The sequence below is a fragment of the Cinclus cinclus genome, chromosome 14 (assembly GCF_963662255.1).
Source record: "Cinclus cinclus chromosome 14, bCinCin1.1, whole genome shotgun sequence".
Taxonomy (NCBI): Eukaryota; Metazoa; Chordata; class Aves; order Passeriformes; family Cinclidae; genus Cinclus; species Cinclus cinclus.
Genome location: NC_085059.1, coordinates 12,268,161 through 12,340,249, shown reverse-complemented (window position 1 = coordinate 12,340,249; position 72,089 = coordinate 12,268,161). Strand labels below are relative to the sequence as shown.

The following is a 72,089-nucleotide window of genomic DNA, read 5'->3' as shown; positions in this document are numbered from 1 at the left end:
TTCCATATTCTCCTGAAATACCTCATCAGATGATTTCTTTCATGAAGCCCTAAGCAGAGTTTGAACCAGAATCTGAGCAGCACCTGAACTCCCTGCTGTGCACCAGAAAGAGTTTTTAAACACCTTTTGGGAACAATTCTGTTTGTACAGCACATTATTATTTTGAAAAATAATAAAAACAATATCATTGTTAATAATAATACCCATATAGAAGTTACTTGCAAGACTTGAAACCTAGTTCTGCTGACATTTAGAAATCCTCTATGGGATTTAATAGGCAACTGCATCCTTTTTCTATATTAAAGTGGTTTAATGTATCAAAGGACAAGATCTGTTATGTTATAATTAGATTGTGAATGACTTGAAAATACAGACTGTACAGCTTCTTGTACAAATGCTCTAATTCATGGTTAAAGATCATCAATATGCTGGAATAACATACAAATATACATAGAGATAATAAAATCCTGATGGATTTTATAATTATTTCTGTCTTGCAAGATTATAATAGCTTCATAACTCCAGTTCAGTTTTTGGAATCTCAGGCCATAAACCAGAACGGTCTTGCAGGATAAATATGCAAGTTATTTAGAAGACTGTTTGATGCACATATGATTTTCTGTAACACTGACACATGGCAGCACATAGATCTAACCCAACAACGAAACATGCACACATTGGGGTAAGGATGAAAGAGAGAATGAGCATGGCAGATGTTAGCTGGATCACATAATGCTTGGCTGGAAGGCACTCAGATACTCTCTGGTGATGAAGATGGAATAACATCCTGTATATATGAGAAAGCAATTTACCCAAGGAACTTGCAAGCAAATAAAAATATACAGTACCATACTCATGAAATGACCCCTCTCTCTTCAGTCCTAAATTCTGCCATGAGGCAGTGCTATGAAACATCTAAATCTACATGGATCAGATTAATTTCCAGCTCTGAACACAAATCAAATCCAAAGAGATAATGAGCCAAACAGAGACATTAATTATTTTTATGCTGTCATTTATTTTGCAACATTTAATTAATGTCATAAAAATATATACTATGCATTTTCAATAAAGAATTTAAAGTACCACAATCAAAGATCACATGACCCTAGTTTCATTATGAAAAGTACCTGGATTCAATAAAAGGAGGACATAGCTTTATCCAAGACATAAATTTGGTTCAGGTGGCAATATTGAGAAAGGTTAAATGGTAAAGAAAAGTAATGTCTTAAAGCAATATGAATCATAGAAAAAGAGGTGGTGGTAAGGCGGTAATAAAACGTCAGAGCTGTAATTTTCTTCTCACAGAAGCAATGCCTGCTAGGGAATGCACAGCACTGCTTGTGCCTTCACACCACAGCAAGAACCAGCAGGTGAGCAGGGACCAAACATGCAGCATTAGGAGTCACACCTGGGAAAGGATGACAGGGGGAGAATTTGGAGACAGGTTAGACTGTTTAACAGGGCTGCTTTGCGACCTCCAAAGTGCCACTGGCCATGGGCACATTGTCTCCTGGTATCAAAAGGTGCAGAACTATAATTTGTGTGGAGCTGTGCCAGTTTACCCCAAATGGACAACTCAGTGCCATATATTTCCAATTAGTATATTTGCTTTTTTATACTTTTAAAGCCAGTTTAATCAAAGACAATTTAAAACTTCTTTACTCTTCACTGTACATTCTCTTTGCTGTCAGCCTGAAAATGCAACCACACTAAAGTAAGTTGTTTTCATTGCCATTTTCCTAGAGCTTTGGACTTTGATGAGTTCAGAACTTTGAGTCCAGCTGAGATAATCCACCTCTCAGTCAGCATATCTGGCCAGTCACTGAGATTTGTTAGCCTCCAATTACAGACATGTAGACTCTCCATGTTGTTCTGGTTTGCTTCTCACTTGTTTCCAATATTTAATGTAAACCTTGGCATGTTTTGTGTTCAACCTTTTTAACTGTCTCTTTGGAGGGACAAACTTTGGTTTGACTTATTTGGTTTACTTTTCCTGAGCCCAAACTGGGAAAATACAATGACGTGTGGCAAGGTTGTCAAGCCACAGTGATTAAAAAGGCTATCTCTTGAAACCATTGCTTCCTGAAAGGTGGAACTGCAACATGTCTTCTCAGATTGACTCTCTCATTAGGAAAATGCAGTCTGGTTTCCCTCCTGCCATCAGATAAAGACTGATTCTGAAAGCTCGTGAAAGTATGAAAAGAAAACTTCAATTAATTCTGCTTCTTTAACAAACCAGTTTGTCCCTGTGTTTTCCTGACACCTATCTGAAAATCTTTGCTGCACATTCATTATCCGGCTATCACCTGCCTGATACCAGCTCTGTCTCCTATCCAAACCTCTTTGATGAAAACTTCAGATGCATAGGCTGGAATTGGGTTGGCTCATGAGGAAAGGCTTCCCAGAAATAAAAATCCCAGCTCTGTTACTTACCAGCTGGATGTGGACAGAATCAGCTCATATTCCTAATAATTTCATATATGGGAATCAACCAAAGCATGAAATGGATGAAACTTGAAACCTTCTGCAGTGAAGCCTCTCTGGACTGAAAAAGAGAAAGAGCTGAGTGAGTTTCAAGTATTTTAAGCTCTTCATCAAACCAGGGATCTCCTGGCATGCTGGCTGTGCATGGGACATGGCCTTCTGTCATGCCACTCTTCCCCTCATCCACCCTTAAACTTGCAGTAAAATATTGTACATATTCATAATTTCTCTAACCCTCTTACTATTTATTGCTAGACCCTGAGAAGACTGTTTCAGCATCCCTTCATTTCCATTTCCCTGGCAGCTCTTTAGCTACATTCAAGATTTATTTCTTGAAAGTACAGACTAAATCCTAGACACAATCACACCACATCACTGCCCTGTGTAGAGGTTGTCTTCACATTCTACTACAGTCTCTGCAAGTTTCTCTATTATTTTAACACTGAATTTTTGTTTAATCACATTAATTCTTCTTTTATAGCTGAAAGCTTCTCTGATAACCAAAACAGAGATATTTGGGTTGTACATTTAAATGTTTTAATACAGTTCCATGCCTCCTGTATGCCTTCTGGAGAAATAGATTTAGCCCAGCTAATACTCTTTGGATAACGGAGTCCAGGAGCCAGGGAGAATGAACTCCTTCAGCATGTTTTACACAATCCAGAGCACTAACAAATAGCATTATAAGGCAAAATAATAAATACCTCATGTGATACACTGCAAGTACTGCCTAATGAGAGATACACATTTTTAGGATGCATATTTGACAGAAGCCTTTATGCGATAAAATCACCAAACTCTTTTCTGATGAACCCTCTTGTAGCCTCAACAGCTCAAACCTGCTTATTCCAGCTGCAGTGTTCGAACTCTGCTTCCCATGTTATAATCCCCTCCTCCAAACAGTCAACAGCAATTCTTACACACTGCAAACTGATCATAACCTCCTCATTTTAATTCAGTAATTACCTCCGTCAGAGAGCAAAACTGGGGTTTTCCTTTGCCTTCTGAACAACTGCCTTTGCAGCCATGGAGCTGTTTCCCAGATTTAAAGAAAGGAGTGTGACAAAGGAGAGCTGTGTGTGCATCACAGCAATCTCCAGCACAGCCATCTGCAGGGGAGCTGCACTGAGGCATGGCACAGCCACAGAAACCATGCCACTCTTTGCAGCAGGAGGGGGACATTTCAGCCTGAGGAGAATAACCTAAAAAAAAGCAATAGACCTTGGTGTCAAGCTACCACAGGTATTCTGAACGCTTGAAACTACATGATACGAGAGCAGGAACTCCATGGTCCTTTAACAAAGAATAGTGAGTTTCCTACAAACCAAAGTGATGGTCTCCTATAATCCTCTTCCATTACCATTTCCCCACCATAGATTCCTCCCTCCTTATTCCCTCTGACTGCTAGAAGTCAGCAAAGACGTGATAATAATAAAACCCCCACTGTCTGCTTTGTCTTCGGATTAAGGTGACGGCAAGGATCTCTGCAGAAAACAAAGCCTTGCTGCTGATGAAGTCATTTTAAAACCATCTGTCATAATTTACTGACTAATGAAGTGAGGGCTTGCTCTCCCCAGCCTCACTGCAATTTCCCATCTTTTGGCACGTATGTAAAATAACACTTGCCTCCTCTAGCAGTCTCTGTGACAGTCTCGAGGTGACTGTCCAAACATTCCTCAACCCTGGCAAATGTAAAATCACCAAACTTTGTTTGACCCTCACTGAAAGATATTACAATAGAGTTAGTTTTGCAATACTCTAACAGCAATTTTTCTCCCAGCAGCTGTGTGTTGGCAGTAAAGGACAAGATCACACAGAATACACAGCAAATCCAAGTAAAACTGGAGCTCATTGCAGAATTGATTGACTGAGGTTCACATGCAACTCAGAAGGTGAAATCATGTGTTACCTCACCATCACCTCTTTTATCTTGTACAGTAATTCACCATTCTTGACTTTGAATCCTTTCCTTCTTCTGTCTTTTTTTTTTAAATACTTGTTCATTTCTTTTGATGTCTGAAATAAAAATTATTGTGCTGGAGATACTGCAGTTAATATGTGGGAATCCAAGCAGCATATTACTTGTGGAATCCCATCTGATTTCAGGTGAATCCCATTGACCTCATACCCCATACATTGGCAGCTAGATTTTGTTTAGAAACTGAAGAGAGAAAAATAACATAGAATCATAGAACGGCTGAGGTTGGAAAAGACCATTAGGATCATCAATCCAACAGAAACATGAGAAGAGTTTCTTTAATTAAAAAAGAAATAGCCTGATCTTGCCAGAATTTTCCACTTCTAGTTTAGGGAAGTTTACAGATTGCCAGTAGCTCAGTCTCCATCCTTCGCACATTTTTCTTCCCTTAGGTCTGTAACTCCCTTCCATCCTGGCAGGTAAAATTAAGTTGGGACTGTAAGCACTGAAGTACACAAGTATGCTGACATCAGGCATGAAACATTGCACCAGGAGGCTGGGAAGCCAGTTTATAGTGTATCATTTCAAGAGTGGAATGCCATATATTTTCTACGCTTTTTGTTGCTTTCTTTAAAAAGCCCTTGTGGAGTGAGCTGCTCATTCAGCATTGCCTCCTGGTGAGCCATGAGAGGGTGATGATATGAAACTGAAACACGAGACCCAGCACTGGAACAGATCCTTCAATCAGCAGTGTCAGTCTTCTGCTATGGCAGAAAGCACATCATCCAGGCCTTTGGATTGCTGAGGTTTTCTAAGGTGGCAAGAAAAACCCTGTTAATTTTTGCAGTTGGCAAGACAGCAGGAATAATCCAGGGCTGGATGTCTGAGCCCACCCAGGCAGGGATGACCTGCCCCCTGGAACGCTTCCCAGCGTTATTTATGACAGCCTCCATGGCCACGGCTTCTCTCCTTCTCCAGCATCGGCTGCCAACTTTCCTTTTTTTGCCACTTAGTAAGGAGAAAATTCTTCTTTTTGCCAGGTGAAATGCATGCACTGAACTCAGGGTTTTTGGTAGTAAATTCTGGCTCTGGTTTTGTTTAATGCTACTTTGGCCTAGTGCAGTTTGTCCATCTGCTCTCTAGTGCTGCATCCGTTATGGATGCTGAGATGCTTGTTTTATTGCTCCTGTTACTCCCTTCTCTCTCCTGAGGCTTTCTGCTGACTGATTTGAGAATACAAGCACGTTTTCAGATGCAAGGATCTGAAAAACATTTCAATGCTTCCAAATGTCTGGACATTTCCTAGGTTTTTCCAGCCTGCATCATCTGCTTTGAGCATGATTTTTGTGGTGCTTTACACCTCTCCTTTGAGTCCTTTGTCACAGGTTTAGTGTCACTAGTTCAAGACATACCTGGTTTAGATGAAAGCAGCAGGTTTTTCTGTAGCCTCTACAACTGAAATTTGTCTGTATAATTTGCTTCAGTGTTTTGCCTGTAATTTGCATTGTCTCTGCATCAATTGAGTTGTGTCATCACATGCTTTCAATGGCTGCCAATTCCCTTTCTTCTCCTGCATAGCTCAGAGGAAGTCAAGGTAACCTGGCAGCCCCTGATCTGCCCATCTGGTTTGCTTTTCCTTTCCTCTTTGCATGTTCCTGCCTGATTCATGTTCAGTAGGACTCTAGATTTTATAGACTCCATTTATGTGAGGTTCTGCAAACCATTCCTGGACAAAGTGATGCAAAATTTCACATTTACACCACCACAGCACAGTGTAACAATTTATTTTCCCCTAAAAATTGTGACTTAAGGTCTTCCCTGGATGCCAGTACTGCTTACAACTCTATTAAGCAAAGCAAATCCCCTCATAGTTTTTCTTCACAGTCTTACACACCTCTTACACTGATTCCTGGATAACAGCAAAAGCTGCCTCCAGAACAGAGTAGCTTATCACAGCAGCATTTACTATGGAGTTCCTGTCTTTAACCTCAGACCAGAACTCACAGTGCAAGATAAAGTGATGCCAGACCACACAGTTCATCTCTAAGATTGAGGGATAAGCCTTGGAGCCTGGCTCCATTCCCAGGCAGATGCCAGCCATAGCCATATCCTGCTCACAAGGGTTGGCCAGCTTTAGTCTCTCTTGCTTTGGCTGTTGTTCAGCGTGAGGTTCATAATGAAGCTCAGTGACAGATGCAATAAAACCTTGCTTTCATCTACCTCCCACTGCTATCAGTGCAGTGTCATGATTTTTGTCAAATACTTCTTGACCATTCCATCTCTTTCAGTGCTTAATCAGCTTCTAGTGAAGCTCTGCCATCAAATCCTACACTGATCTTATCCTAATACTACTTTTTGCCATTAAGGCAAAAAATTAAACAGTTTAAATTGGGAATTCAGTTCATCTGAGTGCTCCTTCTCCCCTCATGTCTGTTCAGGTATACATAAAAATGACAGATTACTTTTCTTAAAAGTTTTATTTACATATAAAGACAATTATTTAGCACTCCTGTACATTACTCCAAATTTGAGTCAAGCAGGTTAATAAACTGCCCATTCCACCTTTGCAGCAGCAATGTGGTCACCATATAAACAGTCTGATAGGTGACAAAATTTTACCGACCCAACATTCTCCCAGAAGTGTCCAAAAGAGGCATTTCCAGTTGCACGGTTTCAGATAAACCTTAATCAAAGTCTAAAACTGCTGTTTAAATGCAATTTAAACTCCACCTGGTGGCTGAGCTCCTTAGTGGCATCATGTCTGCACATACAGATGGTAAAGAGGCTTAAGGATGCTCCCCTTCCAGTGCTAAAGGGCTTAAGAAAGATCTATGATACTTCCCATTAAGAAAAATACCAGGCAAGACTTTCCAAATTAATTAATGATCTCTATAGCTCTGTTTAATAGAAACATGTCTAAAAGATCTGATTTGCAAAATCCCTAATCATATTTGAACATGTTGGCAAAAACAACCCTGAAATACTCTGAAACACAAATGGGTCTAAGGAGAAGCAACAAATGCCCTCTCTGTTAAAAAAAAAAGGGAATGTATTTCATGAAGAAGCTTGAATTAGGGGTTTGAGTGACCAGATATTGTTTCACTTCCCATATCCAGTTTCCAGAGATACATTTCAAGTAACTAGAACACTAACTGTACATACATACACAGAGAGAACAAAATGCACACGCGTGACAATGAGGGATTTGTGCAGAGTTCACATTTCATTCCAATTGGGACTCTTGTGTGCCTGTGTTTTTACAAAACCACACATTGAAAGAAAATTAGGATTTTGTTTTCCTTTTTCATTTTAGTACCTAAAAATCAACTTCAGTGGAAAAAACAATCTATAGAGCAGTTCAAGAATATGAGGTGCATTTGGGAAAAATGTTGGGCATTAGCAAATTTTTCCATGTGTGATAATGGTAATTTAGCATAAAGCCATGGATCTTTTATTTTTCTTAAAACTAGCCAGACTTTAGAAAAATGTTATGGTACTAATGAGACAGAAATGTCTGATAATTCAGTGCACGACATATAAGGAGATAAAAAATTAATTTAAGAAGCATATTTCCAAGATATGAGGGTTATTGACAACAATCAGTATAATCAGGAAGTCATCAAACATTGACTATTCTTTTTTCAAAACAGTGCATAAAAAGATACTAATTTTGTTTTGTATTCATATTTTGTATGAATTTATTATCCAATAAAGAGTTTATGTGACTGTACTTATATTGCATTAACTGTTTGGAAAGTGTTCACCACAATTATCACCCAGAGGATGCTTTATTTTCTGTAGCTCAATTTATGGGGCAGGTCAACTGACACTTGAGACTAATTCTGCTTGCCTGGTAAATCTACAAGCTTCAGAATGACCCTCTAAGCACTCCTAAACAAATACCCTGGACCATTTCTCACTTATATTCACCCCAGTGCTTTCCATAAGCCATTTTTTTATGGACAAAATGTCATCAGATGAATTAGCAAGAAGCAAGTAGAAAAGAATAACATATCCTGACATGAACTGCAGAACTTTATGTAAACAAACACAAACACACACAGAGGAATATATATATGTTACAGGCACCTGCTGATTCTTATTGTGCCTAGTGACAGAATCTAAACATGACAGAAGGATGGACCTGTTCAGTGGGTAATACTCTGTTAGCTTGATGCTGCTTACCCTTTCAAAAGTAGCACATGTGAGGACAACAGCAATGCAAAGGCTGTTTGGGGGAGGAAAAAAAAAAAGAAAAAAAGAAAAAAGAAAAAAAAAAAGCAAAACCCAGTAATAATCATAGGGTTTCTCATTAACATGTATAAACCCTTTTAAAGCACAGGCTCTGAGTAGATATCAAGAAACCAAGACTTTAGTTAGAAATGATTGGTTACGGTTGATACCCTCATCATCTGCACCCCATCAGCCCACCCAGCCTGTCTGGAACTAGCAGGAGCAGTGGAGGCTTGGCCAGACAGGTAAGGCAGCACTGCAGGAGATTTCAGCTGCCCAGAGCCTGGGGCTGCAGAACAGGTCATTCCCATAGAGGGAGATGTTGCTTTGTTTCTTCCTTACTTTAAAGTTTTTTTGTCCATGTCATGGGAAAAGCTTCACATGCTCCAGTCATGGCACAGACAATTCCCAATATTTAGATTTTTAAGGAGAGCAAAGCATTCACCAGAACTTGTCAGTCATGTCTATTACTGAATTAAATTTTTCCACTGCCCTACCATACAGCCTTTTTGAGTCAGCATTACTGAATTTACTATTCCTGACTATTTTCTTAACCTGCCCAAAGGTGCCCATGAGGATGCTAAGAGGGCTGGAGTATCTCTGCTACAGAGAAAGGCTGAGAGAGCTGGGGGTGTTTAACCTGGAGAAGAGAAAGCTCCAGGGAGACTACATTGTTGACTCTCAGTACTTAAAGGTAGCTTATAAAAATGGATAGAAAATTATTGAAAGGGCAGATGTTCTATCCTTAGTGATAGGACAAGGGAAAATGATTTTAAACGAAAAAATTTGAGACTTAGATTGGATGTTAGGATGAAAATTTTCCTTGTTAGGGTGATGAGGCCAAGGCACAGGTTGCCCAGAGATGCTAGTATTGCCCCATCTCTGGAAGTGTTCATTCAGGTTGGATGGGATTTTGAGCAACCTGGTCCTAGTGGCAGGTGTCCCTACCCATGGCAAAGGGTTGGAATGAGCTTTCAGGTTCCTTCCAACCCAAAGCATTCTGTGATTCTATGATTCCTAAAGAGGGACGGAGATGGAAACTGTTCTTACAAAGCAATCAAGCAGCTACTGCATTCCCAGCACTCTTTGAATTCTTCAGCAAGAGCCAGGCTGACCACATCACTTGGCACTTTTGACATGAACATACTTCTGTGTCCATCAAATGGCTGGCACCATCACTTCCTCATTCTGTACCTCCACACAGAGAACATACTTCAAAATAAACAGAAGGAATGATGGGCTGTGTCTGATATAATGGATTTATGAAGCTCAGGTTAAACTGAGAACATCACCCTCTGGTAACCTATGGTTTGCTGTGATAGCCAATGATCTTCATATCTGCAAGAGAAGTGTTGTTTAATTTAAGGACTAGGGTTTGTCTCATGAGATGGATGTGAAAGTTCCTGATTTCATTGCTGCCTGGTATTATGGTGGACTCTAATTCTCTCGCCTACTTCATGAACCATATTCTATATAATGTCTGCTGTCCAGCACAGGAGCTTTTTTAATTAATATTCCTCAGAGAGGTGATCTGATTTTGCTTTTGCAGGCAAAGAAATGGGTCTGCTTTAAAAATAACCTCTTATGTGAAAAGATGCATCATAGCAATCCCATGCAGAACAGCAGCTAGGAAAGTACTCCATAGCAACGGCCACATCTTAATAGAAGATCATCTCCTGGACATCTCCCTCTGCATTTCTGCAATTACCAAGTATGTCTCCTACCATCTGCAACTATATAAAATCCCTCTGGCAAGTATAGCTTACATGGAAAATTAATGTAGTGGAACAACAGGACCCAATAACTAAATATAAGAAATGTGAGTTATTACTGCATTACTATCTGCCAAGCTTTATACCACCTACCAGGAACCATTGAGTTGATCATCATGTGAAGTAATTTTGAATTCTATGACTTAATAATAGAAATCGTAACTCCCGGTTTCAGTATTTTCTTTGCACAATAATGCAGAACTTTCCTCTGCCACTTGACATTAAAAATGCAGCAATGCAAGAGGCTGTTTCCAATACCAGAAAGGAATGAACTGATGTGCTCAAAGGACAGCGTGGGAGTCAGGTTATGTTGGGAGCAGCTGTGACCACGGGAGGAACAGGTGCGCCTGTTCCCTGGGTGCTCCAGGGTGGATCAGGCTTGTTTCAAAGCACACTTCTTCCATATTGCTGGGGAAGAGGAATTTATGTTTGCTGATGCCCATGTCATACTGCTTTTGTCTATTGGTTTTATAAATTAAAAACCACTTAGATTCTATTTAGAAGAAACAGGTTTTGAAATGCATTATATTGCAGGTTAATATCATGGTTAATCTACAGATTAATAATTATTTTACACACTTTGGCTTTTTCTTCTGTCCCATTAACTGTAAGAATGATTTCCCAATCTGGGTTTAAAAGGTACAGTTATCATAGTGTCTCTCATTTATGTCTTAAAAATTTAAGATGTTTGCCTTCTTTTTTTTAAAAGTGACATTTTATTTAAAGTATTTTGAAAGCAATTAAACATTTTCTGACAGTGCGTATAAACATTGATTAAAAATTCCATAACTGGCATTTTTCTAGAATAAAGCAACGATACATGGCATACATGTTTGAAAAAGTTGTACAAATATCATCCTAGGGAAAACAATAAGAGATCACCTGCCTATAAATATTTGGAACAAAGTAAATTATTGGTACTAACTTACCTTTGTCTACCAGTCTGGGAAAGAAATCCCAGACATTCACGTTTTGTGCCCTGGAAGTATTAATCTCACCATATCAGCACTAGTCAGCACATCTGCTACAGAACAACATGCCTGGCAATCAGTAGAGTCACCAGTGCCTTGACAATGTCGAGGCAGGAGGAAATGTTCTGAAGAGGGAGGATATCCCAATTGTCATGACTTGGATGTCAAAGCAAAGACTGACGGTTTGAAAATGGAATTAATCCTGTTCACTTGTGGCAGATGAAGAAAGTCTGAGTGTAAAACAGCAGCTCAGTTCAACAGTCAGCTGTCAGGTTTGAAACCAAACTGAAAATCTCTCATGGTCTAGATAGGAGATAAAAAGAGATCAAGATTAATGGCTCTGACCCTGAACCAAACAGGTATCAAACCAGTTTGTGGGCAACCTTAGTTGCAGAACTTCCTGATCTTGACAGGCTAATTTTGAATAACAAGGAAGCTGAGTACTTTCAGAGTGGCTGGAACATGGAAGTGAAAGCAACGGCCTAGCCCACACACATTCAAATCCCATGGTTCATCATTCCATTCCTCCGATGGTAATGACACCGCTGGATTACAGCAATCTGCTGGAAAACCAGGGCCAGCTCTCTGAAGGTCATAGCTAATACTCCCCTAGGACAGGCAGTAGGTCTGTGGCTTTTCATGCACATTAGAAGCATGACGAGCACTGAGTGGATTTGGTATGCGGTCACTGTGCCCCGCTGACGGTGAAGGTAAGAATGTCACTAGCATGATACACAGTACAGGTATACTCAACTGTCACTGTAACCTGAAGCCAAGAAGCACGGATTAGTCACATGGTCTGCAAAGAGAGAGAAGGCTGAGCAGCTGAAGGAGGTTCAGATAACCCCTTCTGAGAAGCGAGTCATGTCTGAGGCATCTGAACTTTCTTTTGACCATGTGAAGGTTGAAGGAAAACAGCAGGGATCTGCAGGTTAGGCACACAACATCCTGAAGGAATATTTCAGCAACCTGCAGCAACCTAGGACATACATTCTCAGTAGCCAGTAAACACACAACAACAAACAAAATGACAAAATACCAGTGACAAAAGAGGTGACACATTTAGAATTAGGACAGCTACCCCAAAGTGAAAACGCTTACCTAGGTTTAAGAGGATTACCCCCAGCCACAACCCTTCTCACACTGCTCTGCCCCCTCCCAGGTGATATTTCCTTCTCCACCACCTCTGCTGCATAAACAAGTTAACTGTTTGTATTCTCAATCACTTTGAACTTTCTTCTGCACAGAGTTCCTTGAGGCTGTTAGAATTGGGTAAAGAATCAGTGTCAAATTAAATAGATGTAAATAGATGTAAGAATATTAACTTTGTATTAGAAACTTTATATTAGGAACCCTGCAATGGTGCTTTTTATCATTCTATAGATATATAAATACATCACAACTGGCAAAGAGAACAAAATCTAATCCAAGGTTTGTTTTAGTGAGGTAGTACCTGTAGTGTAGTTTCACAGGCTTTTGTAGAAACTTCTGGACAGTCATGACACATTGTGTGCTTTCAAAATGGGCACTCTTGGTAGACCCAGCAGATGTTCAGTATGATAAATCTGTGCTTTGGTGTGAGGTGAGCTAGTCAATGCTAACATTACACATTATAAACAGCAGCCTTCATGCTAGCATCCTATTCCATGGACAAATTGTTCAGGCCCTCTACAAACTCAGGCAGCTTGCACTCCAGAAATTCTCACCAATTGAGGCAGCATTGAAAGTTAAAATTGAAAGTTTTGAAGGCTTTCTTCAAAAGCATAAAATCCACAGACTCCCCTTCAAACCAGACAAAATGAACAATTATACTACAGGAGTATAGAAAGTGACCTTTGGGTTGTAAGGGACCTTAAAATCATCTAGTTACAACCCACAACTCCCTACCCCTTGCTGCCTTCCATCAATCCCATTAGGCAATTAATTTTGCATGGGCCTTTGCAGCTCATATCAACAGATATTTGGGGAAAGGATTGTTTTCTGGTTTGAGGGGTTTTTTTGTTTTCCTTGGGTCTTTGTTGTTGTTGTTGTTGCTGCTTTCTTTTTTTTGGGGGGGGGGGAGGGGATTTGATTTTTTTTTTTTTTAATTTAAATAAAGCTTGTGTGGGTGACTGGAAAACAGAATGTGAAGAGCCAAGCACTGGAGGATCAGTTCTGCTGGGTACTCTGCACAGCATACAGAAAAGGTTACTGTGTGGGAAGCACTACCAGAAAGGAAAAAGGGAGTGGGGCAATGCAGAGGAGGAAGAGGAGGAAGAGGTAGAGGTGGGAAGGAGATGATGTGTGTGAATGGGAACACAGGGAAAGCAGAGTGTGTCCTCAGTTCAGTAGGAAGAGCCATGGCAGATGGCCCAGTAAGGACTGTATCCATATTCTCGGGCTAAGGGCAATCAGGGACTATAGGGCACTTGCCCAGCAGGGAGCCTTTGTTGGGCAAAAATCCCCCAGTGCATGACATGCAGGGTACAATTAGCACTTAGGGAGTGCAGTCAGGACTAGGCTGCATTTGACTGTGTAGGGCACTGAGAAGTAATGAGAGATGTCTCAGGAGACACTGAGTTTAGCTATGTTAAAAACAAGACCAGGTCTGGCCATTTAGAAGGATGAGAGCACCACAACTGAAACTTTTTAAAGGGATATTTCTCAGACCAGCCACACATTTTACACAGGTCATCTCCACTCCTGTTACTTCTTTTGCTTTTAAAACCCCTTCTTCCTTTCTGCTTTCTATTTTGTATGACAAAGGCCCCACGATGATATGCTGATACTCTGCAAAATAAGGAGAGCTGGAGCTCAGAGTGGTTGATGAGAAAAGCAGGAGAGAAACTCCTTGTCATCTAGTAGTATTGGTATTACACCACTTGCTGCCTGGTACAGTTCTACCCATGAAAGAACAGCAAGTGACACTGGGGAGCAGGCTATGGGCTGACATTCTGCTTTGAGTGTTGAAGAAATAGGATGCTTCATTCAAATGGCAGTGGCACAAGTCTGGCAGCATGAGCAAGCTAGGAATCTTTCAGGACATTCAGAACTCCAACTGCTTCTAGTCCTACCACTGTAAACACAGCAGCAGTCTGTTGTGACCTGTTTGTTGTGACTTGTCTGTCCTGCAGCCAAGATCCACTGTGGCAGCTCCTCTTTTACACTGGCAGCTGGTGGGCAAGGCAACTAGGGGAGGCAGGAGAGGAGAGGTGACAGAGACTGAACTCTTTAGTCTGGCACAGGGCATGGGGGCACGGCGCAGCGGCAACCCAGCACTAGCAACCCGACATGGTGAGCTCAAGGCCGTGCGTGGAACCCATGTACAAACGCTCCATCCGAGGCTTTGGTAAAATGGCACTGAGCCATTTTTGTATAGCACGAGGAAGAAAGTGCACGCTCCTCCCGCAACAATCCAACTGCTCATTCTCTTCCCTCCATGAACTTCATTCCTCGGCAGGACACAGCGCGAGCCCCTCACTCTGAGCTCCCAGTCCTGACAATTTGGAAGCGAGCACGTTTGTACACAATGGCTGGAGCGGCGGCAGCTGCGGAGGCCGCGGTGCCAAAGCCCAGCCCCACGCAGGGACCGGGCTTTTCAACAGCCGGCACGGGCCAGCTGCCGCCTGGGGCCCGTGCGGGCGGGACGAGAGGCAGGAGAGCCTCTGGGAACCTCCGGGATCGCAGCACCGGCGGCCTAGCCGTGAGGGATCGTCAGAGGGGCCGTGAGTGGACCGCGAAGGATTGCGCGTAGATCGCGGGGGACCGCGACTGAGGGAGTAGGATGGTGAGGGGGCCCGCCGCGGTGAGGGGCCCCGCCGCCGGAGGCGGGCGGTGGATGTGACGCGCGGCCGCGCGGGGCATTGTGGGAGCTCCGCCAGCCCGTCCAGCGGATCCCGGTAGCCCCGCGGGCAGAGCGGAGCAGCGGGAACGGCAGCGGGGACTGGAGCGGGGCCGCCGCCGGCCGACCGGAGACATCTTGCCCGCGCCGTAAGTCGCCGCCGTGGCCCGCTTGCCGTGCGGGAAGGAGAGGGCGCGGGGGACTCTGTCGCGGCGCGGTGACACCCGGCGGCGGTGGGGGGGCCCCGAGGCGCGCCGTGGGACGGAAGGGTGGCGGTCCCCTCCCCTGAGGGAAACCGGGAGTTGGTTCAGCTGATTCTTGCTGTGCCTCGGGTGAAGCCGGGAGATCCACCCGCGCCCCGCGACATGGTGGCAGTGGGGCTGTATTTCCATGGAATCCGCTATGGAATGACGGTGCGGGGCTGGAAGGAGCCCGGCGGGGGTGCAGGAGCGGCCGGGGGTGTGGAGCCGCGGTCCCCCGCGTCCCTGCTGTTCCACGCACGGACTGGCTCCGTCCTCGTCCCCACCGCGGGTCGCCGAGCAGGGGAGGGTGATCGAGGGAGGCTGCGAAAAGCGCAAGGCAGAAAACGGCAGGACGCGTTTTCCGTGTGTTTCACTTCGGCTTAAAGAACCCGTGGTGTAAAAGTTACCTGCCTCTTGTGAACGACTTAATTTTTAAAAAGCCAGATGATGTATTTTAAACCCTAAGCAGAGGCTTCCGAGACTAATAAAAATAAATATTTGTCTGGAAAGAGGGCTCCTTATTCTTTTAGGACTCTCACTTCTTGTAGAGGCTGCAATATGTCTGCCTGCAGGATTTGAGCAGCCGATACGGACTGTCTGGGTGTGGGTGTTCCTCCAAGGGGACTGCGAGTACTGCAGGGCGCAGGTGAATGCAGGTTCCTGAGGCTCCGCACCGGCTCCGGCACGGGAGCGCTGGGACCGAGACTCGAGGCTGACGCGTTTGCGTGTGTAGGAGACAGTAAGGGCAACAGACTGTTTGTGACTTGCATCTCCTTGTAATCCCTTTGTTTCTTCTGTAATCTTTAAAAGTAAGTTGTAGAAGGCCCATGAAATCGTGTCTGAAGCCAGCAGTTGGAATTATGCAAGCAGAGTGGTGTAGAGCTGAAGTTGCTTCATTTGTAGGGATGGAAGGAGATATACTTGGATGAGACTTGTTGAAATATACTTGGATGAGACTTGTTATTTATCTCTTGACCATGCAAGTGAACAACAATTTTTTCCCCTGGAACGTGTGTGGCTGTCACTTAGCAACAGGTCTATAGACAACTTGACAGATCCACTGCCTCTCTCATTTTGAAGAGTAAAAGAAATAAACGAGCAAAGGAGCAAGAGTGCAATTAATAAAAACAGTACCTGGGCTCTCAGGGACAGTGTAGATTTGAAAAACTTATGTTGGAACAAGACAATTACAGTTGCTTTGAAAATTGTGTTTTAATGCAGTTGGGTATGAAAGATTTTGCATCAAGGAGTCCCTAGAAAACTACTCAATGTGTTTGGAACTTTGGGGCTTTTTTTCTTTTTTTTAAGTGTTTCAAAAGAAAGGAATTACATTGTTTACTTTGTAATGGTTGCAGGTTATTTTGCTGTATTTTGTTTCGTTACCTTTCACACTGTAATCTAGGCCTCCTGGGTTTCTAAAGAGTAACTTTGCTTTGCTGTGTGTGCTGTATACCGTTCTGATTGCCAGTAAAGTCAAATGTTGACAGTGTAGATTAAGTCATAACTGATCTAAAAACTAATGGCAAGACTAGAATTTGGCTTAATGACAGTAAAGTCGGTGAAGCACTTAAGCACTGCTTATTTTGTAGGTCAGCATGAGCAAAAAGAAAAGTCAACCACTGCAAGCTAGTTCTTAAAAGAAACCAGTATGTTTAAATTTGTTCTTAGGAGTTGCCTAGTTCCACAAATACAAAGCAATGAACTTTGATAAAAGATACTCTCTTGATAAGGTAGGTGATATAATCACACTCTGGAAGAATCATGAACCGTTGCTCTCAGAGAAGTGCAGAAATATTTTTATGCAACTCTGTCAGCTAGGATCAAGGCCTGCTGTCTGTTCCACAGAAAAGGTAGCCCTACCCCAGCAAGGTTATAAAGTAGGGATAAAGGAGCAGGGATCTGGAGCTGATTCCACAAGAGAAGAAAAGAGCCTCTGGATAGATCCTCAGTGGAAATGTTGGGGAGGGGAAATGTTGGCCCTGTGGGTAGTGCTGAGCATTAGGTTTTGTCATCTCAAAAAGTAAAATTGGAAAAGAAGAATGCAGTGCTTGTAGGAAGACCGCAGGGCTGGCTTGCTTGCTTCGCAGGGAAAGATGCTGTGAGCACATGAAGAAGCTATAGTTCCTTACCCAGACCCATTCTAAAGACAGGATGGTCAGGATTCAGCTCCTGGTCCTTGTTCCAGGAGTGATGCAAGAATCACACCATTCATGACCTCCTTGATGGGTCAAGCTTTTGCAATCCCTTCTCTCAGCAGTATAATATCTGTTTTAAGTTTTGTTTTGCATCTGAATTTTGCCTTGGAAGCATCCACATTAATTCTTTATTATGTTTTTATTTTCTTACAAAAACATCAAGGAACAAAGTTGTTTTCAAAATGTTACTTAAAACAGTTTTTCTGCATTGAATTCACAAACGACCTAGTGACTTAAGGCCCTCTATAAATTTGTATGCTATCTAGCATACAAAAACCTATAGTGTATAAATGGTTATTTCAGGCCAGTTCTCCCAGCAGTGGTCAGTGACGACAATTATATTTACGTTTTCCTGGCTGTTGGTGGCAGGATGCCCAGAAGAAACTCTTGTCACACTCCCAGCACTGTCCTGAGTGAAGGTTTGCACATTAAGGTGTGTTTGTTTTGGTGTTTCAGACCCACTGTGGGAGGGAGGGACTTTTGCCAGTTGAATACAATTGTGCAACAGTGTTTTGTTTAGCACACAGGTTTTGTGAAAACGTTATTCCTCTTTTTCCCATTCTTTTTGTTACTGCTATAGGAATTTTAATTGCCTTAATCTTCCACAGAAAGTACAGCTATTGTGCATTCCTAGATGGGGAGTGTCCTCTTGGTTTTCCAAATGAAAACAAATGTATGGTGCGATCTTCTTAGATGAGAAGTTAATGGAGTTTTGGAACAACTGTTTTACAACTGGTTTCACTCTTCTGTCTGTTTCAGACCTCAGAGAGTTTACTGCTTTGATAAGGAACTTTAGCTAAAGTTTGAAATCACTTCAGATCAAATGATAACTGAGTGACTGTCTCTTTTTAGTACTGTTGTACCTAGAAACCACAGTCCTAGGCAGAGATGCTGTTGTGCCAGGCAAGTATTATTGTATTCTGTACCATTTTATACATATGCCAGAACATAGCTAAGAAGAGAGCAAGTTCATTGTCACAGCAAAGTCCAATGTATTTTTTCAGGAAGAGTTCAGCAAGTGGCTATTATTATGGGACATAAATAGATTTAAGATAGAATCACAGCACTAATATTGTTAATCTTTTGAAACAGTGGAAAGAAAATAATATCGCAGTTCATCTCTTATAATACAAAAATGAACTTTCCAGCTTAGTCTTTGTACTGAAAGAAAAGAAAAATAATTACTATGTCTTAGCATTTTTCCTATTGTAGTAATGATTTCCTGGATTCCACTACTTACTGATATGATGATGTAGATCTAAATTGAATCATCTCTTTGCTGAATGCAGTTAATACACCAGTGTAAGCCCACAATCAGAATGGTCTGTCTGACAGCTGTAAGATTCATAGTAATGTGTTTAGTCATTAAGAAGTAGAACCTGAAAACTGTTAATAACAGACTGGGATTATTACTGCTGTTTGATCAAAGTGTCAAATCAACTGAACTAATGAAGTTCTGGTGTTTGAAATTTGGATATCACTTTGCCAGGATGTTCAGGGTGTACTTTAAGAGTTATGTGATGTTAAACCTTACAGAAAAACAGATGTCTATATGCATTTGAGGAAGATGGTATTTGAAAGTGTGTGGTTCAGCAGAGTATCTGTCTTCACACAGGAAAAATATGGCCAACCAGAGTTACTCCAGCCAATTTCAAAGAGAAAAATGTTAATTATTCTGATTTCATCACATCAACCTTAAGATTGTTTCTTGGGAAATGTATTTCTGGCTTGCAAAGACATGACAGCAGAGGAGCCTTGTAGCTTGAATCTTTGCTGTGACCCAATTAATACACCATCAAATCTCGTTTATGCATTTGGAGATCTTAGAAAGTAGTGTGAATCTTGCCACAGTCTTTAAGGAGTTTCAAAAGGGTGTGAATCAAGTGCTAAATTCTGTATCTAGGGCAATCTGTGTCCAAGCACACCAGAGTCACTGAGGAATATAGTGTTTAATTTGACTTGAAGTCAAAGGTGAATTTAGGTACTTGACTCCTCAGTGATATCCCCTGATTATCACAGTGATAAGATTTTGAACTCTCACATTAAAAAATAAATCATTTTATTGTCAAATCTGTGGAGACTTTGCAGTGTATTTGGTAAAGTTCTCAAAAATTCCATTGCGAAGGCAGGACAGAAGAAAGGAAAATACTGGTCCATTGACTGTGATTTATTTAAAAAATATATTTACTTACTTTCGTTATATTGTTCAAATCTTGTCTGAACTATGATTTGTGTGATAAGGTTTCCTTGGTTGCCTCTCTAATCTGCGGGCTCCCAGTGACTCAGCAAACAGCTCTAGTTCATTAGTGTTGGCAGCATTCCAGAGTTTCTGGTGTTACAAAGATAAACCATTTCAGAACATGTAAGGCACACATCCTTCTTTGGTTTTTGATCTGTTGCCATGCTCGGTACATTTCACCTCAGTACATTTTCTTGTGGCTTTTGCAAGTGAAATCCCTTCTCTTTTTCAGTGGAGAACTAAAAATAGGGAAGAGACATTTGACAGTTGGTTGGGCCACCCTGCAGCTCAAAGGCAGGACAAACAGGTTCTACAAAGTAATGATCCTGAATACACAACTAAGCTCTGAAAAAGGTTTCCACGCCTGGCTCTCACTTTCACCTTCCAAATTACGTTGTTGGTAATAGTAAAAGTGGGACTTGAAACCTAATTGAAGTTTTCCTCTCCCCACCCCCAACATCTAAACAATCTGAACATCCCGTGATTCACATTCAGTGATTCATGGAGGAATGGGTTCCTTGAGATGGGAAGGTCTGAAACTCATCTGTAGCACATTTCACCTTTAATACTAAAAGTGTAAGAAGTTTTTTTTTTTTTTTCATTATGCAGCCCTGTGTACCAGCACCTTTTGGATTCAGACAGTTTCTCCTCAGAAATAAACTTACAGCTAGAAAGAAAGGCCTTTAATGTTCCATATCAAGGGATCAGGTGAATTGTCAAGATAATTCCAGAGTATCCTAAATATTAATTTGAGTAATGTGACCAAATGCATAAAATAAAGAGAGAGATTACCTGTAGAATTTGCAGTGGTGATAAAATAAGCTTAAGGAAGAAAAAAAAAGACACCATTTTATATATGGGTTGGTGTTGTTCTGTGTTACTGCCTCCTTTACTAATGGTTTGGTGCAAATGTTACAGCAGATAGCTGACATTCTCCCAAAGGAAAAAAAAACACTTTATGAAGTAAGGATTTCTATATTCTCTTCCAGCTGTTCTGATATCCCATAAACTCACTAAATGATTAATAGAAGTTTACTGCTTAAGGCTTGCAGGCTTTCTCTAGAAATATGTTTTTCATCATTGACCTCTCAGTTACAAACCATATTGTGGGACAGCACGGATACATTTCTTATGCCCCTTTTCATGGTGTTTGATTCAATGAACCCTTCGACATTTGAGGTTAAACATCTCTAGTACTGTTGATGAAAATGGATTGTGAAATGGGAAAATAATTCCTGGCAGAAGGTCTATGGAGGAGTCAAAGCCCCACCCAGCCTTCCTGCTAACAAAGACAGAGCTAATGAGATGAGAAAATGCAATTAAATGGGTATTTTTAAAATCGTTGGTGAGCTGCATTTGGGTTATTTCTCAAGGCAAGAAAATTGGCTTTTGTCCTCTTCTTCACAGAATAATGGTTGTTACAGAGCTGAGTCCACTGCAGATGAAAGAAGAAGGGAGCCCTTTTGATGGCTTCCCCTTCCCAAAGATTCCTATCTGTTTCTGGACACGAGTGTCCTAAGTGTAGTGTGACTTTCATCTGATCTATGAAGATGGGATTATTTTGTTTATCTTTAAAAAACAGTAAACCCGAAACCCATTGCATTTAATTTACTTAATGTGCTGTATAGGTGTAGATTCTTATGAATGGAATGTGGAAGTGGAAAGGAAAAGAAACCTCTCATACTCATGTTCCTTTAGCTATCCTGACTGGTCTTTGTTTGGCCTGAATCTTATGTATGTATATATTATGAATTATGAATACATACATATTATATATATATATATATATATATATATTATGAATGTAGCCTGAATCTTATTGACTCATTGAGAATTGAAGGACTGCAGGATGTGTCAGCACAGAACAGAAATTGCAAAACCTAGAAGTGGGGTTGATGAACCTGTTTTACCTAATTCTGAGATCGTTCCATTGTGGATTCAGGTATGTGGGAAATACAGTTGGGTTCATAAGGGCAAGAAGAGAATTCAGAATAAACAAGCAAAAAATAAGGGAAGTAGAGAAATAGTGTGATGGGAAAGTAGGATTAAAGGGGGTTTCATCGTGGAGTGTATAAATACATCAGTGAATTTGCATGTGTGTTAGGTAAGATTTGTGCAGCAAGGGAAGAAGTGGGGTGCACAGAGGTGTTTGTGTATCACTGATGCATTCCACTGGTTTCTCTGGAGTTCAGACATGAGAGCGGGGAGAAATGAGGAGATGAACACTGCATCCTTTCCTCTGAGGTAATTTCAAAACCCAGTGAGTTGCCTAAACCTTCAAAGACACCATGAGAGCCTGTGAACCCTCTACCTTTTTGGATTTATCAATTTCTATTTACAGCCTGAGCAGAAATCAAAGAGAGGACAGAATATGTTTTACAGCTGTATCCGCAGTAGGTTCTCTCAGCGAAATAAACTGAGATACAGTTGTCAGATACGTGCTGGGTGTTCAGATCACTGTGCTGTTAGTGAAAGATGGCAGATAGAAGATGGCCAGATTCCTGGAGAGAATGTTGAAGTGTGGAGATGGCTGAGTTCTGGTAGATTCAAATCTCGAGGAGGTAATTTCAGATCTTTCCAAAAATAGAACATTTAGCGTACAGGAGATGTATTTTGCTGTCCATAGGCTTTTGTTCTGTCAATTCTCACAGATCTGGAAAATTGAGTTTTTTAAAGGAGATGAATATACTTTATGAAAGCTTTAGTGGATACAGTTTCTCCTAGTTTGGAATGTAATTATGCATGGACATAACTGCCCTACCACAGCTGCTCAAATGCCTGTTCAATATCAGAAGTTTTTCATGGAGATCAGGGTGTTGTGTCAGTCTCCTCACAGAAAGAATCCTCTGCTTCAGTGCAGCAGTTCTATTTTAAATCCAGTACTTACCACTCCTTGTTCCATTAGTGGTACTGGGTTTAATCTGTTGGAAAGTAGATTTTTAGGAAATAACTTGTTTTATGTATTTTCCGTATAAAATTATGCCAAATTACAATGGGAAGTAAACATTCTGTGGGAAATTAGTTTAGGTTCTTGTGCATATGCTAAAAAGGCAACTTGTTGGTATATTTTAGACACTCTAATGCACTGTCCACCCCAAAATGCTGATTTGCTTTGGAATTCAGTGTGTGATCTTACAGTACGAGTCCTTATGAATAACCTTTTACCTCTTGTTCCTTTTTTCCCCCCTTTCTTCCTGTAAATAGAGTGTGTTTCAGACCTGATACAGACAAGATGTCCAGCAGGGGTGGAAAGAAGAAGTCAACCAAGACTTCCCGCTCTGCAAAGGCTGGGGTCATATTCCCTGTTGGAAGAATGCTCCGGTACATTAAGAAGGGCCACCCAAAGTACAGAATTGGTGTTGGTGCTCCTGTGTACATGGCTGCTGTACTGGAATATCTAACTGGTAGGTTTTGATGAATTATGTGAAATAGTAAAAGTTTAACACAAACTGAATTTGCACAGAAAAAAAAAACAAACAGACTTAAGAAGTTGCAGCTGAAGTGCGTGTTATGCTGATCACACATCTAAGCCAAAATCAAGGTGCCCTCTCCCCTGCCTCAGAGCCTTGATGACTTTTGTTCATTCCAGCATAGAATTTGCTTTCACCACTCATAAACATGCTCTTTCCACATAGACAGTCAGGGTTCCCACTGCCATCAGTGTGTGTGGACTACATTGTTGCAGTTCTCCTTACTTTGATTGTGTGCCTGATGACTTTGTATGGGTTATAATTGTCTGTTAAGCATATACATTGATTTTAAATAGAGAGCTTCTTTGTGTTTACATGGGGCTGAGACTGCTTACAGCCTTGTTTAAACATTTTTGTTCAACTTACAGATTTCTTTTCAGACTGCACATGCTGTTTGCAATTTGAATTAGTCTGTGTATACAATGCACGCTGCTCATGTGCCCTGGATCTATGTAGCTTATTTGTTAACAATCATAGTTCTTGCTCTGCTCCCTTCATCACATCAGAATGAGAATACCTTAAATAACTATCTCATCCTCACCTTCTTGCAGGACAAAAGTATTATTTTTCCTCCATTTAGAAAGAAGCTTCAAAGGAAGAAAATGTTTTGCCCAGTGATATAAACAACCAGACATGCAAGTAAAGATTGCTACATAGCTGGTTTTTTTAATCAAACAAAGTTGATAAACAAAGCAAGTTTACCTCCCCAAACAACATCACAAATGCAGTCTTTTGACAGAAAACCCCAACTGTAATAGCATCAGCATATCGACTTTTTGCAGTAATGGTTTGCTTAAAATAAAAAACCGAAATGGATAAGAAGGTTCAGTCACCTTCATGTGGACAGCTTGTCATCTTTAGCACATATCCATGGTGTAGGGATCCAGCAAAAAAAGCCCAGGTGCCAGATAGATGAGTGTTTGGAGCCAGATTCTATAAGCATGATAAAGGAAAAGCTTGAACTGGATCTTATTTCTCAAAGCAGTGTTTTGTTTTTCAGTGCATCTGCTTGTGTCAGTGTTCTTGCCATAGGTTCAAGTGTTTCAATGGACGGGAGACTTGAAGCTGTATTGGTGTGCCAAGCCTCTAAATGGTACAGGTTTTTCTTTTACTCAAGCACAGAGTTATAAAGCATTGACTTTTCTGTGAGTATTTAAAACTGGAGCAACCTGACCTTACCACAGTTTTAGATACGTTTTATAATGGCTCTTGACATTGAAGGACAGAAGATTTCTTCATGTTTTTCTATCAAGTTTTTTCTTCCCCTAAAGACAGAGATTGGTAATATTACTAAATAATTAATAGAGTGCTTGTTTTCTCTAGGGTATTCATACCATCAGATATTTTTTCCCCTTCACTTGCTGATATTCAGTTTTCTTTATTTGGGCCTTTTCTTTAAAGGAACACTTTTAAACTTCATAGATGACCTTAAAAAATTAACATTTCCTTTAGCTAGGTTCCTGCTTACAGCAGTAACAACTCAAATAAAAGGCCTCTTAGGGTGAAGGGTGCTTTGAATGCTGTCCTTTTAAAGAAACAGAGCAATAAAGGTGAGCTTAAGGCTCTGCTAATGAGCAGCACATGTTACTAGTTAACTGATTTAAATGGTTGGCTGAGGCAGTGATAGCTTGGGCAGTTTAGAATAGGCTGGGGAAATAAAAGTGTTTCTTTAACTGCTGCACATCTTGGGAATCTGTCTGAAGACATTACTGACAACAACAAAAAAGCAAGGAAAAGTAACATACATCACTTTAGGAAAAATAAAAGGCTGGAGTAAAGGATAGCTAAAGGAAAAAGTACTTCATTATCCCTTTAACTATTTTTAGGCAGTTTTGCTGTAGTTTTTCTATTTTCTCTGAAGGCTAGGTAGATAATCCTAGTAAACTGTATCTCAGGGTTTTCTTCCATTCCTGTACATTTGCATCTCAAAAGCACAGATAATCCTTTCTTTCTGGAGTTAGTACTGCTTTTATCGTAGAATGATTTGGGTTGGAAGGGACCTTGAAGTTCATCTTGTTCTAATTCCCCTTCCATGGACAGGGATGCCTCTCACTAGACCAGGTTGCTCCAAACCGCATTCAGTCTGGTGGCCTTGAACCATCTTGGCCATTTCCAGAGATGGGACAGCCACAGCTTCTCTGAGCAACTGTGCCAGTGCCCCAGCACACTCACAGGGAAGAATTTCTTCCTAATATCTAATCCAAATCTATCCTGTTTCAGTTGGAAGTGATTCCGCGTTGTAGTCCCATCATTACAAGTTCTTCCCTCTCCAGCTTTCTTGGAGGCCCCTACTGTTCCAATGTGGGGCACTTCTTTTTTCCTTTCTCCGAGTTCTTCACACTCCATACAGTATAAATTTTTAGCCTTTAGTGCTCAGTATGTTTTCTGAACTTGAGGTCATTCGTCTTTTTTAGTGTAATTCAAAAACAGCCCCTTGAAATTGAATGCTAGGGGATTTTTGGTTTGTGTTATTTTACCTCTTGGCAGTTATTACTTCACAAAACCAGAGAAATCCTGACTTCTCTCCAGGAGAGTTTTTAAAGATCCTCATGTTAGCACATGGTCTGAGACCAAATCAAAGCATTTCAACAATTTCAAAGTAAAAGCAGGAACGTGACATAATAGGAAGGAGACCATGTGAACTGGCATGCTAATAAATTGGCTAAATCAAAAAGCAATCCTGTGCATCCAGGAAGGAGAAGTATAAAATATCAAAAGCAGTCATAGGAAAAAGAAACTTCAGAAACAAAAACAGGCGGGAAAATCACAGAGACATGACCTAATAGAAATGAACCTACTGAGGTTTAAAAACTGGTTCAGCAGTGTGCATAATATGGAGCCAACTCCTGTTCCTTTAGAAAGTGAGGTGCTAAATTTTGCTGGCATTTGCTGAGGTTTAACTTCAATGTAAATCTGAAATTAGCCCATAATGTGCTCAGATCTGGGATTTTTTGTTCAATTTGAGATTAAAACTTCTGAAATGGTTCCAGAAGTTCTGTTCTGGATTCATCTGGACTTATGACTTACCCTCTTTGTACTCTGAAAGTAGCTTATTTTTGTCATGTATGTACAACTCCTCATCAGAAAGTAAGAGTACACATTCTATGATTTCTCATGTCCTTAGATTTCAATATACTTCACATTTAAACAAGTTGCACAGTGAGTATCCTACTTTTCTTACTTATTCACTAAAGGTTCTTGCTACCTAGAAGAAACATTAAAAAATAATTCTCTCATCAGCACAGTGATGATGCACAAGCAGTGTATCCAGTTTGGTTTCTTAAGCCTAGTTGCTTATTGTTTCCTGTTGTTTATCTGTGGAAATAATATGTTGTATCCCCTGCAAATAGTGTGTCTTTCGTGGGTAATGTGCAGAAGGTACCTTTGAATATTACCAAAATTCAGGTGGATATACTTCCTTTCTTTACTCTGGAGGAAGAGTGTGGATGCCAAAGAACTATAAATGCGCAGTTCTTGTTTTTTTTCCTTCTTTGCAGCAGCAGTTCATGCAGTGCTTCCTGCCTTGCAGGGAATAGTCAGAATAGTGGATCAGTTCTGCAGCATAAGCAGAAATTAATTTTAAGCGTTATCAACAGTTTTCAGTTGGCATGTTCCTTGTTCCTTTTGTCTTCTTTCCCTACTGCACTTATTTTCCAGTAGTTCCTTGCCTATTTGTCTTCCCTAATATGGACTTCAGAAAACTGCAATTCTCTCCTTAATTGCTCTGCAAAGTAGTGCATCAGTATCAGTTTATGTCAAAAAAGAACTCTAGGTCAGTCAAGAGAATGGCCCCAGACTTCATCTGGGGCATTGCAGCAACCCACATGAACTTCAGTGGTTTGTATTTGTCAAACTGGTCCTGCCATACGTCTCGTCAGGGGCAGTCTGTTCAGATGTAGAGCTTGTGCAAGTTACAGTATGTAGTCCAGCCTTTCTTACTAATGGAAAAAGGTACTCCTTTGCCCTTGAAAACCAGAATTCTCTTGAGCATATTTAAAGGCAGGAAGAGCCAGGCCTGCAAGGGATTTCTGCTCCCCCCATCATCTGTTCTACACTATGAATAATTTTCAAGTGCCAAAATGTCATAGCAAATGAAGAGGAGACTTTTATAAAACAGCAGAAGCATAAGAATACAGAAGAAATGAGACTCTGATTTATATTTGTTATGCACATATGAAGATAGGAGAACATGTTAAATACCTATTGTTTTGGGGTTTTTTTGCTCAGGGGTATTGTTGATCATATATTTACTTGAAATGTAACATAAGCACTTCGTGAACCTCATGGTTAGAATTGCATCTGAGGCATTCCTGTGTTTACCCAAGTTTTTGTTTTCAGGCTTTCTGTTGTCACCAGGATCAAATAATGGGGGTTCATGTGCTGGAGCTCAGTTCATTGCGTTTTTACCTTGATGAATTTTCAATGTGGGAAAATTCAGCTGCTGATGGGCTGCAAAAGAAAGTCCTTCCTGAGAGCAGTAGGTTTAACTGCTCACTTCAGAGGCTTACTTTGCCATGTGCAAGCTGATCAAATTGAACTGCTGTTCACCCCTTGCTGCTCACTGACCAAAATTTTCACAGGGTCATAGAGGAAAACAATGATTTGCCTGCTTTGTCAAAGCAGATGTTCCACTGAACTACTGCTTGGTAGCAGAGGGGAGCTCAGGGGTCCACAGTAAAAAAAACTTTAGTTTAAAAGCAGATTCAAGTTCCAGGCAGTCTGAGGCTCTCTCGTAAATAACTGTCCTTGGAGAGTATGGAATTTAAGAAGATAAGTAATTGACAATATCTTTTTGGTACCATTGAAATGTGCACTCACTAGCAAGGTACATTTCTTCTGTTTTAACAGGCAGCTTTAGAAAAGCTGCTTCATTTTATGGTGGTACCACAAACTCTGTCCCTCAGATGCCTGAAGTAAATTAGGGGTTTGTAGGACCTGTGCCTTCCATGACCAAGCATGAAAATATCTCTTTGTATGTAATGTGCTTTTAATATGGATTAACACTGCACCTGCAATACAGCAGTGTTGTTTATGGCAATAACTTCACAAGCAGAGACCTTTTGACTATGTCAGCATAGGAAAGCTCCTTTGTAGCATTCCATTTACATAAGACTTGTGTCATTCTCTGAAGTGTCATCACAATTTAAAATTGGTCTACTTGTAAGAAGTGTGTCTTTAGATATAAAACTTTGCACTGTTATCAACTGAATGGCGAACTTTCTGAATTACAAATGCACAAATCAGTGTATTTCAAATATATGTAAATGAAGAGTTTTCTTTGGCTCCAGCCCTGTAAACACTTATGTGCATTATCTATCTTACTGTGTAGTCCCATAAACTTCTATGGATTTCTGAGTCACAAAGGCTCACTCAGTACAAAATTACTGACCTGATTACAGTTCTCATCTATTTCCAAGCTGTAGAGGTCAGGTTTGATGAAAAACTGTAAGAGCCAACAAGAGTGTTTTCTTGTAATAAAAGTTCTAACAGTGCATACTGCTATGTCAGTGTAGTTAAGAGGGGTAAATATGTGTCATATTGCAGTAATGTATAAAATGCTGCATGGGGCTGGTTTCGTTTCTGTGGCATGATTATTGAATATATCCTCCCTTAAAATGTTGGGGGTTTTTTGCTATATTTCAGTTACATTTTAATATCCTTAAATCTAGCATTGAATACTTCATATTTAGTAAGTATTTTCATCTGTTTATTTGGCCAAGTTGCAGCAGAGTATTTAGTCTATATATTGCTGCTCAATTTAATACTGGTATCAGCCTTTGTTTGGAAGAATGGGGTGTAAGAGAAGTGTAGAGCAAAAATGTGGCTGATTTCGCTATACAGTTTTTTCCTACCCATACCTTTATCTTAACTGGAATTCCTCGTTGAGGAGAATAAAACAAAAATCTATAAAGCTTAAGTCTTTTCTTCTTTGGCCCTTTATTCTTGGAATGACAGTTGTAGCACAACTGGGTAGAAGCGGGAAGACATCCTGACTCCACAGTGCGTATTTACCAAGCAGTTTCTTTCCTCAGATATTCTCAAATTTTAGAAGTTCTTGCATCAAGTATTATAAGTATGATTTTTTTCCACCTTTTTTCCATGGGGATTATTTAGAATGCCTGAGTTCAGATAATGTTCCGTCTTTGGTCTTCAGTATTTTTCCAAAGTATATTTTTTCCTTGAATTACCTTTAGAAATTAAATTCCATATGGATTCTTCAATGCCATCAGATTAAATGCTCCATCCTCAATATAAACATCACCGGGGAAAAATAAATTTAGGGGATATATAGTGAAATACAATATTTCTTAACCAAACAGGAGGTATTTTTCTCCCAAATTGCAAAAATGTCTGTAGTATGGTTAGTGCAAGATGTTATGGTTACTAAAATGGTGCTAAGCTTTTCTGAATGGATTCAGTAACTTGGGTGGGGGCACTCAGCTGCACATGGCTGAAATCAGAGGGAATGTTCTGGAAAAATAGCATTTTAGGTTTGCTTGGTCCTTTAATGCTCCATCCCACCTGCCCTTGGGCACTGGCTGAGGACCTGAGGTCAGACTGGATATGAGCTTTGCTTCAGGGAAGTTACAGCAAGAACTCTTGATTTCTTCAGTGTTTAGAAATGCGGCATTAAAGACTAAGCCATGACCAGGTCTCAGGATGTGAGTGGTCTCCTGTATTCTTTAACAGCCAGACCAAAGCATACAGGGAATCATTTAGATTGGAAAAGCCCTCCAAGATCATCAAGTCCCACTGTGAACCTGGCACTGCCAAATCCAGCACTAAACCATGTCCCCAAGTGGCACGTGCTGCTCTTGATCACGTAATGTCTGGCAGCAGTTACTTTAATCATATTCTAAAATATATGTAAGCTGTTATGAGGAACAGTAAAGTGTACTGCCAGGTGGAGGAAGCTCCAGTGAAAAAGAATAAAGGCTGATTTGATTTAGATCAGGATTCTAGTGGAGAAGAGCTAGGCTGTCTCTTTAAATTTGCACTCAGGGTGTGACCATTATAACGTCTGAGTTGAAATTCAGGTTTTCCTGAAAATTGATCTCATATCTTTTACAGAACAATAGTAAGCAAGAAATTAAAATCTAAAAACAAAAAAAAGTGCATTAAATAACATTTGATCTCTTAAAAAAATGTATTAAAGTGTAGAAAAAAGCTGAAGAGACATGTAAGTCAGATCAGAAGGCTCTAATTTGAAGTGGCTTTTGTGGCATGAATTTGTGTTTTATGTAAACAGCAGTCTGTCATCTGCCCCACAGAAATGCAAGACTTAAAATAACTTGGCAAAGTTAACAGCTTTTCCTTTAAGGAGCCTAGTGTTGATAAAGCTCAGACACTCAAGACTGAAAGGATTGGTGTTTTTATCACATCCTAAGAGAATGATTGAGAATGATTGCCCTGCTGAACTTTAAGGTTTCATCAAGGCTTGTTCATAGCAGTAAAGTTTCTTGAGCTGATTTTCGCTGCATCAGATTTCCATGATTTTGAACCAAGGCTGAGAACTGTTTTATTGGAATGTGTAAGAGGGAAAGTGTTGTTAAATTATTCTACCTTCACTCTTGCAACAGCAGGTTCCTGGGGGATTGGGTGGAATACACGGAGAGAAGAATGCAGGAAACTCTTAATAGCCTTGGTTGATTGGGTTAAAACCTTCCAGAATCATGTCAAATGAATCTCAAGTCAATAAAATGCTGATGGGAAAGATGATTAATTTGAAGTACAATAAGCAGACTCCTTGTCATGTAGTTGACTTTGTAGCAAATACGTATTTTTCTCAGTGGAATTGTATCAACATTCATTTATCTTTGATTTCTGGATATTGTTTTCAATTTTCTTTGAGGAGCAGCTTCACAATTTTTTTAGAAACCCCTGACTTGTTCCTGTTGGAATTTGCGTGTTCAGAAATTGGCTTTGTGTCAACACATCACCTGTTAGTTGTTAAGAGTTTAATTTTCAAAGATATGATTTCATCTCCCTGAAGACAAGGTGGACAAAGAGATTCGCTGTCACAGCAGTGATTTAGCTTGAGATGTAAATCCAAAAAAAAGACTGAAAAAACCAATTTGGGGATGAAGTAAGACGAATTGAATTGACTGTTTACACTGAGAAGGTATTACAGCTTGGAATGCATGTTAAGCTGAAGGCTTTGTCATTTAGGCTTGAGAGGAGTTTTAGTCAGTAATGACCAGTAATATTTTGTTTGAAAACTAGCGATAAATGAACTAGAGCACTCTCCAGGAATGGGAGGAGAATGCATTTGCTTTTGTAACATCCAGGTCTGCAGTTTCTACTGTGCCTGCTTTTTTCTGGCCTGATAGTAATTAGTTTCATTTTAACCATGTGTTGTGTTCTGTTCCAGAATTTGCAAGTGTTGTGAAATAAGAGTACTCAGGGCACAGAGCAGCCCCCTGTGAAACAGGGAAATGCAAGTAGTGAAATTGGAAACTTAGTAGGATGTCTAAGAGATGACCAGAGTCTCTGAAAGTAAAGGATGAGGAAAACTGAAATCTGAATCCTGAAAACTTCATTCAGGATGAGGTTTCTGTGGAGACTTCTGACACTTTTTGGTTGTGTTTAAGTAGGAAGTGTCTTGAGAGCAGCTTTTCCTGTGGTCTTATCTCAAGGTTAAATACGAAGATACACAACCGGTTTGCTTTTCTCCTTTAAAAATATTTAACTGAACTTCTTAAAACCTCAGCTGTAGAAAAGCAGTTTTGGTCCACGTGCTGAGAACTGGCTTAGATCAGTTTTCACTACCCATATCCCAGTTCTAACTATTAGGAAGCAGTTTTTCAAGCAATCTAAATGAAAAGTGCTTTGGAGATAAATTTTAAGGAAAATTTCTTAACATTTAGGGTTTCCCACTTAATGCTTCTACTTTAATAATGACTGAAAAGAAGAAAAATATATAATCATAACTATGACTTTTAAATCAAATTGATATGCTCATGGTACAGTCAGATTTCTGATGCATCCATGCCTTTCTTGCTATTAAACAGCTGACCATACATTAATGTATCACATGCCGACATTGCATTCCTAATTAATTTTCTTTTCCTAATTACCAAGCTCTCACGCCTTTTTCTGGTTTTATATCTGTACTTAAAGCACTAGATGTTGGTTTGCATATTTTTTTTAATTATTCAAAAGCACAGAAAAAGTTATTTGTGCAGATGGAGTTTCTCTTCATATTAAGCTGATTTCAGTATGTAGTAGTTGAAGTGATACTTTCCAAACCATATAATATTGAAAAACTTGGGATTTTTCTTCATTTTATACAAAATAGAGGTCTTCATGTTCTGTAGTTCTGTAAAGTGAGTCTTGTAGTTGCCTGCTGCCTGAGTGGTGGTGATGTAATTATTCTCTAGGGGGGAAATGCCTTGAGTAAATATATGAAACGAATGGAATAGACATTATGCAACTTCCATCCTTTTTGTGAGGCCTCATTTTTGTAAAACATTTTTGTTTTGGTCTTCTGGCTGGATAAATACAAGATAAGTGAAACCTGATGTCATGGAAGCTCTTAACACTTTCTTTTGCCTCAACAATTCTAAGCAAAGCTTTCTCTCTTGACCCTGCTCGGTTGCTGGAGTTGATTTTTAAATGTCTGTTTTTTCCTACTGTGGGAAGATTACTTTTAATGAAACGGGATTCTTCAATGACTCAAACCTTTGAACCTGGTAGAATAACATTTCTGAAGACAGGCTGACCTAAGAATTCAAGTCCAGTCTCAATTTTAAATACTTTTTCCCACCTACTCTTTTTCCAGGTAAATCCACAGTTTGAATTCTGCTCCCTCACAGAGAGATCTAGATCTTCCTCTAATTTAAAATTGGTTTTAAAAATGGGCAAAACACCATTTAAATCTTCAGAATAAAACAGATGTGAAAGTAGTGTTGTCTGCAAGAAAAATCCAGTCAAGTAGTCTGAATTCTGTCTGCATCCAGAAAGCCTTCATTTCCAGCATTTCTAAGTGCTCTGATCTGTTGGATTTGGATTAGGTTTGTCTCTTGTCAGTTCTAAATCAAAAAACTGTTGCCTATGTTGGCTTCGGCTTGAATACCTCCTAATCCTCTTCTTTTAAATAGGAGAGTCCCCCTCTGACCAGACTTGTGTACACAGCTGAGTTTGGCAGTTCTCGGTGCTGTGTGTCTCTCTGCATGTACAAGCAATACTTGATTATTGTTGGAGAGCTGAGGAGAAGTCCAGAAGAGAAATTCCATCCTCCATGGCCTCCTCCTCTTTCCCTCTCCCCAAGCTCCTCTTTTGTGGTCCTCAACACCAGTGCAAAGCGTCTCTTCCTGAAGAGGAAGTGGGGTACCTCAACTTCCCTCAAGGACCATTAGAAAACTGTAATTTCAAAATGAGTTTCCTGTCCAAGGAAGAGGGCTTAGCACTTAGAAGAACAGTTCTCCACTGTACGAGGCAGACATTTTAGTTTTATGAGGAACAAATAAAACATTCCTCTGTGCTTTACAGGCATAACACTTTCTTAGAGTCTTTAGTTCCAGAATGACCTGTCTGCATGGCTGTGCTGATCAGTCACAGAGAGTAACATGGCCTGGCTGCTCAGCAGGGCCTGGTATTGGAAAGCTGCAGAGGTGGGGGAGCAGAGGCAAACCAAAAAGCAGTGAAGACTTCCTTGCTTTTCAGCTGGGATTAAGTCTGAGAAACAAACAGTTACATTCCTGGTGTGAAGAGGTGGAGGCATTACTCAGAGACAGAGCCTGGCTGAGGTTGGTGGGGATGCCCAGGTGTACCCAGGATTTTACCATGTTCACTGGGAGGTGATGCAGGGCTTTGCTGCCACTCCCTGCAGGCAGCTAAACCTCACATGTCTGAGTTGGGCCTTGCAAGAAGTGTGTGAAATGGATTATGCCAACTTAATTCAGCTCTTTGGAGGTGTGGAAAGCATGGGCAGGTTAAAAATAAATTAAAGCAGTTGTTATCAGCATGAAATGTTGAGTTACTTTGGGGATTTAGACTTATTATTGTGCCTCATGCTATAGTAAAGTTAATTGTGTGGTTTGAAGAACACAAAAATGGTGAAAACACACCAAAATCCTCAATGAAGTTTAACTGTAGAATATCCAGAAGCAGCTGAAAGTTTTCCAGTAAGCATCATAGCGTATTTGTTATGGGACTTTGGATGAAAAATAATTGGTGAATCATGTTAAATTCAGTCTAATGAGAAGCTGTAGTTTGTCCTGTATAGTATTACTGAAGATTTACTATGTCCTATGGTAAAGGCATGTGGTCACATCAACTTTGATTTTAGTGTTTTTTGTTTCCAGGTTAATGCCTTTATTTAGTTCTCTTTGCCTCTAAAGCAAGCTTACAGGAGAGCTCTCATGGTGTAGTCAGTTCTTAAATGTGAAATCAAGCTCATATATTATTGCAGTGTTACATTTTAATATTAGTGTGTAATAGGTACTAAAAAAAGAAAGATGTTTCCTTTTTTTTTTTCTCCTCTTTTTCTCCAAACATTACCAGATATGCAAAAGGAAGTCGACCAAACAGATTGTCAAGAGGGAGATGAAAGGTTAGATGCACATTCATTATTGCAAAGTCTGATAAGTCATTCTTTTTTAATTGTTCCCCAGACTTTCTTGTAATTAATTGCATCCTTGCCCAAGGCTTGTTGAGCTGCAGATAGATCAGTTAGCAGGTAATGCTTTAGCCTTTCTCTTCACAGATCCTTGCAAGAGGAGCAAGTTTATCTTTCCTGATTCCGTAAAAGTCATTATGTGCATAGCTGTTAAACATTATTTTGTCAGCACTGGAAATATCTTCTAAGGAAATAATTTATGAGGAGCAAACAAACATGATTCATCAATTACTTTTTCTGGTTAAAAACTTCTTCTCAGGTAGAGAAGTGTAGTGTAGCATCAGAATTTGTAATTTTAGTGACCTAACTTGGAAGTGTGCTTAACATGGTTCCCTAATTCTAAAAATGAGTCGTTGAGAACAGTGTCTTTTCCAGTAATAAAAAAGTAGAAGTGATGCAAGTCAGAACTCTCATTTGACAGGTTTGAGAAAAAGTCCTATAGAATTTGTGTTATCTGCTGTACTCTCTCTGATAGGAGAGGGATTCTAAGAGATGAGCACACAGTAGCTTTGAGAAAAACCACTGAAAAGTCAGGAATCTAGGAAAACTGCTTCAAAGAATAAAATAAAAATCTAGTTTAAAGCACAGGACTTAAGTGTGCATTTGTTCTTCTGTGATTAGACATACAAAAACAAAATTACAATTTTAGAGTTAGATGTCTATTGAGCATATCTACAGCAGTTAGGATTAACATGATGTAATTCCCATACCTTTTTGCATGGACTCTAAATAACACATTGACTTTTCTTAATGATCACATTGTAATTAAAAGGAGCTCACTGTTTCCCCAGCGGAAATTCTGGAATTGGCTGGAAATGCAGCAAGGGACAACAAGAAGGGTCGAGTCACTCCTAGACACATCCTGTTGGCTGTAGCAAATGATGAAGAATTAAATCAGGTAAGAAAATCCTCTGCTGTATGAAGACTAGGATTTCCTTTAGGGCTTCTTAAATTGTCTTTCTGTATAGCTGACTTGTAACTCAAGACCTCTGCTTATTGAGTAACACACCAGGAAGCACTCACTAGCATGCTGGCTGTGCACTCATCTTAAACATGCTAAAATGTGTAAAAATGCAATGGAGATGTAACATGATGTTTATTAGTACTAATGCAACCACTTCTGTTGGACTGGGGTATTGTCATAAATTCTTCAAGGACACAGAGAAAATCCTGCGGGTGCTGTTTTTTTGGTTGTTTTTATTTTCCCCCTTAGACAGCTGAGGACTGAGTGGGGCCTATCCTGTTCTCACTGAAGTCTGTTGTGACCACAGAAGAGCTTTAAACTCTTGCAAGTCTGTGTTATTTGCAGACTTAAAGATGCCTTTAACCTGGCCACAAAAAAATTGGCATTATTATCATTATTATTACAGTGCTGTGGTGTCAGCCAGAGGCAGTGGCTGAGATTAATGTATCTTTGTGTGAGGTGCTGTAAAAACCGATCTGAAAAGGTGCTTTTTCCAAGTCTGTGTATCATGATGGAGCAGAAAAATAAATAATATTCCCCTAACCACCCTCCTTCTTTGGCTTTGGCTGAAATTTGGTAATACTTTCCATTCATTTTCTCTTTGTAAGCTTGGAACCTCACTGAGTTGAGACTGGGGAGCAGTAAACACAAATCAGAAGGTGGGAGTACCTGGGGGACTTTGATGTTATTGTCTGTATCCTCTTGAATAGTGAATTACTCCCAGTTAGATGTACAAAAATGAGTTTAAGTGGTTTTAAATACAGAACATGATATATTTCACCTCTGCTTTTAAAGGTGTTAATGAATGCACACTTTCGAATATTGATCTTCAACTGCATATTTTTTTCAAAGAAAGACTTGGAAGTATAGAGATTTGTAAAAATGTTGCTCTCCATTTTGAAGTTACTTTTTCTAAGGAAAAAGAAATTTTTTGATGACACAATTGCAGAAAAATTCAGCACTTGGGACGTATACTGGGTTCTTCATAGTGTGGCACCTGTTGTAGTCTCAGATGGCTACCCATCTGGGCCCTCAGGTGTGTGCTTGGGGCTGTCTTGTTTTTCCTCATTGGGTAACAGCCTTCATGGCATGAATTCAGAGAAACAGATCTCAGGTGAGCCCTAGAGATGCTGACAGTGACAAGCACGTGTGCAAGAAGAACACGTGCTCCATTTATAAGTAAAATCTAGTATGTGGTCAGCTCCATTTCGTGCATTTCTCATCTCTTCTTCAAGAATAACGGTGGAGAAGTTCGAGGCAGTATACAAAATTTGCAGTAAATACTATTTTCTATTTATTGGTGAGTAAATACTGGAATTTGCTAAGTACAACTTTTTATTTTATTTTTGATTAGCTATTGAAAGGGGTCACCATAGCCAGTGGTGGAGTGTTACCCAATATTCACCCTGAGCTGTTGGCAAAGAAGCGGGGATCAAAAGGAAAACTGGAAGCCATCATCACTCCACCCCCAGCAAAGAAGGCAAAGTCTCCATCACAGAAAAAAACTGTATCAAAGAAAACAGGCGGCAAGAAAGGAGCAAGGAAATCCAAGGTAGTGTAATGTGTTTATTTTAAACCCAAACAGGCTTGCCAGCAGTAGCTGCAGAGAGTTTGACGCTGGGTCAGCTCTCCATTGCATGTGTTGTTACCAACAGTGATTTCAGTCACAGTGTGAGCAGGGGAGGAGGAGCTCTGTCCTCTCCCTGGTGCAGCTGGAGCCTGGACTCACTCCTGAGCCACCCTCAGGACCCTGGGAGTGGCCCAGGTCTGCAGCACAGGCAGATGGGCCATAAATATTCTGTTCTTTTTAAGAAACATTCTGAGGTGGGCAGAGGGTGTACCACGAGACAGAAGGGGAAAGCCTCTGGGGGCTGTACTGGTCATGCCTTATAGGTTTTAGTTTGTAGGAGTAGGAAATTTTTCTAATATGTACATGGCTGTAATGGGCTGAGGATGTTTTTTCTTTTGCAAAACAGCTACAGTTAAGCAATAAGTTAGGCAAGTAGGAAGAAAAGTACAGGAATTTCATGTGAAATGGACAAGGAATGTGAAAGTTGCCTCTGGGTCAAGCAAAGCTTCTTTATTTATCCTGTTTACTTGGTCACTCTTCTCATTGTTTCAGTCTTCTGGTTTTTTTTGAGCTGTTGAATTTACTTTTCTCCTTCAGAGCACCTATTAGTTGACACTTCAAATGCAGTGCTTCCAATAACCATGACTTACAACTCCCCCAAATCTGGAATTTTTTTACCCTGCTTGATTACAAAAGCAGGAAGTCTGTTGTGGGGTTCTGTTTTTCTTCCACACAATAAACTGTACTGTGTGCTTACTATATTGCTATTTGGCTAACAGTAAACTCCTGGGGAATTGAAATAAGACCCATGAAAATCTAATTTTCAAAACACTTGTGGAAAGTAAAGCATGGTTACAGCTTCTAAGAGCACAATGTACCCTTGCATCAAAGTAATTTTAGTTGTTCAGCCTCAGACTTACTTTATATACTTTGGAAAAGGACAATAGGGGAACAGTGGCTTGCTCAGTATTCCAGGTGTCCTTTCTTTTGCTTCAACACAGATATTGCTGAGGTGCCAAATATTTATATGAAATTGTAAGTAATATTTTTATTGAAAATGTTAAATTATTCTTGGCACCAACTGAGTTTATAACCACAGCCTTTGTGAATTGACTTCCTTTTCAAAATGTTCCTAATTCTCCTTTTTGTAAATAAGTTAATTCCTGAAACCTTTTATTTCGCTGCAGTAGTAAAGTTGAAAAAAGAACTGGTGGTTGAGGGGAGCTCCTTCTCTCTCCTCCAGCAGTTTCACTGGAGATGAAAGTAGGTGATGATGTTAAATAAGACAGAAAATTATGCAGCCCATTTCTTGCAAGCAGGCAGATAGAAAGTAGATGTATTCTTTTGACATTGTTTCTAAGGAAAGCCGTATTACAAAGGAGAATTTCTAAAAATAAGTCTGTGAAATTTGGGAGCAGCTTTCTTCACAGAAAACATTTATTCTGACAAGTGAGTTTCTAGCCTAGAATGAATGCCCACACAGAGATCTGTAATCTTTGTCCACACAAGCCATTAGAAAGCTTCTGAAAGTTGGGGGCTGTTAGTATGTTTTCCTGTAACATTTAAGACAGCTGTCATCTCAACTGTGCACTGTTGTGGGCAGGGGGAGCCACCTGTAGATCTGCAGACATTGAGGTCATTTTTCCTATTGATCCCTTCAGCTGTTATCAGGCACTTTGCTTGGACTACAGGATAAAATCCAATGCTACTGTTTGTACAGGCATTTTATTGCCTGCTAAGCATTTAGTGCATGTCATATATCTTAGTGTCATTAAACTGTTTTTCTCAGAGCCTTGAGTTAACTAACTATATTTCTGGAAGAAGAAGCAGGGAGAAGTGAGCAAATCAGCCAGTGCTGACAGTACAACAGAGGGAACTCCTGCAGATGGTTTCACAGTCCTGTCCACCAAAAGCCTGTTTCTTGGCCAGAAGGTATGATCCTGCATTTTTATATATTAATACTTACTTTTCTGTGCTGCTTGGGGAATAGCTCCCTTCTACTGCCCCCTTTTCCACAAAACATCTAGGCAAATGGATATTTCCCCACTAAGCAATCAAGGAGATGTATAATATCAGTTTTTCTAATTTCAGAGAAATTCTCTGAAACAATTTCTAAAGCATTTTTAAAAGTACATAAATTAAGTCTTCATAATTGAATACTTAATTAGAAGGATAGCCTGTGTGCTTCTAATTTGTCTCATTCATAAACAATGTAATTGTTACAGATAAGCATCTGCCAAAGAGATTATTCTAAGCATAAAATGTATTTTTTCCAACAGTCGACCCACTTCATTGCTGATGTAAATGATTTACAGGTTTTTATCAAAACCTATTTTAGACACGTGTTCATAATTATGGTTTTATGCTATGTTCTGCTTTGTGATTTACAGAAGTTAATGATGTGTAATAATGAATTATGATTTTATGAAAAGCTAGAGAGCAACAATTCTTTTTTTCCCCTGTTAATGTGATTTGGGATGTAGGTTGGTTTACAAATACATACCTGCTTAAAGAGGATCCATTTAAAGAGACAAGTCATTAAATTAATTTGGTCTTTTATCATGAAACCTGCCTTAATTTGTGGTGCAAAATTTTCTGAAGTAAAACTGCATCTTTCTGCTGTCATTCAATAATCAGATAATTGTGTTGTAAGCCATAAAAGATGAGCCATTGTCCATTGTGGAATGTAACTCCTCTGACTCATTTTTATTTCATACTGAGGTTGTTCTCCATTTATCCTCCAGTTTGTTTGCCAAGTTTAACATGCATGAGAGTAACATTTTTTTCAAGACTTCTGATTTTCCATATTTATTGTTACAGCTACAGCTAGATGGCTGGTTTGGTAGTATAGTGGGGTTTTTTGGTTATTTTGTTTTGTTGTTTTGTTTTGTTTTTTACTCCTTTAAGGAGGTGGTTTTCAAAAACATTTTGATAACTAAATTAGAACCCAAAATTTTTAGTCTGCATTACTGTTTCAAGAAAGCAGTTAACATCAGACTTCTGGAGATGATTTTGAGCTCATTTTAGTTACCATAGGAAACCAGTAATAAGACCTAGTGTTGTGTTCCAGCAAGACTGACCCAGCAAATCACTGGGGCTTTACTGTTGTGCTCAGTGGAAGAAAATCATGAACTCCAGGACTGCTTTAAGCTTTGGTTGGCAAAGCCAGTGTCTGTTGTAGAGCTTCCCATTGAATCCTAGAACTGTGGAATGAACTTTCTGGCTTTCTCATTCACCTTGGAGTCCAGCCCCCTGAGAAAATAACTGTTGTGATACATCATTCCCTGCACTGGGTCCTTGCCAGTTAGCACTGCACACAAGAGGGACCAGGTGTTTTAGCCTTTTGGTGTAACACATAATGAAAACAGAAATTAAAAGAAAATGAAAAGCTGTTTGTCTCCTATGAGGGAAAACTCCAAATCAAATAGATCATGTTCTGAGGGTTAGAGAAGGCATTTGAAGAATTGCTGCTGAGATCAATCAATCACGATCTTTCAAACTTCCTGTGACATTCTGGAACACCTTTCCAGCATGTCTGTTTGGTTTGCAAAACCATTATCTGCCAGATCAGAAAATCCTTTGCCAAATGATGAGAAGGAAGCTTGGTTTTGATATCATACCATTTGTAAGTGTTTAATTGGAAAAATCTTTTTCTTGGCTCCCTGATTACAGAAGGGAAGGGAAGGAACTTATTTGCAAGAGCAACTCTTCATCCTTCTAATAACCCAGATTTAATTTGATACAAAAAACCCCACAAATGAGAATGTTGCAAACCTAGGTACTGTTTGGTTTTTAAAATTACAGTTATTTCATTAAATCTATAGGTAACTGCTGACATTCAGCTGGAGCTTCTTAGAGGTGATGAAATGGCAAAGAACCCTTCAGTTATACCTGTAGAAGTTTATTAGTGCCACATCAATTACTAAAATCTAGTTTAATATGTAGATGATTGCACATCCACAAGTGACATCCCAGTGGAAATGTGACATTGCACACATTAATGAGTTTGTTTTTCCTGCGAGGATTACAAAGTAGAGGCAGAATTGCAGGATCTCAAGTTTAAGCTTTAAGGTTTGGACTTTCCAAGAGACCTCAACTTGTGGTCTGCCATAGGCATCTTCAGTTTTCAGTATGAAACTCATACCAGAAAAAACTTCAAGACTTTTAAGGTAATTTTGTCTGAAATTAGAAATGCCAGGCTTGTCCTAGAAAATACTCATGGATGTGCTAAGTGCCATCTGCATTTTATATAACCAACTTTTAATTGAAATGTTACCTCAAGTTACATCCATTGTTTGTTGCTCATGTATATGCAAGTTGTATCTATTAATTTTTTTAAAGTGGCCCTTTAGGGGATCACTTCTGCCTAATACATGTTTCATACTGTTGGGCAGTAAAATAGAGCAATTACTCATTGGAGGATTTAATTCCACAGGAAAAGTTCTGATTCATTTTTTATTTGTTTTTGGCAATTGGATAGCATTGAGCACTAAATGCAGAATTTAGTAAAATAGTACTTAGCTGCCTACACATGCTATCAGTCATGGGCAGCTTTTTGAGTATTTTCTGTTGTTGTTAAATTGAAACTGTAATTACCAGCTGTTACGTAAATCCCATATATGAGTGGGCTCAGGGATAGATTTAAGGTTCAAAACAAAAACAGTCTGCAGCTGATAGATCTGGGGCAAAAACTTGTAGAGCACGGAATTAGGAATTAAAAATACCCTTTAGAGAATGAGCAAAATATTTTTATGAACATACTATAGTCTCCACAAAACAGTCATGGTGTATGCATGTTTTGCTGTTTTGTTTTGGTTTTTTTAATTTTAAAAGTCATGAAGTTTTTTTAACATATTGATTTGATTTGACTTTTTTTTAAACAGCAGTTGCTTGTAGTCAAACTCAAGACTCAAACTCCAATATGAATAACTCATGTGTGAAGTATTAAAGGATTCCAAGCTATTTGGAAAGAAAGCTTTCTTAGATTTTACTGCAAATTCCTGAACAGACACGTACTTAAAACAGGGCTGAATTACACTCATTTTTTGTCAAAATCACCCTAGTTTGAGGTCACATAGTTTACTTAAGCAACATATGCAAAATATATGAAATTGCAGGCTTTTAAAAAGAGAAAGAAGGCCAATGCATAGAATCAAATTAATGAAATGGAAATATTTTTTTCAGGAGGATATTGGCCCCCTTAAATGTCCCATTCACTTGTATGGGTTTCATGGACTGGTTTATATTCCCTGTTAATAAATTAACATACACAAAGAAATTACTTGAAGAGTTAAGTTTAAGAATGTGGGCTGCAACAAACAAGAGAAAACACTCTAATATCGATGATACAAATTGCCACACCTGAAGATGTATGTTATGTTTTGTAGGCTGAGGGCTTTGGATTAAAAGGAGAGCCTGGCTTAACTGCAGCTGGTTGCAGGAATTGCATAAATGAATGAGAGCTTTCATCTTCATGGTTGCTTACTGTATCACCCAAGCTGCTACTGAAAAAATAATTTAAAATACATATTATAAACGCAGGCGTAGGTCATGCTGTAGCTAATGTATTTCCCCAAATGGAAAAAATCTGGAAAATCTTTTGCACTTTTAAAGTATTTAAAGTTTTGTCAGTAGTAAACTCGGAGCCTGTGAAATCAGACTTCCAACAGAAGGTACAAAGCAGTGTAACAGCCTGCTCAAACCCTGGTTAGAAACTTTCCATACCTGCAGTTTTGACCTTTGCCAAGTTTAGCATTCCTGTTAGGTTGCCTCAGATTGTAGAGTTGGCTCTATGGTGTGGGTCACATCCTATGAGGAGACACCCAAACTGTATTCTAAGATCACGTAGTGCAGATGTAAGGTCAATCTCTAGATCTCTGTGCTGCCCTCCACAGTTTTCTGCATGCCTAGGAGAAATCATCCTAATTTATAAAAAAAAAGAAATTGAAAGACATGCTTGAAATACATGGGGGTATTTAGAGGAGAAAATGGGCATTAATGGATGGGGTTAAAAATCTCCACTTTCATAAGGGACAAAAGGAAGTAAAGCAAACAAAATAAAAACTAGGAGCAATAAGCATGTAATATCATCTGCCTGCTTTCAGTACCTCACAAGGCATACCCAAAGGCTGCAGAACTGTAATGAGGACTGAAGTGCTGTAATGCAGGATATGGGGACCACTGATAAAGAAAGAAAAAAAATACTACATCTCCTTGTTGGGATGGAGGAATTGCTGGAGATAAATGTCTGCTTTCTTAGAGACAGGCTTGTGCTTGCTGGCCTAAAAAAGGAGGAGCAGCAGCAGCTTTGATCCTGTTTCAGTGCAGAATGGTCCCAGCACATCTCTAATTGATGCTTAAGGGATGCTTAGGGTGTCCTTCATCAGTTCTTGTGGAAGAAACAAATACCCTCATTTAATGGCAGAATTGGAATCACAGAATAGTTTGGATGGAGCAATCAATCCCACCCGCTGCCATGGGCAGGGACACCTTCCACTATCCCAGGTTGCTCCAAGCCCTATCCTGGCCTTGCACACTTCCAGGGATGGGGTACCCACAGCTTCTCTGGGCAGCCTGTGTTAGGGCCTCACCACTCTCACAGTGAAGAATTTCTTCCTAATATCTAATCTTAACCTCCCCTCCTTCAGTTTAAGGCAATTTCCCCTTGCGCTGTCACTCCATGCCCTCAAGAAAAGTCCCTATCCAGATTTCCTGTAAGCCCCCTTTAGATACTGGTTCATAATAAGAATCCCAAAGAGTGATCAGCATAAAACCAAAATAGAGCTTACTAGTAGATACATTAATGTTTTCCCAGCATGAACAATGTTTGAGTCTTGTGTTTGAATTTTTTTGGGGCTAATAACCCTTTGTGACCTGCCTTTTATTTTGCATATTTGTTTGCAGTGATGCTATCTCCATCTGTGTTGCAAAGCTCACTTTTCTGCAGCTTCTCTGTGATTTCCCAGCTGTCCTGTTATTTCCCACCTCATGCTTTTCTTTTCAGCTGAACCTTATTCACAGTGAAATCAGTAATTTAGCCGGCTTTGAGGTGGAGGCCATTATCAATCCTACCAATGCTGACATTGACCTTAAAGATGACCTAGGTAAATGGGGCATGGGTTGACACAACTAACGGTCACATGGAAATTATGGAACCCAGAATTTACACTCTAGGGCTTCATACCTTTAATCAGAGCAGAAATTCAAATCTTGCAGGTCCTGCTTTGTTGAAGAACTATATTCAAAATGCATTTTGACCAATTCTGAAAACTTGCAGCTATTGCTAATATTCAAGCTGATTTAAGTTCAAAAAATTTAAATTCTTTTCCATAATGATCATATGTGACTGTTAGCTATTTTGGGGGGTTTCTTATTTGGATACTTTGAGGACTAAAATACTTTATTGTCAGGTTTTTCTCAAAATAAGCAGTTTCTCCATTCTACCTGCAATCTCAGGGGTTTTATTTCAATACTTAGAGTAGGCTTAAAAATTTTGGAAAGTATTTATTACATAATTAGCTATCCCAAAATCTTCCATACCATGATTTGATATTTAATTCCATTATGTTTCAATTTTTCCCTGTCACTTTTACATTCAGCTGGAGACACATACTGATATTATACCAAGAGTGATTATCATGGGTGGAGAATCACAAAATTAAAGCTCTTCTCTTGTTTCAGATTGGCAAGAAATAAAAAGAAAATCCTTCTTTAACAGAAGTTTATTCTTCAGCAAAACAAAAATTGCCTTTCATGCATTATGTACTGTGTTCCCTTCTTTTTTGCGTAGACCTGCTGCTGTCTTTTTTTGAAACTTCCTTAATGGAATACAACCCAGAATTCTAATACTTCTGCATTTCCTATGGGAATGTAGAGAAGTAAATTTACAAGAGATAAGGTCTAAGAAGACTAATTTTTATATCAGCCTTTCTTAGAAATATATATATTTCTGCAAGTGTCTTAGCCATTCCAGCACATCATTAAAATATATGCTTTACTTTTAAACACCACAATTATTTGTATTTGTTACAGCAAATTCTGTACAACCCTGGCTGCAAATACATAGTTTCCTACATGTGAAGAAAATTGGCATTTTTAGAAACAAAATGAATGATTTTACATATGAAAATCAATGCCCGTCAGCTTATTAGTGCTGACAAAGTGGAGAAACTAATTATTTTGTTTGGCGTGATGATCCTGAATTTCTCTTTTTTAAACAGATTCCATATTTTAATGTCATGCTCTGTGGGGAACTGGTTGTTCTAGGTTTCTGCAAAGTGAAATGGGGCATTAGCTGATTCTAAAACTTTGGAAATTATCTCATGTAATTGCTCTGACTTGTCATTTTAACATTTATTTGATCATGTCATACTCAATATTCCTCTTCCTGCTCCCTACACCCCTTTCTCTACACACACCTGCACACACAACTCAGCATACTCCTTTGGCGCAAGGTTTGGAGGTGCAAAGGTAGGAAAATATGGACGTTGGTACATGTGTAAATGTAGAGCCTGTGCTGGGTCTCTGTCCAACGTGGTTGATATACATCTGTTTACCTGTTGTAGTTGCAAGTTGTACAGGCTGACATTGCCACGATCGACAGTGATGCTGTCGTTCACCCGACAAACTCTGACTTCTACACCGGTGGTGAAGTAGGTAATGGCAAGTTCAGTGCTGCGGAGTTCGTATATGTGTGCATGGTCGATCAGCAGCCACCAGCTTGTTGTAGCTATGCAGATTTGCATTCATTTCTCACTTCCAGCAGTCCTGACTGATCATAACAAGAAATGAACAATTACAAACCTAGTGAGCGTTTTTTGGTTTTTATTGCCAAATCAGCCTTTCAGAAGTAACAGTGGAGTGCACCACCAAAATTGAGGTGCAGGAACAGTGTGTTAAATGCAGGCACGTGACCGAGGAAAATTAATTACGACATTGTTGGTTTGACTTGTGCCTGGTTTGAATGAGGTTTGAGTATTGATCTTTAGATTTCTAACCAGTTCCAGTGCACCCTCTCCATGCCAAGTTTCAGATGTTCACATCTGGATTCATGGGCTGGATCTAACCTGTCTGTATTTTCCAAACTCTTTAAGATTATCTTTATGGACCAGTGACCTTCATAGCCCTGCTCCACGGTTCTCATGCCCACAAGCCCAGGCTTGTGCTGCATACACATCAGCCACCTGAGCTACACCGATGAGAGAAGGCATGACAGGAAACAGGACAGACCTCTTAATTCAGCCATCTTAACTGTCCCCTGAGTAGCTCTTCTCCTTGCCCTTCTCTTGCCCCTCTCACATACAGAATCTTGAAGGATTTTATGAAAGGGTAGGAGTACTATGATTGAACTGCCTTGGTAATTTGAGAAGCCAAATCAGAATTTGAGCCAAATGCAGAAGTTGCTGGCAATGCTTAAGAACAAGTCAGCTGATCCCAGCCACTGTTCTGCATCTCATCTTGACCTCACCATCACTGTGAGAATGGGCTCCCCCCATGCCTGGGGCCTTATTTTGAATACTGACTTAGAGGGAGACGAGTCCTACAGCACCTGCTTTTTCTGAAAGGGCTGCTTTCCAAGTAACAAGCAGAAAAATGTAGCTCTGGTCAGCCTGTTGGGGCAGAAGCACTGCGACTTTGCTGGCTAAATAATATGCAGAGTGTCATAGTAGCCTGTACCTGAAGAATATGCTTCCAAAGTCTGTCAGACCCATTTAGCTGATGTGCCTGTCTCCTACCCTGTGACAAAGAAATGCTTTGCTACCCTGCAAAGAAAATTGTCTCTTGAAGCTGGACTGCTCATTCCTTAGTGTAGGTTCCTGCTGCCTCTGACTGCTGTAAGAAAGAATAGAAGTGCACAAATGCTTAGCTTCCAATGATTAACTTTTACCCATCTAAATTTTTTTTAATTTTTTTTGTTGATTTTTTTCCCTAACAATTTAAATGTACTGGGGGCTTATCCTGAGAATTTTAGAGCCTAAATTTCTGCTAACACTGTTTTCAACACTGATACCAATGCCTGCTTGGAAAGCATGAGATAATGATCTTATTCTCATGGGAGTGGCACATATTTATGCCTGTGAGCGAATAAACTACTAACCTTGAAGCTGTGAAGCAAGACTTCCATAAGGAAGCTTGCTAGTTTGGTGGAAAATGGTTAAATACAGTCTGTCCCTTGCCAGATTAAGCTAATTTACAACATAGATGTCAACTATAATTTTAATATAAACCCTCACTATTAATCAGAAGAAGAGCATAATTGAGGAGTAAATGGAGAATATTTCACTCATTCATACCAAATATTACTTTTTCTCTTCTTTGTACCAGATCTGCAAGAAGAGAGCTCAGTGGAATAAACTGATGTGGTTGTTCATTGCTTTTAATTATAAATTAATTCCCAGTAGAAGGGAAAAAGCTGATCCTTCTGGAATGAATTAAACCAAACTAGGCTAAATTCCATTAAATGTACAACAGCTTTGCAATGGCAAAGAAATTACCTACTTAATAGAACTTTGCTGTTCCTAGGTTCTGCACAAGGCTTCATTATGTTTCCCCTTGAAACAAGAGAAATTAAGGATTATGAATGTCATGGGTTTTAGAATTGATCAGAGATCACAGACTCATGGGGAATATAACTGGCATATATATAAATAGGAATGATATGGAAATATATACAACAAGAATATATCTAGAATGCTAGAATGGAAGGCTGTTTCATTCCCTCCCCATCCCTTCTCAGTCAGGTTGATTTTATAAGACCCTGGAGTCAGCCACATCTGCTGGATGGGCTGAGCAGAAAGGCACAGGGTGTTGTGCTTTATTCACTGCCTTTGAAGGGCAGAGTGCTTCCAAGCATCTCAGTGCTGCTGTGGATCTCCTTTCCTAGCACTCTCCTAAAGACACCTCGCTGCCACAAATAAAGTCATTACTGTCTTTTCTAAGAGATTTGTAACGTGATCCTCCCACTCAGTTGCACTAGGATAAGGATCTTCAAGTTTCAAAAAACTCCTAGGAGTTTGGCTGAAGTATTTATATTTAAAAGTTTAAATGAGCACAAGGAGCAAAATACACTCTGACCTACGCAGCCTGACCTTGCAATCCAGTTTTTGGCAACCCCAGTTGTGAACTAGTAATGAAAAAAGCCAAAGAAAAGGCATGGCTTTTGTAATTGTCCTCAGCTTTTGTACACCAAAAGCAATAAACTCCCACTAACAAAATAGACTCGGGGTCACAGATTCAGTTTTTGAATGGAACACAAATGCATTGTTTTTAACTTCTCAGTTTGGAAGAAATTTAGCCAAACAAAACAAAAGCATCTTGCATTCTTCTTAGTTCCTAGAGCTATAACCTGGTTTAGTAACTGGAATCTTGGAGGAGGGACTCTGCTTCCTGGAGCATATAGTATGTGCACTTCCATCAGAAATTGCATTTTTTTCTTTCTTCATCAGTGGAAGTAAGGGGTGTCACAAAATAAATGTCTAGATATTTAGAGATCCTAGTTTTGAATTTTTGGAAGTCAGTTTTCAAAGCAATAGCTCAAATCAGAGCTTTTATGATATCACTGCTTTTTACTTATCTACCATTATAATTAATATGCACAGTGCAAAATTACGTGGGATGCCTATGTAGTTAGGAAAATGCTTTCTTGGGCTGTTTTTTCTTTCATTAATATTTAAAACTAGAGCTGCAAAATAAGATCTAAACCATTTAGTGATGGACTGCCTTTGTAAACAGCAATACCTTTTGGTTGCCTTGATACACTGCACAGCTCTTCTCCCAGAATGACTTTGTCCAGCTCCTTAGTTGTAGTCAGACAGGTTCATTGGAGGAATGTGTTCCTTAGAGATTCTCCTTATTTCTGAGGCTCTTCCTCTTGGTTAAAGGTGGCTCAACAAGCTGGGCAGTTACCAAGTAAAGCAGCCCGCTGCACTCACGAGACTGTTTCATTCCTGGGGCCACCTGTTGGGGTCAGGGACCAAGATCAGGTGAGTTTCAAATTCTTATTGTGGCAAATGGCTCTTTAAAACAATTTGTAAGAAAAGAGGGGAAATGAATCCTAGGGGAAGGAATTATTAACCTTCAGCCACTGTTGAGCTAGCACATTCTTCTGGAACATTTCACACTAAGAGATGCACATGAGAAGGAAGAAGGTAGGGATGTCATGCCAGATATTTTTTGATAGTAAATTCAAGTCTGAGAATGTTAGCAAGGGATACCAGTGTGAGGTTTTTGGGTTGTTAGGGTTGTCTTCATGTTCTTTCTGTTGTTGTTGTTGTTGTTTTTAATGACTAGCTAATTCTCAAGTCCCAAAAGGTTTAGATCTTACTTTGCAGTCCCCAAAAAATGTTTGGGCAGAAAACTATAGAGTGATGTAACAAAAGCAAGTGATGAGTCACATGTCTTCTGAGATCAGAGGTGTAAACTAACAATTCTCTGTTCAGGGAGCACTTTGGAAAAGAAAGGTGGCAAGGAGTTTGTGGAGGCCGTCATTGAGCTCCGCAAAAAGAACGGGCCATTGGACATAGCCGGAGGTGAGAGCGCGCTTCGGGACCCTGACCCAGAGCTCTGCGGGCCTTGGGGCTTGGCTCACACAGCCCAGCTCCTCCAGCAGCAGCACTGGGGCTCTGCTGTCTGCAGGCAGCTCCCAAGGGCTGTATGTTTGTATTCTCCACAGTTAAACTGCACACATTGCATCTTAAGTAACCTTTACCAAGGCACCTGGGAAATGGGCAGTGCTATAGTGTTACAGTAAAGGCAGGCTGTTCACAGGTACGTGCATGCACACTCAGTGTTCATCATTAAGGACAGAGTTCAGAAAAGCAACTAATGAGATGCTTATTTTTGAGTCCAACTCTGTTAAACATCTGCTTTGCTGAAACGCCACTGGCTTTCACTGAACTTAAGCATGTGCTGGAAGTTCAGCATCTGCTTGGGTACTTAGTTTAATCAGTGCCAAAATCATCACTATAAAAGCTTACGACTTTCTGATGCCTAGTTATCAAAATTTATGTAATATCAGAGAAAAATCTACTATGTGAGTAATAAAGTTTGATAATGGCAATATATTATTTTAGACCATCTGTGAAATTGCTGATCCATGTTGTTCATATAGAAGGCTGATTCTGCCATCTGTGTTTATGCTATAAAAATAAATACAGTGTGCACAGTTTTGTAAACGAATCCTAACTACAGCTGAAGGGGAGATGTAAGAATTCAGCTCTGACAGGAAAAATTACAACTGTTTACTTCTGGAGTTTAATACTTTGGGGGTTTCTCCCTCGCTTTTTAAAAGTTTCTCTTGGAATTTTTGTTCTGCGAAAATATGCAGAATCAATTACTCACTTTTTTCTTTTTACTAACTTCTGTACAGGATTTCTTAGCAGCCCAGGCCAAACTGCTCCAAGTAGGTGGCAAATTGAAGAGAGAAGTTCTTTTTCTCAGCTGTTAGTGCATCCCTCAGATCTGGGGTTTGCTTGGCAGTTTTACTTGAGGGCAGCTCTGCACTGCACTGGGATAAACTGGATGTTAGGGACTTGTTGGAGGACTCTAGAGCAGAACTAATACATCCATTTTTCAATCCTACATGTAGCCAGTTTTCAGATTTCTCCATTCTGTGGGATTCCCTTTAATCTACCCTTAACCAGAATGCTTACCTGCAATGTGACTAGAACAGAATAAGTCCATAGTTGGCTTTCTCTTTCTTGTTTCCCATTTTGGTGCATTTGCATTTGAAGTGAGGGACAGCTGCTCTTGATAATGAACAGTTGTCATCATCAGAATCCTAATGAGTTAATTAGTGACTACCCTGGAAAACACTCCCTGAGAAATACTAAAGTTGGTCATGTGTATCAGTACAGTATTTTATTCTTTCAGGATGAGGATGATATCCACATTTCATATCTGACTAGAGATATGTCAGCTGCTTTTAATTGATTTTTCTTGGATTTATGATGTATTCTGAATCTGCCAACATTTTAGTTGCACGTTATGACAAATTAACATTGCTTAACACTGAGGCTATTCAACATGTTGGGACTCTGCAAACCCATAAGAATGCATGTGCTTCCATTGTCCTTCAAAATGTTCTGGTTAACCCCTGGTCAGGATCCACATGACAAAGTCTATTTTCTCTTTCCTGCAGCAGCCACGAGATAGTATCCATATGTGATGATCATGTGCAAAGAGTTACTTTTACTGTATTTAAATAGCAAAATGCCTCATGAACATTCCAGAATGGAATAGAGGATTTCAGACCACTAAGCACCTTTGCAAAACTGATTTTTTAATTTAAAAAAACCACAACTTACTGGTATTTTTTATGGTTTTGTGAAGACATAAGCTGCCATTTTATACCTATGCTTTTGTGGAGTATTTTAGGGGCTAACTCACTGTGAAGGCTTGCTATAGGCACTTGTGAGATTTCAGGTAGATGTTTTGATGTTTTTCTTCCCTCAGCTTGTGATTAGGGTGGTTTGCTTCCCTCCACCTTATTTTTATTATTTTTTTTTTATTTTAACAAACTGAAGTTAAAACTTTTTATTTGCAACCACAGCCCAGCGAGTTCAGAAATGACGGAGATCCTCTAACCCTGGTTTCTGGCAGGCAGAGCACAGTCTGTTGTTGCTGTGTGATGGGAAGTAGTGAACCCAGAATGTGTTCTCCTGCAGAAAGAGGCCTCTCATCTGGAGAATCCCTGCCTGTCAGCAGTTTGTAGGCAGGGTCTGCTGCATCTTCTTAGTCCCCACATATCCTTGGTAATATTGTGGTGATAAGATATGATTAGCGTAGTAAAATGTTTTCTTCATTTCTTTGTGCATACAAGGCCTGGCCTGTTATTGCACAGTGTGAATCAAGCACTGCAAATCTGTAAATGCATCCTCTCCACCCCTCTGTCAAGAATGTGATGCAAGAGAGAAACTAAGCCCAGCATTGTTCAAGTGATCTTGGATGACCCATACACAGAAATGCTAAAATAAGGCCAGGCCCAAAGTCTTGAAATCACACAAAATGTCTTAATGATAGTTATTCAGAGACAAAGATGGAAGGAAAGCCAGAATCTTAATTCACCTCTTTTCCATCCTTCTTTTGGGATTTGCAGAGCACTAGTAGCTCTGAACTGCTCCAGTTTGGTCTGGGATATGATCAGAAGCCAGCTGAACACACTGTACATTTAGCAGGAGAAGCTGAAGGTCATTCAGCTCCTTGTGCCTGTCCAGCATCCTGGTATTTACTGTATCTCTGCTGTAAACCCAACCAAAGCAAGCTCATCCCTTGTCTGGGTTTGGGTTCAAACAGATACTGCCCTTCTCCTTGCCCAGTCCTCAGTATAAATGCACTTCCTTTGATGTCAGCCACGAATTCTTGCTCTCTCTTAAATAAGCTCGATCCTAGCTATGATTTATAAATTATCACAGCAAAATGCAGCTGGAAGTGGAAAATACAAAGTCTCTGTAATCATGTTATATTTTAAGGCTGTGATTTGTAAATCTAAAACATTCTCAGGGGCTGAAGGAATGTCTGTTGATTGTGTGCTATTTCAATCACATGTACACTCCTTTAATCCTAAAAAGAGGAAAGTAATTATGTTTCATTTTCAATTCTTCCTAGCTGTTGTCAGTGCTGGCCATGGACTGCCTGCAAAATTTGTGATCCACTGTAATAGCCCGGGTTGGGGCTCAGACAAATGCGAGGAGCTGCTGGAAAAGACGGTGAAGAACTGCTTGGCTCTGGCTGATGAAAAGAAACTGAAATCCATCGCGTTTCCTTCCATTGGCAGTGGCAGGTAAGGCTGTCATGCAAACCTGATGCCAAATAGGTCACATCCTCTAAGTGTCATCTGATGTTCCAGGCCCTTCCCAGGTACAAAACACATTGCTACAATGCTGGCTTTTTTTCTTCCTTGTTTAAATCAGTTCCCTAAAAGAAGAGTTTCTTCTAGCTTTGTTCAGGTAGTGCATGGAGCCTGCAGTGTTTTCCTTAGTTTAGTGTTGGCAGATCTCAGTGATCCCTGCAAATCTTAAAGCATCCAAATGGGATAAAAAGCATAAAGTGAACTTACAAGAGAGTATTAAAAGACTTCTTTCAGACTATCAATTCATTCATATAAATTGGAAATGTGGAAAAGAACATGAAGAAAGGTTCTCTTTTGCCTGATTTTAGTGTGTAAAGAAACTTACCTGTAAAACTTACCTGTCTTACGATGTCCAGAAGACATGGCTTAGTGTTTGTTTAAGCAGCAAACCTAAAGTGCCTTGATTCTCAGGATTTGCAGAGTCACTTTGAGTTTTCATCCAAAATCCATAAACTGAATTCCATGCAGTTTACATCACAGGACTATTTAATTAAAAAAAAAAAAAAAACACCAAAAAAAAGCCCCTTAAAACCCTTGCCAAGGTCTTTGAAAGCTTCAATCTAAAGTTCAGGTCCTTTGGCTCTATACAGTGTGCTCAGTGCCTTTGAAAGTTGGATCATGTTCCTAAGAGTCTCAGTCCAGACTGACTGCACCTTTAGTCTGAGGCTCCTGTATTTGGGGTACAGAGGAAGGTTGGGAACACCTGGCCCTCATTGTTGGCTCAGTAGGAAAATCAAGGGCCAAATCTAGGCTGAATTACACAGTTGTGGCTCTTAACCCTGAACAACTGAACCTCTTGAGTTTGCCATGAAAGAAGTTGGCTGGTGTACAAGAATATTCTTCCCATTGTGCTGTGTTGCAACACTAGATTAATTCTTGCATATTGTGTGGCCTAGGGCAGGAAACAGTATTTGAGGTTTTGGGTGTATGACAAGAAATAAAAGTTTCATTAAGATGCTAAATTTAAGCAACTTGCATCATAAAAATCTCCAGCTAAGGTTAATTTGCATAGGTGTCATTTTAAGGAGATAACTTGAGAATACTTTGCATAATAGAGAAATAGAACAGAGGGTTCATAGTAACCTGTTGGATTAGCTGTCAGAGTCACAGGCTGGTCAGTACAAAGAGAAGCTCTGAATCACTCTCTGAGAGAAACTATTCTCTCACGGAATAATATGGAGAGTGCAGAGTGACTGTGGAACTGGTTATGTAAAAGTGGGACCACTTAGAATATCTTCCACACAGCCCTGTCTTTTCTAGATAGCTCCCAGCAAAGAACCATTCCCAGCCCTTATTATGAAGTGGGTACTGGAAGATGATGCAGCCTAGAACAATCCTCAGGATTCACATTCTGTTCTGAAATCTGGTTACTGACAGGCAGGATCTGGGGCAAGTTCTCCACTCGGCATATATGTGTCATTCTTACTTGAGCCAGTTGAAGTGGTGCTTTTAAAAGATGGAGAGGAATCAAAAGGCCTTGGGTAATATATGAGGCTATGTATTTTTCCTTTTTTTTTTGGTCTTAAGTAGAGATACTCAAGCATAAGTTAATTTTTGAGAGAACATAATATATTCTGACAATACTCTCTACTTGTTTTTATGAAGTCAACAGCATTAAAAACAAAAAAGTAAAGCTTTAAAAGATAGCAAATGCCAATGACACCACATGTATGCAGCTGTTCTAGTACAGGCATCTGTCAAGCAGACATCACCCAGTAAACCCACATAAACAGTTTCCTTCTCTTTTATAGTTGAGGAATGGGATTACATGAGGGCAGTTCAAATAAATCACGAGGGGAATTAAAATAGCATACTTGTAGCATTCATTGGGCCAGATGCTCAGCTACAGCCAACGTAGGGAAAGCACAATTTGGGTGCTGTTCAGAGGTAGTCTGGAGTTCAGCCTGGTAGGGCCAGCAGGAGAAAAGGGAAAGGAGAGTTAGGGACTGAACACGAAATTGTCCTCTGAGAAGGGATTTCATTCTGAGGCTCTGACTTTGATCTGAATTGACATTGATTTGGTTAAAGTCCCAAACTGCCTTTTCACAAGAATTTAACTCGGACCTATAGATCAATGCATAAGTCTTCTTTTTCTTTCAGCCCATACATGGCCATCAGGCTAGCACCTTTCTGCTGTTTTTTCTGCTCTCTTTTGTTTCTTTTTGGTAGAGGTGTCCTGAGAGATGGATTGTTGCTAGCTTGCCTGGCACTGGGTCTTCCTTTCAGCAGGCCACTCTTCTTTCATGTGCCCTGGTGTGACCACCCTGCCAGAGCACTTGGAAGTTGTGTGGCTTCAGAGGCCCCTGAGAACACTTCAGAAACAGTGTATGTCCACATTTCAGTGCTGCCCTGCATGACAGTTCAGGAGCAAAATTCCTGGAAGATCTCTTCACTGTATGCCAGGACGCAGCATTCATAAGTAACCTGCAAATGCTTGGGTGTGAAAGCTGCTGACTGCTAAGCAGCTCCTGTGTCAAAACTGCTCTGAGTTGATTAACTTCTCACACAGCTGATAACCCCTCACCAGCTCATTGGGCTTCAGAATAGTATGAGCTTTGCACACAGTGCTTTTTCCTTTTTCTTTTATTTTCTTCAACAGAAGGAAAAAATCAGGCATTTTCAGAAAAGAAAAAACAGTGTAAGCTGTTTCATGCTGTCATTTTCGAAATACCACAAACATTATCTTCAAGACAACATGTATAATATTGCATTACGGGCAGGACTGACACAGAATTGCTCTCTAAGAATGTTTTTTGCTAAGGCAATATGCAGCAAGTGGGCAGTTACCCTTCACATTTGGTGTGTTGCAGCACAGAATAAGAGGTAGGTTACAGCACCATTTTGTTAGCAGTGTGGTGCTTCAGTGAGACAGTACTGAGAAATGCTCACATGTTAGATCCAGAGGTGGATTTCGCCCAGCTTCTTTGAACTGCTCAGAAAATGCTGAGAAACTCATCCAGCCATGTAATCTGTGTATTTGTAGTATTAACAGTACACGCTTTATAATGGGGAGTATTAACTACCACTATCTGTAAGTGCATGTCAAGGAACCAGCTGATGTTCGACAGGCTCTTTTTCAGGTTCTTTTTGGGTGCTACTCCTTATGGAGTGGTCGTGTCCCATCACCTTCAGACTGACTGTGGAGAGCACAGCACTTAGGCTAGGGGAGGGCTCAGAATTGGGCAGGGTAAAACCACTTCTGGGTGAGTAGCAGTACTTCAGGAGTAACACAGCAACAAAGTTCAGGCCACATGCCAAGCAGTTACCAGGTATAATTCCAGGAGTTTGCCATGACCTAAAAAGTTCAGGTCATAGCTTTGTTCAGACCATTCTACTTGTGCTTGACTTGTTTTAAGATTAGATGAGTCTTTCAGACAAGGATTTCTAGATTAAAATTTGAATAAGTTTATAAGAAAGGTTGTCAGGTTAGGTCCTGTAAAATCATGTGCTTAGTTACTGTTAGTAGTGGTAAGACCATATTGTACTTTAGGTCTTTTCATGTTTCATATTCTATATCAAGTTCTCTGTCCCTTTTTACTTTTCTTTAACAGTTGCTTTGCTTTCAGGACAGGTTTAACTTTGCAGCTCAAACACATACACTGGTTCCCAAAACACTGCAGGCTCTTGGTTTACCTACCTGTTAAATGAGAGTAATTGACCTATCAGGTATCATGAGGTTCAACATATCAGTGTGTGTAGACGTTGTATTCATATTTTGGGAATGCTTTTCTTCTGTTTGAGCATTTTAGGTCTTGCCTAAATCAACAAGTTTGTAGCTTCTAATTCAGACTGCAAAAACTGGCTTTTCAGCTTTATTTACCATGAGGTGTCAGAGAAAAGCTGGAACCTTCCCTGGGAGGTTAAACCATCAAAAGTTGGTTCAGCAAGTCTTCATTTTCTTCATTTATTTTCTCTCTCCTTCTAGAAATGGCTTCCCAAAGCAAACAGCTGCTCAGCTGATCCTGAAAGCCATCTCCAGCTATTTTGTGTCAACAATGTCCTCTTCAATCAAGACAGTGTATTTTGTGCTCTTCGACAGTGAGAGTATAGGGATATATGTGCAGGAAATGGCCAAACTAGATGCCAACTAAGCCTAGAAAGCTACAGTACCAGCCCCCTCTTCCACCCATCAGCACCCCATATCCTTAACTCATTGTGAGGCAGAGCATCCCTTATTTTCAGTTTTGCTCATCTAGGGAAATAAAGTTGAGGGTTTTGTTGTTTTGTTCTGGACTTTTTGTTTTGTTTTTCCTCTCTAAACTGTTTTATGTTGGCACTGATAGTTGGCATTAGTGCTCTTAATGCACTGTTATACCAGGCATTGTCTGAAGTTTGTGTAATCTAGAAGATTTTATAGTTTTATTTTAATGAAGTATGGATTGAAGCAGGAAGCTGTTAGGAATACGTAGTCTTTTACTTGTGAAAGAAACAGGCCAACCCTATTTTGTAACTGTGTTGTGGTGCTTTATCAATACATCAAGTGGCGTTCCTTTCATTTTTTAAAAGAACAGATGCTATAAACCTAATTTGTGTTTGTTTATTGTCTTTAATGATTCTGGAAACAAAAATACAGAAACCCTGTTGTCCTTAATTATATTTACAATTTTGAAACTGTGTGAATTGATTTAGTAAAATGTTTGAACTGTTGCTCTTGGTATACTTGGATTGATTTTTCCTTTAAGTCTTTATTTTTTAAGTTCTGAAAAGTTAGCTGTGAGAGGGATGAGGAATACCAAATATTGAAAATGTGTAGCTTGAACTCCTGCAAAGGTTTGGGGTGTTGAAATACTTGGAGCCTTCAAGTGTAGAGGAGCAGTGAAATGAATAACAGAAGGCAAAGTTCAAAATATAAAATAAAAGTTATTGTAAATATATACCCAAAGTTAAAAGGAACAAAGAGTAAATTATTTTTGTACCTCAAATGCATAAAATGTTTGACCAGCTCAGACTTTATGACCTCAGACTTTATAATTGCTAGAATGCATTTTGTGCATTCTTTGGACAGCAGCTTAAGGGACAGTAAATGAAATAAGGTGCAGTACTTTGGGCATTTAAATGTGAAGCATCTGCTACTGCAGTTGGATTGATCCTTGGAGTTCACATGAACTTGCACTTTCTCCGAGTTTCACTAGATGTCACTAAAAGAATTGAAAAATATCAAAAAACTCTTACAAGCAGCTAATGTGGAATGAAATGGGCCTTTTCAGCATAGGAGGGGATTTTTAACACATGAGAGTTGCATCACACTGTGCATTCAGATAACAGAATCCTGATCTGTTTGCAGTGTAAAATTTACTATGCTGTATTAAATCTCACTATTTTAAACTCTGAAAGTCTTAATGTCAACAGAAGTGTTTATCCAAAAATATTTTCTAGGTATTGAAAGTACAACCTCCAGTGTAGTTTAATAGATTTCTCTGACACTGCACCAGGTTGGGAGGGCCAACTTGTGTCTTTCAACTAGAAAATTCTAAAGCAAACAGAATTGTAATTCAAACCAGATGAACTTGCTTCTTTTGGTCTCATCTCAGCTCCTTTTTTAGCTGTGGGCTCCATCAATAGTTTGGCCGACTTCATTGGGATCACCTGTGATGCACCATTTTATTTGCTGGGTTTATGGTGCTTTTGTAAGGAAAAAACAAGAAAATTTCCAGTGTTGGAGCTGGTCTCATGTGGGGCATTGCCATATTCTCTTTCCATACAAACACCAGAGCGTCCTCTTCTTCCTCCTCCAGCAGCCTAGAGCCATGCATGTTTACCCACGTCTTCCACAGCCCAAGGAATGCTGCTCCAAAGTCCCAAAATCCAGCAGACTCTGTCAGGAGAGCCAGAGATCCCAGAGCAAGCTTAACCTCGGGCAGCCTGAGTAGATTACAGCATCTATTCAAGAACCTAAAAAATAACATATCAGTTTACATTCAAAACAAGGCAAACAAGAGGAGAAATTCCTGCTAACATGTGCACTGGGGCCAGGACATTACTTTGGCAATCTCTGTGGCATTTTGCTTGTTGGAGCTAAACGTGCAAGCGTCACTTGACAAAAAGTCACACTTTGGGAAGACCACACGTGGAAGATTGTCAGTGAGGTATCTTTACAGCTTCTTCTCATACTGGTAAGTTAATTCTTGCTTTTACCTGAACACAGCAATTAAAATAGACATTCTCTAACTTTGTCACTACTTTCAAAGTAAAAACGTCAAAAGCATTTTCTGGCCAATAGCATTTTCAGTTCACATCAGTAGAAGTCAGGTGTCTGAGCAGGGATGACCCTGACAGAAGGTACAGACACATGGCAGAGACATTGCCTGTCCTGATCTCTATTGCATCCTGGAGATCCTTCTGCTCCCTATTTTGGAGCAAGTAGGCAAAGAATAGGTGGGACTGTACTGCTTCCCCTGTGCTTGACTCAGACATTACAGGTCTGACACTACATTTTATCATCAGCATTTAAACTTAACAGCATAGTTGAGAACAAATAATTGTTGTAATCGTTTAATGACTAATGGATTTTTAAAAAGAATTATTTTAGATTAATAACTCAAGCCCTCTTAACCATAATATTGGAGAAGCACAGTGTGCAGCAGGGTAACAAAGCCACCAATGGGACAACATCAGGACTTCTCCAGAGATTTATCACTAAAATGCTCCCATGTATAAAATTTTATCACAATTGGGAAACGCAATTCAAAGGTCCAACAGTACCAACATAATAATAAGGATAGTACAGAAATACAAACAGATAGGTGTTAATAGCTAGATGGGAAAGTGTGTAATCTTTCAGCCACCAAATGTGTACTAAGGAGGCATCACTGAAGTGACTGTAGTTTTGTAAAAATGTCAGGAAGACTGACCTGGAGTCATTAGGTGTGAGCAAAGCAGTTTTAAAAATGCTTTTTTCAGTAAGGTGAATCAGGAATCTTTGTATAAATTCTCCAAAACCAGAGTAGAATCAGAGTCCTAGGATGGTTTGGGTCAGAGGGATCTTAAAGATAGCTCTTTCCAACTCCCTGCCTTGGGCAGGGACACTGCAGTAGACCAAGTTGCTCAGAGCCCAGCTCAACCTGGGCTTAAAAACCTCTAGAGAATTCAGAAAAAGCACTCCAAAAGGGAAAATACTAACACACAAGACATCAGAACCATACTCAGACTGAAACAACCAGAGAGGCAAAAGTTTACTGAAAAATAGGGCTCCAGGTTTCCAGCATTCATTAGCACCAAGTTTTTGTGAGCTCCCTTCCCCTTGATCCCAGCTAAATTTGAGGTTTCTAGCCTGAGAAACAGCATTGACAGGAGCTGCAGGTGCTGGCTACTCGAAGATGAGGTTTGTAGCCTCTGTTAACCAGTCACATACTCTGTTCTGTGCTGGTTTTACAGAGGACAGTAATACCTCAAGTTGTAACAGCAGCTCGGAGGGAGCAACATAATTGATAGGCCTGAAGAGTGCAGGTAAGTAGGAGGATTGTATTTATATCCCTGGCAGGAAACCCAACGGGAACCAGGCTATTGCACACTGGCTAAAGTGCTTGAAAATTGCCACCAATTCCTTTTTGTGTGAAGTTCTTCAGAGATTTAGTTCACTCCTCTATAGAATCCCACTTAATGCCTCCACAATTCATGTTTAACCATTATCACAAGCAACCTGCTCATAAATGCTACATCCTTGTTAGATTCCACGACCAGGAATCAAGGGCAGATGATACTGCTGTTTCCTAATACAAAGGAAATAGTGACAATGTTTCACAGTGCAGCCCATAAAATCCCAACTCTTCCCCACTCTTTCACCAGCCTGGTTAACGGAAGAAATTTGATATTTTTTGTACCTTGAAATGACTAACCTTCGTAGGCTTAGGAGAATAAATTAAAGTTGAGCCAAAGTATGCCTCAGCTGCAGCAATGGGCAGATTGATTTGCTTTCCATCTGGGAGATTAAATTCCACTGCCAAAAAATGGCACCAGCATAATTAGCTGTCAGTCAACTTGCAGAAAGACAGACTATGTGGGATAATTGAAAGCCCTGCAGCTTCTCATTACATACTACAGTAGCCCTATTTGCAAATTTCCACCTTGAGGAAGTTCTCCCAGCATGGTCAGGATTGTACTCATTCCTCCTGGCACATTCCTGTGAAGTGAAACAGGAGTGTTGTGCAGGGATGGATTAATTTTAAGTAACTCACTTAACCTAAGTTGGTTATAATATATTTGTCAACAGCCCTTGACAGCTCCATTAGACTTTAATTGCAAACAAATCCAAACAGCTGGAAGGAAATGGTACATCTTTCACTCTGGTTATGCCCAGGAGACACCTTTACAGGCATAAAAACCACCTCCCTCCCTTTGCCTTTCCTCTTTCTCAGTGCAGCGTCCCTCTCGCAGGAATCCTCATATTCAGAAAACTGTAATTCATAATGAACCCATCAGTATGTGATATTACAAACATGCACCTTTCATAAAATTATTAACTATTTTTCTCCCCCGTTTCCTGAGGCTCAAGCATGCTTCAGCGATTGCTGAGTGTACAGGAAAGTTTAGAATCATAGAAGAGAATCACAGAATGGTTGGGGTTGGAAGGGACCTGGAAGATCACCTGGTTCCAACCCCCTGCCATGGGCAGGGACACCTTTGAACTTCAGAGCCCCATCCAGCCTGGCCTTGAGAAACAAGTAGCTCTGATGATCAGTCCAAGCCCTACTGAAGGGTGTGGAGTAGTCTTGATGATGAAGCAGGAGGCAAAAAGGGTTCTAAGAGTAAAATATGTTACAGCTTCCATCCTAAAACTATAGAGAATATGTAATCCAGATTTTTTTCCTCTGACTATAATGGGATTCAGCACTGCCTGCACTCTCCTTTTAGGGTGAGATGTAATTTCTGTCCCTCTTCCTCAATAAACTAAGGAGAAATGGGTCCATCACACTCACCAAGATCCCAGTTGTAAACAAGGCACTGTTACCACCAGCTCCTGATGAATACCCTGGCCATCCTTCCCTCCCTGTGCCCCACCTCACAGCTGGGCTGTACCTGAGCACATCCACATAATGCAATTTATACCAATCTCCCGAGATGGGAGAGAGAGGGGAGCTTCCGGGGGCTTCATCTGCCTTTGGTGGCTTCAAAGTTCTACCCAGAAAAGTTATGGGTTCCCACGGAAGAGGGAGCCAGTGTCACACCTCCCACGTGGCTGTGAGACTTCCAAGCTAATAAAGGCTAGACTAATACACTAATAACCCTTCTTAAACCAGAGCTTTCATTATAAATGTAATTTATGTTCACCTTTAAGAGCACCACAAACCTGAGCCCTCTCACAGATTTGCCTCTTGCTTCTCTGCAGCACTTCCTCAACACTGGGATGCACCAATGTGAACTGGGAGCCAAACTGGGAACAGAACAGTTGGTTCAAAAAACGAGCAAAGCCAAAGTAATGAGTTTGCTGCTGTGATGTGGGATAAGACTGGGTTGGCACAACAGAGCAAGAGAGAAACTTCAGAAAACTGTGTAAAACTATTCCTAATTATTCAGGCTCCATCAGGAATATAAACACACCACTCTACTCCTATGTCTAGAGAGAGCAAGTCAGGATTTAGCACAGAAACAGGTCTCACACTGGCTTCTCCTCATGTATGTTAGGAATGGAAAAATTGCCCCTCTTGTCTCTGCACAATGCCCCTTTATGATTTATTAGGCAGTCCTCTTTTTTTGCCTCAATTACTCACTTCAAAAGAGGGTGGAAATGGGACATTCCTAGTCCTAATACTAAATGCATGTAGTCAATAAAAAAGAAAAAACACTGAAAAATGTTTAAAGGGAGGGTGCTTAAGTTATTGCAGCCCTTGGGAGCATTAATGTATGTGCCAACAAGTTACTGTATGTGGCTTTAATATGCTTATTTATTCTGCTGTGCAATAAAACTCTCTCTTAAATAGTGCCAAAACCTGTTTGCCATGGCAACCCCTCATCACACATGTGTTCCAGTAGTACTTACAAGCACCTTCTTAAAGAGAAATACACAGCAGGATGAATGTCTTGTAACCTTCAGGGCATTTTACGAAGTTTTAAGCACACAAGTAAATATTACTTTGGACTGAAATATTTATTCCAAGTATTTTTTTTTTCTTTTTGAGCAACATTAAGCAGTGAAGTAAAGCTTGTTCCTTGCTCACTTCTCCCCAACTGGAGCTCTAATGACTTGGACAAAGCACAGAGCCTGGTTTTTACCTGGCAGGACTCAGGTGCTGCCACTTGGCTGGGGAAGCATGATAGGGATCAGCTGATCTTCTGTAGTTTCAAGTGCAGCTGATCCTGGTGCAATTAGTCATCCTATTACTGTCACAGGAAAATAGATATTTTCCCTCCTGCCATCCACACAAATGTCTGCTCAGTGTAGACACTGGCCTGGAATCCAAGCATGCACATACCTGTAATAAAGCCACTATCACTGGTGTTACACTTCCAGTCCTGCAAATGCCCAGGAAAGGGGTCAGTCCTACTTTCTTTTACCACTGTTTAATTGACTTCTGTGCCTTAACAAAACTGGCAAGAGCAGCTCATTTCCCACATCACTGGGTGATACATCCATGGACCACTGCAGGAAACTGCATGGAGTAACTCTGGGTTATCCTGCTAAGCCATCCTCCCACAACAGGATGCTGCAGTGTGGGAATCCCTGTAGGAAACCAGGTTCCTTGAAAGGCTGCCTTGTTTGCTCACTGATTGTGGCCTTTTTTTATCATCACTGTCTGTTTGTCCTGTTGTGCACAAGCAGGACCAGTAGAAGGAGCAGGTTCTGCCCAAGGAGTGGGGCTGTCCCCAGGCAGGTTTAGTTGCCAGGATTTAGCCTATCTGCCTTTCCCTCTTCCCTTCCTTCTCACCTGCTTCTCTTCGTGGTTTCCCACTCCTTTCCTTCTCTTTTCATTTCAAAGAATATTATTTAATATTTTCCAAACCCATCACAAGACTGAATAGAATGATGAAGCACCTATATTCCCCAGGTCTGGAGAGGGCAGGGCTGGCTTGGCAAGCTCAGGTGGCTGAGCCCATCAGAAATGGCTGGTAGGGCCTCCTAAGAAGCCACTCCCCAACAGCTACAAGGACCCTGCATAACAGCACGTCCTGAAAAGCCCCCAGGGAGGATTCCCAGTCCCCTACATCCTGAAGGTTATACTGCCCAGCTATGAGTTCATGCTTGGGGCATCTCTGAGGGCATGTTCACTCCACTGAATTCTGCTAATAAGATTGCTAGGCAGAAAAATAAGAGATATTTTAGTCTTCTGGCATCGTATAGAACTACAGAATCTTTTAGGCCTGAAAAAAATATATAATATGATCAAGTCTAACAATTAACACTGCCAAGCCCACCACTTAATTTCATGACTTTTTGAAAAATGAAGTTCAGTTCAATCTTTACAGAACGAAATCCATGAACATTTTCAGCCTCTCCTGAGCTATTCACTTTTCCTCAGAGTTGATGAAACTTGCCCACTATATTGCCCACCTAAATTCCTTGCCCCAGGCCCTGCTGCAGACTGTGGAGGCAAAGGGCTGATCCCAGTAAGGCACAGGAATATTACCAGATGGGGCTGTACAGACGTTCCCTCTTATAGCCAGCTCCAGAGAAATGCTCCTTCCAGCACCCAGTAAAGAAATCATAGAAAGCACCAGAAAACAGTTGTTTCAAAAACAAATAGATGCATATAAAGCAAGAAAAGAAAACAGTGTATTCTTAATGCTCCATTATTAACGGTGCTCAGAAAGGGATTTTCTGCTTTGCTGGAGCATGTAACAGGCTTAAATAAGAAACCCTATCAGAATAAAACTCTGTAATTATGCAGATAAAAATTTGTTCTTGTAATGTCAACACAAACACTCACAAGCGCCATTGCTTACACATTTCTGTAAATAGCAGGGATGTCTCTCAGGTTGCACTTCCATGAAGACCACAAGCGTGTCACCCTGACAAACCACAAATCATTTAAGACTCCAGAATTTAATAGTGTTGTCCTGTTGGTTTTAGTGAGGCTTTCAGCTACTGGCTCCTGGCAGGATTCCTGAAGCAGTTGTGCCAGGCAGAAAGCTGATTTCCCAGCCCTGTGTTATTATTTAACCATTTCAGCACCAACTCAGGTGCACCCTTTAATGGTAAGTGGATCCTGTAGAGAGCCAATGATCCTGAGGGCTGTTTTGAAATGCCTCAGTTTTACTCTTTATCTCCCAAAGCAGTATTACACCTAGAAAGAAATAAATCATAAAATGGTTTGGGTTGGAAAGAACCTGGAAGATCATCTTGTTTTAATCCTCCTGCCATAGGCAAGGACACCTTCCACTATCCCAGGTTGCTCCAAGCCCCATCCAACCTGGCTTTTGAACACTTTCAGGAATGGAGCAGCCACAGCTTCTCTGGGCACCCTGTACCAGGGCCTCACCACCCTTATGCTGAAGAAATACCCTCTTTTTTCTTTCTTTATTTTCTCAGTGACTACCACAGAATGTAACACAGCACTTGCATGCCTGCAGCTGTGACAGGACATAAGTCAAAAATTCCAAATGTACAGAAATAAAGTCTAGCAGCTCTATACAGTAAGTGATTCCTCCTGGTAAACTGTGACCCACTTTTATGCTATCACAGCAAATACACATTTTACTGCTCTGGCAGTGGGACTGACCCCTTCCACAGTAAGTGTTTAAACAGATACATGCTTTGCTGGAGAACTGTTTTTGGATCAACTTCATGAGAATTCAAATTTGTGCTGAAACGTCTAGTTATGAACACTTCTGTCATGTCTTACAGCTTCCTAAATCCCAACTGGAAAATATATTTATTTTATACTGGTGTCATCAATTTAGACAAACATATAAAGTTCCATTTATTGAACTGCAATTTTGCAGTGCATTTGCAAAATTCAGAAAATACGTTAATGTGTGATTCCTCTAAAAGGCAAAGCACAGAAAGCACAAACTGATCTACTTGTGCATGTGTTTATAATTATTTTTGTACATTACTGTGTCCAAACAGCTGTTAGAAAAAAACTCCAGGCTAGTGTGGATATGTTTCGTTTTACTCCAGTGTCCATAAATGTATAAGAAATCTCTGCTGCTTAGAGACTTCTGAAAGTCTTGTTCTAGCTGGAATCAAATGTCAGGAATGATACCTATTACTGCATTCCCCTTGCCTACCCCATTATAACTTGGAGGCATCACAATATTTTGTGTCATTACATAATGCTGGAGGCATGAGAACTCTCCAGGCTGATTAGCATCTTAGAATTTCTCCCACAAGCAGCTAACCCATTGGAAAGGACTGTAGGGTCTCAGCTGATCATTCATTTGTCTCATTGAAACATTATGACTCCGTTTTAAGAGCTTTTTTTATAGACTCGTATAAAGGAGAAAGTGAACTTTTTAACATGTTTGCACTTCACTAAGTCAATACACATAAAAAGAAGTACAACTGGGGTTCCTACATGGATATAAAGCCCAGAAGTGCTAAGCTGGTAAAGAGATGCAGCTACTAGTTAGGCAAGAGATTTATTTATTTCCCTTTCTTCAATTTGCTAACTTCTTCCTAGATATACAGGGGATGTCCCATCCAGGAATGTGACAGCAGGATGAGTCAGATCCCAGACTCCCCAGACAGATGTTTTACCCAGTACATTCACATGCAATTGTTTTTTCCCTCTTAAACAATTTTCTTGGAGTAGTCCATGTTACTCTGTGGGTTGTTTTGCTGTTGTTTTTCTGTCCTTGGATTGCCAAATCCAAAAGCAGAGCAGGATTCCCAGAGCACTGTCATTCCTGTCTCTACAGAACCTTGCATACAGCTCAACATGCATAATCTCTGTGCCAACAAGCTTTTCTGGGAGCACTTTATTCAGTTATCTGACAGGACTGTCACAGAGCAGCAGTGAGGATTAAGGGAATTTCTCCTACATTAAAGTCTGGTGCATTTGTCCACCCTGATGCCTAAATATCTAACAATAATTTATGAAGCATGGTGGAGTATTTGACCATCCCAATTTACTGAGAGCATTTCCTTCTCCCCAGCATCCCTGGTTGCTGTCCAGATCACTCCCACACCAATACAAAGGTGTCTGATCCATACGACGGCGAAGAAAATCAAGTTCCCTGCAATGATAGTGCTGGGGGAACTTTCTCCCCTCTCTGATGCCTGTGAGATGCCAAGAGAAAGACTTAGAGGAAGCAAGACAAAGTATCTCAGCAGCTGCAAGATGCAGCAAAAAGGAGACATGTTTTTTTAAACAGAAATCATCAGTACCAATACAGTTGTCTACTGCACTTTGCCCAAGTGAATTTTAATCAAGCTCTGTAAAAGCTTCCAAATCTGAAACTTTAAAAACTTTTTTTTTCTGCTTAAAAATGAAATTTAAAGTGGCAAGTTTTATTAAAAACTAATGTTAAAGCAAGAACATGGCCAAGAAAATCACTGAGATGAACAGTGTCGTCAAATATGGTTTAAACACCTACATCTTCAATAGTCATCCAGAATCTGTCAGAAGGAAGAGAACGAGGATCTCTCAGCCAGATAGCTGAAACAGCACCAGCCAGCCTTTCCCATGGACAACTGCCTCTTTCAGAGTTTAACTTCTAAAATATTCACATCTCTGACAAGGTTTAAAGAAAAATGTTTGATCCAAAGTTAATGACATGGGTGTAGCACCATTGATTGCTCAGTTTGCAAGAACATGAGTAGCACTCAGGAAAGTATGAAAAGAAGAAAGTATGAAAAAAGAAGAAAAGAAACTAAGCAAACGGATTCAGAAAGTCCAGTTATATTCAGAAAAGAACCCACATCAGCAACACAATCAAAGTGAAAGTTGCAAGTTGTCTTGGATGGTGTTTCAGTTAAAGCTTTTCCAGGTTGTGGGTGGGGTTTTTTGTTTTCTTGAAAAGTACACACATTAGCACAAACACTCTGATGGGTGGTGAAACCCACAAAATTCCCAGTCATTTCCAAGCATCATCTTTGCCTAAAAATACTTTTCTATGCTGTTATTTGACCAAAAAGTTGAGAACATTTAAACCAGAGTGAACCACAGGCTAGAGACAATGCTTATTAGAAACAGTATCAAATTATGTGTATAGTTGGATACTGTGATCTTGAAGTTATACAACAGTAATTCTTCATGGAAGAGAATCTTCCTGGAAACAAGGGCAGAAATTTTTCTACCTTCTTCTTTCTAACACTACATTGAGAAATACCCTGGTAATTCGTGGTTTATTACCATAAAATGAAAGTTTGAAGGAGGAGATCTATCATGGCAAACACACCTGTAGCTGCTGCATCAAGATAAACACATACAACAGAGTTCATAGCTAAGTCAAAACCCTGAGGGAACCCAACTCTTTCCCAGCTCCACAGGTTTAATGCAAGTCACTTATTACATTAGCCATAACTGTATCAAGGGCATAACTGCTTCTTAAAATAACCCATAGAATTAGGTATTCATACTTGGATAAATCTGGAGCTTCGTGATGGCAGCATTTCCATTTATAAAATAGGGTTGTAAACCAACTGGGACCCACCAAACCCACTGCTGTGCTCTGCCAACAACAGACAAGATTTCCGGTCCCAGGCCAATTTGCTGTGGAGGATTAGGGATGAGCAGGGCTGGGTCCCAGGAGCTGGATGACAGACATAGTGAGAGTAACTCTAACACAGCCCTCAGTTCCCCCAGAGCAGGTTCAAACACACCAACATCAGCTGTCAGATATAAAAGGGGGTTGAGAACACTGGCATGCAGAGTATTTTCTCCAAGTCTACACCAAGCTACAGTCTTGAACAGAAATCTTGATTTATGTCTCTATATAGTCCATAATCAATTTCATGTCCCAGGAATTAAGGGAATCTTGAAATAATTGCAAGCTTTTTATATAACTAGGGAATTTGTTCTTCATTCCCACCCTCCAACAAAATATTTTTTTTACTCTTCTGTTTCTACATGATCCCGCTGCCTTCCCAACAACAGGCTTATTAACTTTTGATCCCAAAAAGATGTGAAGAACAAAAGGACATCAAGGTCTTTGGGTGCATTAATGCAGTACAGCAAGCCATATGCAAGCAGTGTTTCAGTGTTTCTACCATCCCCCTGACTCCCAAAACTCTCTGAAAGACCTTGTGGAGCTCATGTTATGATGGGCAATCTGACAAAAATCTGAAATATGCCCTATTCAAAATACAGTCGGTGACACAAGTGGTGTAGACAGCAAATACAATGTTTCTTAACTATGTGTTATGATTCTATGAACATGTGGAGTAGCATAAAATGAGATTTTTAAAATGCTTTAGAGTTTAACTTTATTACCTCACTCAGTGCCTCATTAACTAGTCTAATTTTAATCAGCCAACAGTCCTAACTGAGCAGAGTCATATTCCAAGGGATGGTGGGAACAACATCACTGCCCCATTGCATTTATTCAAGGCGCAGCACTCTGCAGGCTTTGTTTCAGAAACCACAGGCAGAATGACTTTACCCAGCCCTGGTGAGTATGGAGGTCCATTTCATCACACTTCTCACAACAGGACTGTTGGAGATCCAAGTTTCTAAGCAAGATCACCATAACTGCTCCCACCTTACAAAAAGGTGGGAAGAGAAAGCCATCCCAAAGACAGATTTTGGGCCAAAATACTCAGGCCTTTCAGTATTGGGACTGTTGATTGAAAGATCTCTAATTTTCACTAGCTCTAAGAGGTAAAGTTTTCAAGCAGCTCCTTACTTTTTTACTCCTTTATTAAGACAACCTACTTCCTTTTAATTAAGAAGCCAGTGGCCTTCTGAGAGATAAGCAAAAGAGAGGGAGACCCCCAGCCAAGTGAACTGGATCCACTCTCTGATATGCAGTTTGTGCATGGTTAATGGATGTTGGGCATTAATATTTCTTACCCTTTTGTCTGTGTTCTCTGTAATAGAAACCCCTGTCTAGACTGAGTGGCTACTACAAGTAATCCCAGTAATATGCAATAAAATCACTCTGAAATGTGATAGCTATAGTTATCAAGGAGCACCGGGATTAACTTGATTGATTGAACAATGGACTTCTGGTTTTTAACATGATCTATATGTGTCCCAAAAAAATTCAAAAATATACATAAGGTTGTAAAACCTTCAATGCTGGGCAATTTATCATAGTCTGTAAGTGTACTGACACACCCTGAAAGGAGAGGGATTAGTGCTGCTCCAAAATTAAAGGATAAATGGCAATGATCATAAAGAAATACTTTCACTTAACTAACTTCTGCAAGGACAGGACATACCACCCTCTCACTGGCAGCTAGCAAACAAAAACATAGATACTCAATCTTTGCATGAAAGTCCTCTGCTGAAAATACTGCAAAAGTCTTCATTTCTGATCCAAGTCGGACCATGAGAACCACCTGCTTTTCCTAGATTAGACTCTGGAGTTTCTCAATAAATACATCTTTCATTGAACAAGGAGAATTAGGTTCTTCCAAGAGGTAAGACAGCACATGGAGTGCATTTGCTGAATTTACATAAGTAGCAAAATGTCTAAGCCCAGGTGTAGAGCATCATCCACTTCACTATGAACCCACAATGACTTTCCTGCTGACCTAGGTCTGAAACTGTGCATCGAATACCTTTTCTTTGAGCTTGGTTAGTTTATGGTGGGTGCGCCTGATCTTTTTGACAACTGAATCACATCAGGGGATGATTAATTGGTCAGAGGTAGCTGGAACCAAAACTCCTGCACTCATTTCCAGCTCTACTCATAGTCCTCTTTTTTTGGATTTGCTCAAAACCTTAAGTCCTTTGCATGGGCTGGTATCAGTCTGGAAATGAGAAAAGTGTTCCTGTCTAGTACAAAATAACTGAATGCATGCCTAAGTTGAAGACAAATTACTCCTCAAACTAGAAAAGAATCAAGCTTTAGGAAAAAAATCTCTTCAATAAATCAGTTTAATCTAAGGAATCCCTACCTAAAGAACCACATTTTATATCCAGAGTTCATAATCAGTTCCCAGGAAATCGAAGGGGAATGATCTTGAGTTTGCAGCAGTATGCAACTGTAGAAAGGCCACAGTATTGACACCAGGTATTTTAGTAAGGCACAATGTCTTAGGAATAGGTTTGGAATGACCTGGCAGAAAGATGGGGTTTTTTTGCTCATCTGTGCCAACAACATGTCTGCAAAGGAACAGAAAGCTACTAACCTTAACAAATTCTTCTGATGTTCATGTTATTTCTGCAGCAGATGTGCAATGACACAGAACACTCAGGCACTGTCTCACATTGCAGCAAAAAGGCAAGCTTCCTTCCCCAGTACCTCTGCCTTCCCTTTTATAATGCACCTGTGGATCAGGTTTCCCTTGGTTTCTGCATAAAAATAGCAGAACAGGGGGGCCAGGTTTGTTTGAAATAACAATTAAAGGAGCTCTCCCTACACTACCAATTGTTAAGTAGCTCAGCCTTGCTCACCTGGGACTGGTCTGCTGCAGCAGGACTGCTCCTTCACTTTGTTCCTGCAAGTAATCCAATTTGAGCAGGGCAGGGAAGGAAAGGGAATTTCAACCAAAAGTCCTTCATTCACTATTAAGTTTTGTTTTTCTAGTGGAAACATTCTTGTTACTACAAACTGGGGCTATACCCACTGCCCAACTGCTGCTCAAATTCCAACAAAATCCAACATTTAAAATGAGCAAGAGGTGAATGCTTTCAATCACTTCCTATCCACCAGCCACTATGAAATTCTGACAGTGTCTTAGAGGAGGATATGGTC

At 40.1% G+C, this 72,089-nt stretch overlaps 1 protein-coding gene across 5 annotated transcripts; it reads left to right on the top strand.

Annotated features, from left to right (window-relative positions):
* Positions 1 to 15,291: 15,291 nt before the first annotated feature.
* LOC134049552 (core histone macro-H2A.1) lies at positions 15,292 to 57,925 on the top strand. 5 transcript variants are annotated; one of them, XM_062502078.1, is made up of 10 exons: positions 15,292 to 15,350; positions 23,082 to 23,281; positions 35,759 to 35,865; positions 37,286 to 37,483; positions 39,323 to 39,433; positions 42,385 to 42,416; positions 44,501 to 44,604; positions 49,939 to 50,028; positions 53,105 to 53,279; positions 57,274 to 57,925. In XM_062502078.1, the coding sequence occupies exons 2-10, from the start codon at positions 23,110 to 23,112 to the stop codon at positions 57,437 to 57,439; spliced, it is 1,155 nt and encodes a 384-aa protein (XP_062358062.1). In that variant the 5' UTR covers positions 15,292 to 15,350; positions 23,082 to 23,109; the 3' UTR covers positions 57,440 to 57,925. The 5 variants fall into 5 exon arrangements, 4 of the variants coding, with proteins under 4 accessions (XP_062358062.1, XP_062358061.1, XP_062358060.1 ...); XM_062502077.1 differs by lacking the exon at positions 42,385 to 42,416 and having other exon boundaries at positions 39,326 to 39,433; positions 44,505 to 44,604; XM_062502076.1 differs by lacking the exon at positions 42,385 to 42,416 and having other exon boundaries at positions 44,505 to 44,604.
* The last annotated feature ends 14,164 nt before the right edge of the window (positions 57,926 to 72,089 follow it).

What these genes read in the sequence shown, in the direction of transcription:
- LOC134049552 (XM_062502078.1), top strand. Translation starts at nt 23,110, where the DNA reads ATGTCCAGCAGGGGTGGAAAGAAGAAGTCAACCAAGACTTCCCGCTCT. An exon ending in AAGGAGCAAGGAAATCCAAG is followed by an intron (nt 37,484 to 39,322) that starts GTAGTGTAATGT and finishes TATTTCTGGAAG; the next exon opens with AAGAAGCAGGGAGAAGTGAG. An exon ending in TGACCTTAAAGATGACCTAG is followed by an intron (nt 44,605 to 49,938) that starts GTAAATGGGGCA and finishes TTCTCTGTTCAG; the next exon opens with GGAGCACTTTGGAAAAGAAA.